The sequence below is a fragment of the Ptychodera flava genome, chromosome 3 (assembly GCF_041260155.1).
Source record: "Ptychodera flava strain L36383 chromosome 3, AS_Pfla_20210202, whole genome shotgun sequence".
NCBI lineage: Eukaryota > Metazoa > Hemichordata > Enteropneusta > Ptychoderidae > Ptychodera > Ptychodera flava.
This window is the reverse complement of record NC_091930.1, coordinates 45,447,926-45,520,014: the sequence shown is the minus strand read 5'-3', so window position 1 is coordinate 45,520,014 and position 72,089 is coordinate 45,447,926. Positions and strand designations below refer to the sequence as shown.

General features: G+C 37.4%; 1 protein-coding gene across 1 annotated transcript; it reads left to right on the top strand.

Annotated features, from left to right (window-relative positions):
- The first annotated feature begins 48,746 nt into the window (after nt 1–48,746).
- On the top strand, nt 48,747–67,213 carry LOC139129343 (arylsulfatase B-like). Its single transcript, XM_070694977.1, has 8 exons — nt 48,747–48,776; nt 49,336–49,684; nt 59,110–59,221; nt 60,065–60,116; nt 60,860–60,963; nt 61,706–61,812; nt 66,516–66,580; nt 67,166–67,213. The coding sequence occupies exons 1-8, from the start codon at nt 48,747–48,749 to the stop codon at nt 67,211–67,213; spliced, it is 867 nt and encodes a 288-aa protein (XP_070551078.1).
- The last annotated feature ends 4,876 nt before the right edge of the window (nt 67,214–72,089 follow it).

The following is a 72,089-nucleotide window of genomic DNA, read 5'->3' as shown; positions in this document are numbered from 1 at the left end:
TTTATGTTGTTTTCTGTTCGAGAAAATGTGTAAAAGCAACGAGGCCAGTAAGCATGGACTCCAATAATCAGAACCCTCTTCAAAGTTGAATATTTTTTCTTCAGACTATATATGAAATAGTCAATAAATATAAGATAATATTATATATTCAAAAGATGTCTTGCACCTATGTCCATATTCTTCGCCTTATTTTATGACAAGTAGAGAAAAAAAGGTCAATGTACAAAACATTAATGATCTAAAATTGTATTTTACTTTTTAGCTTTGGCATGACCCTTTTCGAAACGGCTTTTGCAAAATTGCTTTATTGGCAACTTCGATCTCTGTGTCTGTTTGCTACAGTATGGCACTTGGGAAAAGTGTCAACCAATAGCAGTGAAACCGTCATTATAAAAAGAATGTTATTATTGTTCCATAGCTTCCCAATCTGTTTTGCCTTCATTGTTGATGCAGGTTGTGCACTGACAGCGTTTGTGTCAGGGTTGGTAATTTTGCTCTTGCCTCTTATTTTCTCTGTTGTTTTTTTTCCGCGTCGATAAAAGAGTATTTTTCCTGTTTGTCTGCCAAATAGCTAGTTGTTTTGGTCTTCATATTACTACATTATGCGCTAAGTATTTATTCATTTCCATTGCAAATGTTTGGTAGTAATGGGGCGAGCCTTGAGAAAAAACCAACCAAAGCCCTTCAAATACAGGGTATACGGCACTACCAGTGACAATGAATTCATTCTGAAGGCCATCAATGTAATCAATAAAGATATTATAAAGCTGCCATACGGAGTCAACTATGAGCCTGAAGCCTATCGCTTTACCCAGTCGTGACTAAATCATCAAGTCATCATTAATTGCACATTGTTGATGGGTACTTTTAATACACGTCCTCAGAGAGTATAGAGTCCTGTTCATTAAGTTTTAAAAAGAGTTTCGGCTCAGCCCCTTGACAGTTTTCCGAGCGTCTATGATTTCAAGTCACGCTTCATCACAAACCTTTTTTCATCGAAGTCTTCCCTTCAGTAGTACGGCTTGTCTCTGACGTGAGTTGAATAGAAGCTGCTCTGAGGATTTTTATAATCTGTGATAATTTACATATGTTCGTTACGTATTTATTCCGCACCTTTACACGCAGTGTGCACGGTGACAGAAGGAATAATCTACTCACCTCAACTCATGGGGTTTACCAGGTAATCTAAATTGCCAGGGGGCTCATGTGACAGTTAATGAGTATTTCATATAGATTCTATACACCTTGTTGTGAGGCAATCTCTGCAAATTCATATAGGCTGTCATTCATGTATTTTCAATGAAGGTTTTATACATTTTAGGCAGTGGGGGAAACGGATAATTATGACGTTGTAAGCTGTAAGAGTGTGTAGGCAGATAGTGTATATGCTGCTTGTCATTATTCTGTCATGTTTCTATAATTTGTACCGGTTACTGTAAATCTTCATTCTAGTAATTCACCAATTTCAACATTTTGCCACTTGGGCTTGAATTCCCACGATTTACCGGAGGTGTAATTCTTCAAAATTGGCGGCAAATTACATTTTCAAGTCTCTTTTGTTTAAATTCAATGGCAGCGCCATTCCAGGCACCCGCGTGCCTCGTGAATTCTTATGATTATGCATGAAATGTCTCACACAAGGTTGGACAATAGAAAGACAATGTAGTCGAACTTTTATCAGAACTGTAGCTGTTAAGTATCGCTCTTCATATTTTCACAGCTTGGATATAAAACAATGGTGTTGTGACATGTTTCATGCATATTACGTATTAATGATTGTGAAACTAGCGTTGGCAAGTTTTCTTGTCGACAAAGTATTGTAAATTTTGAAATTTGGCGAATTACTAGAATGAAGATTTACAGTAACCGGTACAAATTATAGAAACATGACAATTCTGTAAGCAGATTGCATGACACAGGGATTCATGTAAATGCCTGCGAGGGTCGGACAGACGTTACAGGAACCGACAATGTGGGTATAGTAGTACTCATAGATTCGAATCAAACATCTTAATTTAGTCAGCGCAGCACATTGACTTAATGTGCCGAGTATAAATCATAAACTCAGAGCACAGTAGTGACTATGCTTTTTATGTTTAATTTTTTTCAATGCTCTCTACCTTACACGTTGTACAGTGCATGCCAAATCGTTATATCTCTTCAAATGTGTTATCAAGACCACCATCGCAGAAAGAGAGAGAGAGAGAGAGAGAGAGAGAGAGAGAGAGAGAGAGAGAGAGAGAGAGAGAGAGAGAGATATTCATTACAATGTTGCCAGCTGAAAGCTAGAAGCTACAATCGAGTAATCTAGCATAACCACTTGACGTCATTACTTAGATGGCTATAGAAAACTGTCACATTAATCATAGCGTTGGCGGACGGGTACGTCAGTAAGAAAAATACTACCAGTCATTTGATTTGCGATGGCACCGCAATAAACTAATGTCGTTCTCTACTCTATGCAGTGTCTATCATTCTCTGTTAAACATCGGTGGCTGAGTACGGACCATTGGACAATTGCGCAATTTCTCATTTCGGTATTTTGGATCTCGGTCGATACATGCGTGTTCACCTCCTAGATATAGGCAACAAAAATATACTTTATTAACGGGTTGATGTCATAAGTGTTGATATCGTCAAGTTAATGAGGAAACCAGATGAGCCATACCAATGACGTCTTTTTAAATAGGGGGGTGTGCATTTCGTACTTGTCAGGGTTTCTCTTCGAAGAAAGTAACCTCGCTTGGAAGCGGTTCTATAATTGTTACGTAGTTAATTGATTTATAATTTTCTTCCCCTCAAAGAGTGTTATCGGCGGAATAATTCTCAAGAAGACAAAGTAAAAACTGTCTCACACGCTTGACTTTAGTTGCTAATCTGCAACTGAAAGAAGCGTCTGTGTTTGAGTAGTATGCGCCTCGAAAGTGATCGACTGAATCGTTTGCTCAAACTTTCACCAAGGAATCTGTCATCAATTCAAATTCAAAATCAAAAATAACAATCGAGGTCAAATTTCGTTAGTAGAGAAAGAAACTATTAATGATTTACCTATATTTGAAATTCAAAATAGCCAACGATACTATCCCTTTGTTAACTCGATGGGGAATACCTAACGTTATTTTTTTTTTTACATTAAGAGATTAAAATGAACCCCAACGACAGATAGATCAGAAAAAGAATAAGAGTCCAATAATCTGTACTCCGAGGCGCATTCCACTCCAATAAAAACTTCATCATACTGACAATCGCTGTCTAAGCCAGCATGTTTGCATATTTTAATATAAAAAACCCTGCTTCATCTTAAACGAGGACAACGCTCCTTTCATAACCCGGTTCTCCATCGGGAAATCTGAGCGATATTGCTGAAGGTAGTTTGAATAACCTAGGGTACATATCTGTTGTTTCCCAGTCGGATCTAGTATTAATAAGTAAGATCATTGTATGAACACTGTAGCATATATATTTGAAGCATGGTATAGATAAAGCCTTAGGACTCGAAACCGACGATGTACAGTTGCCTGCATGCCTCATCGAACAAAATTATGAAGAAAAGACCAATGCTCTTGCTTATGACATGTCATTGTTTTCCTCTTGTATTTGGCAACACAGTGTTTGTAACGACACAGGACAGAAGATTGCTTTTACCAGCCACTCATCCTCACGTACTATGATGCAATGTGATCACATTCCTTTGAGGATGAATATTGCGTGGGTCTCAATCAAGATCACTCTCAGCAATGATGATCATACTAGGTTCCATTATTTATGTGTTCTGTAGGGATTTGCGTAGAAATAGAAATTATCTAGCAGTCATGTGACACTAAACTTCTTCAGAAAAAAATCGTTGCAGTATTCAGCGTATTGGAGTCGTTTGTTCTCTTGAAGGTGGGAGCACGGAAAACATACTGCAACCCCAAAACATTTCGGCGAATCTTTAATTTCAGATTGGCATTTGCCTTAGGAGTCTGGCAGATATGAGTCTAGAGAAAGCATTTCTAAATGTCATATTTGATTAACGACTTCTCTAAGCTGTGCTTTTAATGGAGTCAATTAGTATGGATAAATTGTAATTCTTAGAGAGTTAGTCTGAAATTCGAAAGAAGCCCATCACTTCAGGTTGGAAGCCCACCTGCAAAGGGTTCCTGAACTATTGTCATGTCTCTTACATCAGAGAAAACAATGCAATCGTCCGAATACACCACAAAGTGCACAGCTCCCTCGGTCTTCCTCGTGGCAGTTTATTATGTACAACATGAAAAAGACTATTTATTATGTACAACATGAAGGAAGCGAATGTATTTGAAGAACAAGCTTGTACTGCCATAATCTAGCTAAGACTTATGAAAACATAGGATAGCTTAAACATTTCTTTCCTCGCTCACTACCAATACGTTTACCAACATTTGGAGGACACCGCTCTCTTAATAACCAAAGACCCTCGCAAGATGTCTGAACTTTACATCATAACATAAGCCGACAATTTTATTTTTCAATCTTAACATAAGAAAGACTGCCATTGTAAATTTCACAAATCTGACAATGTTGTTTGGATTGTTTTTTTATCAAATACCAAATTTGCACGGCATACCCTTTACCAACTTTTATCATCGATTTTGAAAGAGAATGATTGAAAGGTTCCGAGGCAAACTTAAGTTTAAGTTTAAGGCTGTCGCTTTCGAGGCGCGCACTACCTTTACATACCAAAATTGCAAATAATGTATAGGTATTTGCCCTTTGTGATGCCAAAATAATAAAGATAATGAAATAACTGGTCGCTATAACATAGTCTTTATACCATGGCCAGTCTATGTGTCCATGCGCCCTCGTGTGTGAACCCGTGAGCTAATGTCATAGCGATGTCTGTCTGTCTGTCTGTCCGTGTGTGTGTGTGTCTGTGTGTCTGCCTCTCTGTCTGTCTGTCTGTTTACATGATAATTCAAAAATGCCTGAACAGATTCAAGTTAGATTTGATAGACAGGTACAATATGCTACTTGCAAGAACTGATTAGATTTTGTGGCTTTGTGGCTTGCATATTAATGAAGTTATTCAACATCATATTTTTCCGTACAATGGTTTCCCTATGGAGACGGTAACGACAGTGTAGACATATATCAAGAAATAATGCACTAAATTCCATGAAACTTTTTACAGATGACAATCTCAGAACAATCTGATGATAGTGTGTGTGTCATGTCAATTGTCTGCTCATTTACATACTTAATGAACTTTTGTAATTAGTGAAATAACTCTGAAATTCCTGCGCCAATTTTGATGATACATGCAACAAATGTTGTTATAACACGCCACATGCTCATTCCCTGTCGCGATTCGCTAGAATACGTCACGTGACGAGAAAAGAGATACGTCTAGTCCCTATCGGATCGAAAAAAGTGACGTCAGAGGGTATTTTTTGAAAAGCTATTTCCCTAGGGAAATAGTCCTGACCAAATTTGGAAAATTGTCTGGTCACGTGACCGTAGTGTCGTCTGCAGCTTTGCAACAATGGCGGGTGACTGGAACGTGATGTGTGTCCGGGATACGTGACGACACATTCTCTAAAACAGATTTTCCAACATTTTCCAACATTCCAACAGCGTAGGAACTTGAACAGCTCATCGACGGAAAAAATTAAAGTGCAACTAAGGATGTCGCTAGGTATGCTAGAATATTTTTTGAAAGAAAGTGGTACTACCACGTACAACTGAAACCGCTGTGGTGCAAAATATCAAAACACATTAAAAACTACATAACAATACAACATGAGCATGTGGTGCGTTATAAAACAACTATCGCCAGGTCTTTATTCGGGCTATAGCGCTCGTCTATAACCCCTCGTCGCCGTGTGTTACCAGAAACACATCGCTATACCCCTCGGCCTACGGCCTCGGGGAATAGCGATGTGTTTCTGGTAGCACACGGCCCCTCGGGATAATAGAAGGGGGCTATAACCCTCATGACCAGGCAAAAGGTGTTTAATATGATATATATCTAATAGCACTTAGAAGCATTGGCAGTGTCAATTTAATAAAAGCTCATTTGCATATTTTTTGAAGTTTTATAATGAGTCATATAATTCCAAATTAACTGCACCCAATTTGATGAAATCTGCTGCAGATACTGATCAGACAGATATCAAACTGTGGAGTAAAGCATTTATTAATGTGAAGTTATTCAAGGTTCATTTACATATTTAATGAGCTTTGTATTTAGGTATATAGCTCTAAAACTTTGGCACCCACTTCGGTGACACCTACTAGAGATATTGATCTGATAGACATCGAATTATACTCCGAAGCATGGGGCAGTGTCAAATTAATAAAAAGCCTATTTGCATATTTTATGAAGTTTTGTAATGAACCATATAACTCCGAAATAACTGCACCAATTTTGATGAAATGTGCTGCAGATACTGATCATGGCACATGGGTACGTGTAATAGAAATATCATTAATTTCAAATTGGGTAACGTTACACCAAAAACTTGCATATGGGTTAAGTTAATATTTTAGTAAATGTCTTATTATATCAATTGCGAGTCTGTTTAGAATATGACAGGGCCCCACCTCGTCAAACAGTAAGCTCTCCCGAATAAAAGCAATATTGGCATAATGATTCAAAAATGCACCGTGTCCTTGGTCCGCCCCTTGGGATCTTAGTTTATAATGTGCACTGCCATTGGCTTGCTAAAGCTAACTGAAATGTCTGATTGGTTGAAAACCCATTCGCATATTTACAAGTAAAATATACACCATTATATCTATTCGGGACAAGAGAATAATTAAGATATGAAAGCTAATTAGCACAATTTTGTAAGCAATGTTCTTTAGCTGACGTTCGGTTTCAAAGGTAACCGCTCTTTAATTTGCGAAACGGTCATATATAAAACAAGAAAGTAATGTTACTATGTAATAGAAAAACAATATAATAACCAGCAACTATTTATTTACAACGGAATATAAATTTCGGATATAGCAAAATGTCGTAAAGTTGTGATATCGAGAACGTGACGTACTTTTTTGCTGCCTAACCATCATAAACCCACAGATGTGCTCTTTACAGAAAGATCACGGTAGCCACATTTCAAATCATGACAGCTTTTCCCCACACAGATTTAGACGTAGTGGGTATGGCCTATTTCCCTATTTACCGTGTAGCATGGGAGATACTAGCTCAGCCCCTGGCTCCACGATCGTAGCGAGCGACTAACCATGGAGGTTAAAGAGAACTCCATGGACTTACATACACGTGGCCGTAAAATAAAACCACGGAGGTTACCATTAGTATTTTCTGTCATGATATCAACTGATGCGGGATGGTCAGCTATTAGCCCCACAGCCAGTATGAGTCAAGGGTGCTCTGCTATGACTACACCATAGCCGTATCATAACCATGTGGCACACAGAGGACTTGCGTGCGTGCAACCTGATGCCAGAGTAGCCATCGAGGCCCTTCAGTTTTTTACAAGTAGTCTTTGGTCTGGGCAAAATTTGCAGCTACCTAAGTCTTTGTACGGTGATTTGTATTCTCCCACTATGTTTCCCTCCATTATGGTGGAAGGTAACTTAGTGAACAAAACATGTACACAGAGGTCAACACAGCATCTTACCTATGGTGCATTAGCTACGTTGACGGTAGCTCATGGTAACTGGAAAAGACCAAGAGTAGCCAAACCTGAACTTTCTTTCATAAACGTTTTTCTTTTTCTGAAGTACACCACACCATAGACCCTGGAGCGAGAATCTCCTTTAAGAATACTCTCAGTCACTCACTCACCTAATACAACTACGTGGGTTAGGAGCTCATACAAAGATACCCGGCCCAATATATCTCATGAAATGCTGAAACTAATCTTAAGATCGTTCCGAAACCAATAATAATCGCATACAATCGAAACAAAAATGTAAAAGGCACGTTAGTGAAGGCAAGTCTTAACAAACAAACGAACAGCAACGGCGTGGTAACAACGTCTTCAACAAAGCTTTAAAAATCAAAACGTATGTATTCTAACAACACTGTTAGTAGAGCAAAGCAATCAAACAAGAACCAAACAAAACCCATAAAGTCAAGCGACTGATCAAGGAACTAGTAAGGGTCCAAAACGAAAGAGTCAAAAAGCCGACACACAACACAGTGCTTCCCATGAATACACTACACTTAAATAGTCGCTAAACAATTACACAATCAGACCATACCACAAAACGTCAAACCACGCGACTCCAAACATAATTTCATCGCCAATGTCTGCAACTGCGTTCCCTTAATTTACTTGCATGTGCCATGTTTTCCGGTGTTAAGCCAAACTGCTAATGAGACTTGAAATTTCAACGTTGCTTACAAAATAACCTACCCAACCATTTGAAAGGGGTGATCAAGATGGCCAGAACAGCCAATGTTGACCAATTAGGCTCAAGAATCTGGAAAAAGGCGCCAAGAGCGTGAGATAGATATATTGACAAGATAAACATTGGGCACAGTAGGATTAAGAGAGGTGTGACTGGTTCAACCTGTTCTGTTTCTGTGTGGGGAAAACTTGAAATGATGTTATTGGAAATAATCTTCAATTGAATAAAATTAAAGGGATTATAACGTGTCAATTTCATTAACTATCAATGTGTGACTCCATTCGTGTATGTTATAAAGTTGAAAAAACTTAGAGGGATATTTGTATGAATCACCTTCATAGGGAGACCAAAAACCAGTACAAACGAAATTTGACGGATTTTTGTATAAATCTCTCACGAGAGACCATAGGTTATGAAGTTTAATTGCACATTTCCATTTTTTTGTTGTTTCTTAAATTACACTATGAATTGTCTATCCCATGAAAGCGAAGGATACTCGCTGAGAGTCTCAATCCGAAATTGGAAGCGTAAAGTGCGAGCTGATGGTTCAATCTTAATCAATGCTTCAAGATTATGACGTCATAGCTACAGGTCGACGTATGGGGCAACAGTTTAGATACTATACGCTGGAGATACGGTAAGCATGAAACAATTACACTCGCTAAATTGCTTTGCAGCTTTGAAGTTGTGGCCTGCACCAACAAGATTGTAAAAGGTTCAGAAAACCTTTGGGATTCAACGACTCAGTGTATTGTTAGCCTTTGGATAACACCTTTGATCACACAAATGGGCATCCAGACATAAGGCGTCAACAGCTGTCAAGTCGGTACTTTTGAAGGCTCCAGGGGGATTGTTCTATCTGTATCTGCGCAGAAGAGTTTCGTCCTACGGTGAATTTCTGTCTTTCATTCTGTCAAAGAAAATAAACTGGGAGGAAACAGTCAGTGAAACTGTGCGATATATAAACCAACCCGGCTTTAAAAAACAAAAAAAAATATTACTCCAAGAAATTGTAAATTTGGCCTATTTTTCCGTTGCCTGTCTTAGGTTTATGGGCAGTTTAATTTTCCATGTCATCAAAAAACGAAAATGCGTAACTTTGTATTTTTCATAATGATGTGTAATAAAAAAGTGTAAAATCGTAAGTTTTATCATTTTCATCCAAGAGATGCGTTCTCATTTAGTTTCAGATTCTTCTATAAGATTCCGCGGGATTTTATTGCGTGACGTCCGATTTCGCGAAAACAGTGACATGCTCTTAATTGAGTGTTGTGTAAGTGATAGGTGGAAACATTTTGTTCGGCAACGCTCTCAAGTTAAATTTACATTTAAATGAACTACAAAGGTATTCCCGTAAATTGAACTCCTTAAAGGAACCTATACAGGAGTTTGTGTACACCTTTACAGCTGAAAATATCGTAGCACTGACAATGGATGTCTTGTGTCAAAGAGCTTTGATGAAATTGCTTTCATCTTTCCCGCGGGTCTTATTTAATCGATATTCATTTGCCTTAAATTGATGAAGTTATGCCTGAGCGATGGGCGACAAGTAAGCACGTGAAATGAAGATGATTCGTTTTCATTGTAGTGGCCAAAAGGGTCTGCGACATTGGCCAAGGTCTATTAAAGTTCCATTGAGCAGCTGCGTTAACTCTTCATGAATGCACCCTATGTGAATGCGGTATGCTGTTATTTTTGAAAACTGCATTTTATTCTGGAATTGAATTTATACGTCAACAACGCCATAGGACGAGGTACAATTTGTGCAATACTTACACAGCTAATTCTACGAAGCAGAATAACAAGACGTTAGCATCTTTTTTCAGAAATATAAGCAATGACAAAAGACATCAAATTATTCTTACTCCAAATGGCTTTTTGATGCCGAAATTTATTGCTTGGTAATTGAGCTCCGCTTTTTTTGCGGGAATAATTGAAGACCAACTGCACTTACGTACATAGTTGAACAGGGAAATTCAGGCGCCGTCACGTCAAGCTCTGCAATATTCGGTGCTCATTTTTAACTAATTACACAAAGCACTGTTATAACTTTCTCGCAATGCCATACCGTAAGCATTAAGATATAAGCCTTCCGGAAGACAAATACTCTCTTAATGGATATAATTTCCGGGATTTCATCTGTCGATATTATCTCTTCGAAAAGGTATCTCCCGATTCTTTGCAAGATAAGAATGGAACCATGTCGCCCAAGGGTTTTACCGAGCTAGTTAAGGTAGTACGAGCCTCGAAATTGAAAGACAAACTCTTTCTCAAACTTCCCGGGAGGAATTTGTTTTAAAACTTCTGTTTTGGAAGCAAGGAAGAAAAATAAATAAGGATAAGACATATAAAGTTTGGTTCCAGAGAAAAGAAAATCACCTAAAGTGTCCGAATGGCTACCATTTCTGTGTTTACTGCAGAAAGTAAATCAAATTTTAGATGTTCACAAAACTAAGTGAAAAATTCAGATGAACTATGTCTTGTAAAAATATAAGCGTCCGAACGCCTAACCCCGAGGAGCATTCCAACTTGATTTGAAGGAAGCTGTTCTAAGGTCTCTGCTTTATTTAAATTCACGACATACATGTAATTGTGAAACGTTGAATGCAGTGTCGTGCTTAGAATCCTTTCTTTCTTTACACCAGCAAGCATAGCCTTATTCAATTGAATTGTTTTTGGATACCAACGTTATAATAACATCGGCACAATGCATTTTGGTTTACAATAAGAAATTGAAAGTACCCTTGCTTTTCACGATTCTATATAATTCTATGTAATATATTATTATACACCTATGTCTGTTTTGTCGTACAGTAAGTTTCGGTATCAGAGGACGCTGAGTCCAATAACTTTGACGCGGAGTCCATTTACTTCAGGTGTTATTGGACGCTATTGGACCTTTGACCTCAAAACACCTTTACGTCAACGCGAGAAAAAAGATAATATTTTACATTTTTTAACAAAAATATATACTTCTTAACATTCAGTACTTCCTTAAGTACATCATGATCAGTCCAAAACCGGTGAATTTGTGTGAAATTATGCTGCTGACGTAAATTTTCTACAACGCGCACTGCGCAGCCCGGGTTTCTATTTCGTTCTGTGCGCTTTGCGGACGCGCTGAACGCGTTCCCGGTCTGCTCGCGATCGCCCGGTGCAGTGCGCGAGAAGCATCCGAAAAACGCCTAAATTTTGACTTTTATCAGGTAAAGTTGGACTAAAAATGTGTATAATAAGGTTATTCACAAAATACCGGGATTTATGTCCTCGTACATCGTAAGCTACGGTATTGTCCGAGACGCGTAGCGTCGAGGACAATAACTCCACCGCACGATGTACTCGGACATACATCCCGGTATTTTGTGAATAACATTGCATTATTATCGATTGACTTATGAACATGCCACTGTACACAAGCACAAATCAGAGCAGGTTGGAGTCCCTTTTAATCCCTCAAATGTCTAAAAGATTAACAGTTTCGTCTGATTATAACAACAGGAGTGAACGTCCTGTTCAACGCACTGAACCTCTCCAGGAGCATTTGTGTAACCGACACCTTGATAATAAAAGATAGTCCTGTTTGACGACGACTATGCTTTTGAAACCTTGCCATGATTGAAATGTTTAATTGATGCATGGAATGTTGCATACCACGCCCACATGATATGAAACGAGTGGCTTCATAATTGGGTACAACTTTATAATTTTCTAGATTGATAAATAGAGATTCTAATTAACAATTGACAGTACACAATGTGAATTTGCAAGACGAGTACATCTTGTTAATTTTCTAGATTAATAAATATGGATTCTAGTTAACAATTGACACTGAACATTGTTAATTATCTAGACGAATAACAATGAATCCCGATGAAAAATTGACAGTAAAAATTGCAAAAGTAATTTTCATGCAAGAACCTTCTTTGGATTTTAGATAACTGGCTGATTGAGTTGTTTTACGCCACTCCGTGATCGAATAATGAAAAGAAAAGAACATAATGGCAATTCAATAATGCCAAGGCTTTCTCCTTCAGCTTTATCATTACTTACATCGCCGTTTGTTGATTTATGATTCTTAACAGCTAAAAAGTATTACATGAATTTTGAATGTTTCAAATGGTCAGTACCTTTTCATATTTCGGTGTACGCGTTTTCGCGAGTGCGCGTTGCGTGTTGCAGATTGATTGATTCATTGCTTCGGATCTCGACAATATTGTGAGGCAAGCTATAGCATGCGTCTGTCTTTATTTTTACCTGTCGACAACTGCTAATAGTCCAAACTCATTCTCGACATACTATCTGAAGGGAAAAGTATCACATCGCGGAAAAATAATTTTTTAGTGCCATGATACTTTTTTCTTCAAACTAATCCGAGGTTATACATCTGTTTAAAATGGTGAAAGCAAACAGGAGGTCCAAAATACGAAAATAATGAAGATACAAATATTAAAAATTATAAACCTTCTGGACGAGATCGTGCTAAAATTTATAATTTGTATATACAGTATATATCGAACTTACTGTTAAGCAATAAACCACACTCTACGATTTTCAATATATATATATATATTATATATATATATATATATATATATATATATATATATATATATATATATATATTATATATATATATATATATATTAATATATATGCAAGAGCGATAGCGAGTGCATACATATGAACACTGTTGCTGGGTGTGATTGTTTGCTGTTATAAATGGAACGTCAAAACAAAGATTTTTCCGAGAGCTCGTGCATGTGCCAACCACACTATATCGCGATTATATCACATGATGGTTATTTACACGCCTCGACCAAACGATCGCTGTATTTGCGCAATCGATATACTGGTATGATATATAATTCAGACACTGCATCACTGATCGTTGTGAAGCTTCACGAAAACACGGATTGATTCCGTATGTAGTTAACGTTCCAGGCTCTGAATATGGTGGTTTCATACCGGAAAACCTAATAGTAGGTTAAGGACGCATGTAATCCGCTCAGTAATCAATAGTCGAATTTTCTTCTAACTCAAACATTTGGAAATTATATTTGTTGACTGACGAGATTTAATCTGTGTTTGTATAAGGCAAAACATCTTAAATAAAATTTTCACACTCCATCACAATATAAAGTGACTGATTGGTTTGCATGCATTTGTGCAATCGATTGTAAAGTACTTAAGTCGCAAGAGGTGGGCTGTCAAGCATTTTACTCAACTGTGATGACTGAGTAGCTCCGGGTTCACTGACTTCAAAACCTGCCGCTACACTGACTCTGAGTAGGAGGTATTGCCTGCTCATGGGTTGATCACCTGTTTTTCAAAGACATGAAATTCAGACATGCCCAGCTGACGACCTATGCCTTTTAGTCAGACACGGTGACCTTCTGATCAGAAATTCCAAAATAAAAGGTATCCCGAATCATGTATCCGCGCTAAATACTAGCTCACCAAATTGAGTGGAGCATTGTCAATCGTTGAACCAGCAAGAAACATGTAATATATACATTTGTATCTGCTTACGAACCTCTAGTTGCAGGACAGGAAAAGGGGAAGGGTGAGAGTGTCTTGAAGGGATGGAGCGATAGAGTTATAGCTATAGTTTTGCAAGGCAAGTCAAAAGCCAACTTACGTTACAGAAGACTGCCTCTACTTATACTTTGAAATTTGACATGACCGTTTGGTAATCATGGTTTTGTATCCTTAATAATAACATACCCTTCCTTTGTACATATCCTGATAGAAACAGAACCTTTCATGATGCACAGATTTATTTCAATTACAACCACCCCAGTCCTCCCGCATGTACATACTTTTTCAATGCCATGTGATTATTTTACATGATGCTCTCGTATAGATGACACTTCAGATCAAGGGAAATGAGGAGCCTTCAGAGGCTAAATTTCAAAGAGCCGCTGGTATTTGAGCAGGATGTAATTTATCAATCTCAGGGACGCCTATACTGTACTAACTACCTATGCCCTAAATGCACACTACACTATATCAGTTTTTCGTTTCTCACAATGATGCAATGTTATGAAACAGTTTCCCGCTTCCTGCAAATAGGAACACATCACGATATCAGCTGAATGAAAATATTCAGGCAATGGATGTTACAAGACTACAAATTGTGTAAAAGTTTATCCATTATAACTGTCACCGATTGCTATGAAATTTAAACATGAAATATCAGCAGTGAAGGAATGGGGCAAGACTCGACACTAGACAAAATGTTCAATATACGTTCTGTATATTGACATATGTTGACGTATATGGCACACAATATTTATTGTGTACATAACAAATATCTTTGTAGATGGGACATTTTGATATATTGATATGCGTGGCATATACCTATGTTGATCATGAGTAACGTAATGCAGATCTTCGCATACAAAGTGTACACTGTACTTATGCATTTTATTAATATACGTACGTGTATACTTGACGTATTTGCCACATGTAAAGAATCAGTGTATGTGTATATATTCTTATATATCAACCATTTTGCCCAGTGTGATAAGCTTTTAGCTGTTTTTCTGGCTCTAAATTTGTCATTTGCTCTTCTGTATTTCACTTTTGAAATTGTCGCTGTAAAACTTTCAACGGGCATTAAAGAATGAATGAATGAGTGACATCGTTCAAAAAGCCGAAATGGGTTTCTATTAAACCCAACTAATATGTTATAGAACGTAAATTCGCTCGGGTTACGCTTGTGAATTCTGTAAATTCTCTTTGTAAATTCGCTCGGGTTACGCTTGTGACAAGCAAACGATGTAACTGTGATATCGTAATACTCTGATAAGACTCTACGATAAAAGTTATACTTCAAACACGCCTAACATTTGAGAGCAAGGAAACTGTTACTTTATTTGTAGGTTACTGCGCATGTTGACTTTCCATTTGACCGTAAATCAAACATAGTCGTCTTAAGCTTGCATAGTGTCATATCATTGATCAAAACACAGTTGCATTTTATCGGTATTGTTTGCAAATAGTTGTTAATTAAGAATTAAGTAAATTAAGAATTATTCAAACACGAAGTGAAAGATATTTTTACATCATGTTTTCCTTTAAAGGATCTAAAACAGACGAACTGCTTGGAAAAAAAATTCATTCTTCCGTTGATATATTTACAAAACTGTTAATAACAATTTATGCTAGCGATTTGGACTGCTGCATTTCTCTGTAGTTACCATAGCACAATTTATGGACAATTGTATAACACAATGAATAATTTCGAAAATCAGGAGACGTGATGGCTTCATTTTCTAAAAGGCAATAAATAATTAAGAAGAAATATTTACGATCTAAAACAATACCATGTAAAATATTGCTCTGAAAAAAGAACAGTTCAATGCCTTCCTTGACACCAACTCGATCTTTAATGGATCTATGGTTCAACAACGTTTGCGATGGAAGCTCTCCTGTGCTTTAAATTGCTTAAAAATAAACCTAAGTTCAATATATGCACATTGCATTTAACTATAGTAGTTTTAATAATTGTTGACGATATTTTCTCATTCTTCTTCTTGGATTTACAAAAGCATACGTTTTTGTAAGCTTTATTACTCCTATGTACATTGCGTTTGAAAAAAAAGTACTCGCACGCTGGTAAGAGAGCGCCCTTGTTGACGGAGCCAACTGACCGAGTTCATGAGTGCGATGGCACGAGTAGTTCAAAACCTGCTTCACAAACTTTTCCGGGCTGCAGAGTTTTATAAATATCGTACAAGTCCCAGGGTTCGGCGGTAAACTCCGTTTCGTGATTTATTTATTTATTCAATGCATTATCCAACGGGCGAAAGCGCAACTACAGGGTAGGATTAGGTACCCCTAACCTACTTTCTTAGTAAACAACGAGGAGTAAATTCCCTTGCTCAAAGGCACAACACCGCATAAGTCTCGAACTCAAAATCCTCATCTAGTGATACCGGCATCCTACCCACTGCCCAACGGTACCTCCCTTAATTATCCTGAATATATTTACGATATTCTTGCGAGAACTATTAGTCCTATTCAGAGTTGCCAAGAGCAATTCATTTGAGATAGAGAAGTCATTTGGAAAAATAGTACCATCCAGGTCGTCAACCAGAGAGATGACTTAACTCCTACACATTCAGAGATGGAGCGACACAAGCAGAGCAGTTCTCTTCGCTCTAGATGTCAGCTGACATTAAAAGTCTCATTGACAAAGTCCAAGTCATACGGTGTATGGTCATTTGCCCACCCGGTCCCTTTCTAGTAGATCCAACTGCATCAAGAAACGATCCTTGTTCCAACATTGAAAAGCCATAAACAGTCAGAAAAAATCCCCCTTTCCCCATTAGTGCGATCGCCTGTCTTTTAAACATTGGCTCGGTTTCAATGTTTGATTTGCCATACAAGAAGCAATACACATCGATCACAAACATTTGACACTTCAGTAAATCTCATAAACATACTTCTGTTATGATCGCAGCTGATAATATTGAGATAACCGGTACATTATCGTTCCAGTAAAAAACTGAACATGAGTTTATTGCCAGTGACCGAGTTTTGATGGAATAGTATGAACGAAAGAACAATAGAAAGAAAAAAGTTAACCCTTTGTTCGGTGGACCTAAAATACGACTGATCGTGCAAAATTCCGTTGCTTAAAAGAAGTGGATCGCTGAAACACCGCAGATGTACAGCCGACAGGTAGTGGCGATGGCGTATCGACAATTTCTCGAATTTGTGTTTGCGATAGTAACTCACAATTTGTTAACATAGACAGTGTCACTTCTACCGTCTATCTTGAAAGCATAGGAAAAGGAGCGAGCAAGCTTTATGCGATCCCGGCTCGTACATTTGGATGTGAGGCAGAAAAGGTAATAATAATAATTAATAGCCCTTTGCACCTTATGTGGGTGGTATTTTCTCTTACGATTGTGTGTGGTTCCATAATTACCACGTATGATCTTGCTCACAATATTGAGTTCGTTCGATTAGGCGCCAAACTGTTTGCCCGATCGATCAGACCAGCCACGCCATCATGTGCATTGCCCAGCACAGGATTTACGAAGATGAAAGCATGGTCATTAACATGAAGAAAAATTTCGAAAATTCGACTAACCTTTTAATATCAACTAATTATTTTCTTCTCGCATACATATTTTTCACGTAAACCTCTAAAATACGACCACTGGCCAAAATGAGAATTACTGCAATTTAAATCGCTTCCAGCATGGGCCCTGAAAACAAAATTCTATGATTCGACTTCGTTAGCTTAGCAATCTTAAATTACATTTCGCCTGCAAATAGAATCGTATATCAAAACATTGAAAAATCGAGTGGATCTGATAGGAACAAAGCTATCGAGTCGAATCTCAAGAAAGTGTTTACAAAAAAAAAAACAGGTGGAAAGCTATCATTTGGTTAAGTTAATAGATTTGGAGAACGGGAAAGATTTATATTCATCGATCTCAGCTGTATTGAAACGCGAAGTTACAGGACCGTGGGCGCACAATAGGGATTTCTGATGGCGCAGCCATATGCATACACTTGGCGGGAGTTTTTACTCAAGATTCGACCACTGCACTGGCCAAAAGGAGAATTCCAATCGCTTCAAGCATGAGCCATGGAAAAGTACGTTCTGTGATTTGAGACTCAACCATCTTAAATTCCATTTTGTCTATACATGGAATGTATATACAAATCATTTAAAAAGTCAATCTGATTAGAACACACCCATCGAGTCATATTGCAAGCCCGCATTACCGTAAACCGGTGTAAATCCATTGGTTTCATCCGGTAGAGTGAACATTTTTGGCGAAAGGGAAGCGTTCAAATTCATCGATCACCCGTATTGAAGTTCAAACTCTAGAAATTTACGTGAAAATATAGCGCCCTGACACCTTTGCGTTGCAGGAGATTTGTGTTTTTGTTTTTGTTTTGTTTTGTTTTTTTTGTTGAAATTACAAACTTCCTGCGTCACCTTGTAAGCAATTATGCGAAATATCTTATCTCCTCGGATGAGGTTTACTGATCTTCTCTACGTCCTTGTCGATCGATGGAATAATTTTTAACCTCGATGCCATCTCCTGATTTGAACGACAAAAACATACACTTCTGCAGTACAGTCCGTACTCTAATTTACAGCTTTAGCTGGTGAAATCGACATGATATCTCCCGTCTTCAAGCTGAATTCGAACTTGCCCTGAATGCATAGGTTTGACACCGGTTGGCCTAAGCGGACGTCGTCCGACATACTGCACGCACAAAGCGTTCATTCTCGGGAACACATTTTGAACGACCCCGTTTTTGGACAAGTGTATCGTGCAAGAGTATTCATGTATGTGTAACTGATTATTTTGATCATTAAAAATATTAATAATAATAATAATATACGTAGAAAAATGTACCAACAGGGTGGATGAGGTGCGTTCGTCTAACATGTAACCGGAGACTGTAACTGCCAATGAAACGGTAGATCAACTGTTCTGTCTCCTTATCTCCCTTCATGTTGATAAAGTATTCTTTGGTGCATGTAGATCATCAATGATTTTTTTTTATTTATGCAATCAAAATGTATGGAGATTAGGTACACAAACGACTACTCTTCACAATCATGAGATTTGCAGCGATTTTCGGCCAACATCTCCGTAAACGTACAGGATGCAGAAATCACGAGTCTATAATGGTATTGAAAGATATGCCACTGATCGATAACGAACATATTTACGATTACATTTTGTGTGAATAGATTTAACTTTGCGATTGAAAACGACGTCGGAAACGGTCGAAAAGGCATATTGCTGAAAGTGTATCACTTTATACAAGCTTGGTATTTTGTTTTCGGATAAGATTTTGTGATATTCTATTTCTATCAGGCTCTCTGCCGGTGTATCATATGTCAAGAAGGACTCATTCGAGCATCTCTGCAATCCGCTCGGGCGTTATGGATGATTGAGCACTTCCTTCAAGGGGACGATTGTGGAAAGACGGGCACAATGGTAACAAGTGCAGTTCATTTCGTAAGAACTCACAATTGATTCGAACCCGATAGATTACAAGTCAAAACTTGCTTAAATCGCCCTGTCCTATTTAGTTTATCTGTGCACGTCTTTGGAAAATGTGACGACGTAAAAGAAGAGGATACATATCCCGCTATTGGCATATGCAGAAGTATGTCTCACTCCGGGAGAGGTAACCAGTTCAAACAGGTTTTGACCAGTCGTGAACCAGTTCTCTGGTCACCATGCCAACTACTCTACCAATGATAGTAAAACATGAGCATGTGTTCGAAGCCGAAAGAAGTTGGCAGGGTACATCCGACAGAAAAACAATATATCACAAATTCAGCTGGCACAGACAAAACTGGCGCCACAATGGGGTTGATAGAGATTCAGTGTGACCAGTCGGGTGACAGGTGGTAGAATATTTGTTATCTAAAGAAGCAAAATACTATACCTAGCGACAGCATACCACGAGATTTTGACCAGTGCACATCATATGTGCACCAGCGATAACGAGTCAAAAGTGGTATACCGTCACCGGGTGTGATTTATTCCCTTTATATCATAAGAGTGTATTGGAATTCTAGCGTGGATCTTGAAAAATGTCATTTAATTTTCCGAGAGCTGGTTTGCAAATTGTGGTATATCGTACTTATTTTTACGTTTCGACCAATCAGATCGGTGTTGCATATTTGCCAACGCAACCTAACAGTATTAAAATATTGGAGACGTGGGTCAGTGATTTTATCAGCCAAAGTGAGGTTGAAGTTTCGGCTGACTCGCAGCGTGTTTGCAAGGTTATATCTGATTGGTCGATTGTCACTATTCACAGCAACTTAGGGAGTTTATTTGTATTATTTCATTATAACGGTACGATTCTGCCAACCAATTGGATAACAGCTTCGAAATCGCTGCAAGTCGGCCCTGAAGTTTTTCCCGTCAATGAGCCGTCTCTTCTTAGAAGTTGTGCTGATCACTGATTTCGTTTCACTGGGCTTGATATAATTGCGACAAGCACTGGACACGCAAGACACATTAAGCACTTCTCATTGTACTGCGCACTATGACTCTCTTTTGAAGCGAGCAAATTGTAGTGCACGTACATAGTAATATCCCGATGATGGGGCCAATAATTATGGAACGTTTTAAAAAGAATTGATTTAAATGTTAAAGTACAAAAACGGCAACTGGTTTGTAACGTAGGCACAACATTCTATGATATGTATAAAAACACTGATACACGGTGACTCCGAAGGACAAGCGCCGAGCGTACTGCCTGTAGATGTTCCCTTTTTCGGACAAATCGTTTTATGTTTTATCTTTCGTCTCGAATTTCTAGGCCGGCAGCGCGATTGACATTACGCTTAATTTCAACCATATGCACAGAAATAAACGCTTGCAACTTATCTGAAGACTACAGTCGGACGGCTCTCATGATAATCATCCCTCTTTTTTGCATGATGTACCTTTTTGTGATATATCGACCTGAGGTCAATCATTTGGTACAGCAATATTCCTATTCTTTACTAGGAGCGAATGTTTATAAAATGCTGCTTTCAAGTAAACTTCGGTTGACAAGCATACTTTGGATAAACAATTATGCCACGTAAGTCGGTGTACATTAACTACGTGTACAAATTTGTTCCGTTTAGAGATGTTAATAGTCTTACCTGTTGCAAATAGACGACTATCGGACACATTGCAGCGCCAAACGGCCATTGTTCAAGCGCCAGGGCAATAGTCGTGAACGGCATGCACATGATCGCCATCACAAGGTCCGATACGGCTAGATTAATCAGGTAGGAATTGAAATGTGTTCTCACTCGGTTTCCAAAAGCCAGGATCGTTATCGCCAGGGTGTTTCCGCACACAGAAAGGAACACAGTTACTGAGAATACGACACCGATAACCAGACGTGTAGTCAGTCCCACGGTATGGGCTCTGTAAGGCTTTGGACAGTGTTGGTCTATGAAAGCTTCATCCATTTCATCATAGTCATAGTAAAAAGACGACTGCGAGTAATAATAGCTCCCGATGTAATCAGTCTGAGACGTGTCGTTTGAACAAACACCACACAACAAGCAATATAATTGACTAACAATTTCCGGATCTGTCGCAGAGTAGTCGTAGGTTCCCATTTTTTCTCCTTTCTTGCCGTGTGGTAAAGTAATATACGTTGTAAAACAGGCAGCCGTATGCTAGTGCGGCAGTAGAAAGTGTTTTCAATGCTCTCCTATTGATTACCTTTCAAGGAATATCAGTCTTCATGTGCCTTTATCCCATGAAAGTATCACAAGCGAAGTATTTCCAAATTCGTTTCTGGGCATTGGAACCAACGTGGCTGAGTCTTTCATCTGCTCATGCGGTCGTTGTACACGCTGTTAGTTACCAATCGGGGCTTGCGTCATTGCGTCACGTCGATAAAGACTGACGACTGGTGTCATCTTGCGAATATGATTTCACATTGTCGAGGGTGAACCATTATATTAGTGGGTAGAGTCGAGAGGAAGTTAAGGTAATTGGAAAAATGACAGTACATCTAGAGCCAAGGAATTCATCTGGACATCGATAGACCATTATCCTCACTTTGATCATGATCTAAATAAAAGAAAGGATTGAAATATTTTAGAATGCAGCACCTCTGTGAAGTCTATTTTACTCGCATTACCAATGAGCGGTAAGGGAATTATATTTCTTGTGAAATCAAGTATAAAAGAATATAACGCCAAAATAATTCATTTTTCATTTAGGCGATTTTTTGAAGTATAATACTTTGAGGAAATTAGTTCATCCGGTACAAGTGGGCTTTATAAATGATGTTTTCAATCGGGTTCGAACTCACAACCCGGCGGTATCCAGTCACCTAGCAAAAAGTACAGACAAAAACGCTCAGCCAAATCCACACTCTCAAAAAGAGTGGTTCAATAACCGAACTTAGTTATTACAATTTTCTGACTGCGACCCCTCACACGTTTTAGAGTTCAGAAGCACTCGCGCCCGTACACTCACCATCACACATCGCACACAAACTTTATCGAAGCAATGAATACATCGCTTAAACTGGGCGAAAGACGGCCTCGGGATCAATTCTGTCCACCAGCATAGCTATAATCGGCGGACTCATTGGATCATTATGCACTATAAGAAAGAGTGCACAAAGATGACCAAAAATATGAAGTAATATATAAAATGTAATATCTGATATTTCTCTATGTTGCAAAAGAAAAATGTTAAATATGAAAGCTCCATTTCATTGACTTATTATGATAAATATAAATGATGTTAACATAGTTTAGAATTCCTGCCTCTCATCAGTAGTCCAAGTTAACTTGTGCAAATTGCTACAATGATAAACAATCAGGGATATGGGTAGAATACGTGGAAATAAAGGCTATTTGACGAGATAAACAGGAACTAAACGTCATCAAATTAACAATTCTGGTAAGCTAAGAAAATCCCGTTTATATAAATAAGCTAAACTTTTGTTAAAGTCGATGCAATATCAAGAACAGCCGGCCTTTTGAATATTTTTTGTCATCTTTTCAAACTCTTTCTGAAAGTGCATTGTGATCCAACGGGTCCGCCGATTATGAGTCAAATAGTCGTGACAGATTTACAAAAAAGAATATTTTAAATGCTTTTTTTCGACAAATCTTTAATACAATGGCTGTGAAAGAAATACATGTCGTTTTTTCACCTGTTAATATATTTTCATCATCATATATGGAAGAAGTGTGCATTAGGCAACGTATTGCAGAGGTTATTCATTTTTGCGTCACTCTGCCCTCATTATGTTATTGGTTCGTATGTGACTTTTCGCCCACTGCGATTGTTGCTTGTCATCGCGTGACCAATAAAAATCAAAGACACGTAACAAAACATAAATAGTTATTTTATCGACGTAGCTGTGTGGCAGGGCTTCATCGCACAAGGTACTCACATGTCCAGAGGGTGATATGAAGAGTTTACATTTCGATCGTACAGCATTGTAAATAACCTCCGTATATAAAAGGTATGTTTACGAATACCCGGAGGAAAAACAGCACCTGGCAGTATGTAACCAGATGTATAAGAAAGCAAGGGAGTTATCTTTGAAAACTTCGAGTCATTAATCTTTTCATATATCCCTATACGTCCTCTTCCTGGCTTATCCTGGAAGAAAAACGGTGAATGCAATGAATGCGATAATTACTAATAGACAAAAGCAAGAGCTTTTGAATTTTGCTTTTGCTATCAAATATTAACCTTTTATTAGAATAGTTCAAAGTCGGACTAAATAAAACGAAACGTGTCATATAATGTATAAAATTTACTGAAAATGTCATCGTTTGGCAGTTCTTTGTAAAAGGGGGAATATTCTTCCTTTCTATTTTGTCTTCAGTGGAGAAGTTAAAGGTACGTAGGATATTTTTCTCTTGCCGTTCATTCGACAGGTGGTATATTCGTAAGGCAATATGTGCAGTCACTTTGGTCTGTATACTTTACAAACAAATATACATCTTGCGAAAAAGAACGAGTTTATAGAGAAAGCAAAAAAGTTGTCAAAGAAGGAACAGAACTTTAGAGATTGACGTTGTCTATAGTATCCAGGCAGGCCTTGTTTGGCAGGATGACGATTCGTCTCCGGAAACGAAGGCCTGATGAAGTTGAAAAATTACATATCCGGTAGAAAGACCCTTCGAGTTTGCTCGCTGAAACCGCTTTTATGTCATGCTTTCTTCACATGTAAATATGAAATAGTTAAACTTTTAATGAACAACCTTAAACAACATCCGCATGAACCATAGTTACACACATAGTCATAACTTAACATGGCACTTGCAAAAGTGGTTAGCTTAACAAACTGGCATACATAACGGTAAACTTGGGTAACAACGAACTGCGCGGTTTGCGTTAACTGCCACCGATATCATCTCATGATCAAGTTAAATAAAGTGCGAAACGTGCGTATGTCTGGAGTAATAGTATTTACGTCCATATGTTCTGACTGCGGGGTTTTCATTTTCATTTGTCATTTTTAGCTCACGTGTGTAAACACGTGGGCTATTGTCATAGCGATGTCTGTCTGTCTGTGTGTGTGTGTGTGTGTGTTAGTGTGTGTGTGTGTGTGTGTGTGTGTGTGTGTGTGTCTGTCTGTCTATTTACACGATAACTCAAAAACGCCTGAACGGATTCAAATCAGATTTGGTACACAGGTACCATATGCTACTTGCAAGAACTGATTAGATTTTGGTTAGTGTGGCTTGCATATTAATGAAGTTATGCAATATCTTTTTTTCCGTACAATGGTTTCCCTATGGAGACGGTAATGACCGAGTAGACATATATCAAGAAATACTGCATAAAATTTCATGAAACTTTTCACAGATGACAATCTCAGAACATTATGATGGTACTGTGAGTGTCATGTCAATTACCTTCTCATTTGCATATTTAATGAACTTTTGTTATTAGTGAGATAACTCTGAAATTCCTGTACCAAACTTGATGATACTTGCAACAAATATTGATCTGATATATATCTAATTAAACTTTGAAGCATTGGGCAGTGTCAAGTTAATAAATAGGTCATTTGCATATTTTACGAAGTTTAGTAATTAGTTATATAACTCCAATATAACTTGACCAAATATGATGAAATCTGCTGCAGATACTGATCCGACCAATATCTAATTGAAGTGTAAAGCATTAAGTAGTGTGAAATTAATTAAGTGTTCATTTGCATATTTAATGAAATTTGTAATAAGGTATATAATTTTGAAATTACGGCACCCAAGTCTTTGAAATTTGGTACAGATATTGTTTTGATAAATATCTAATTGTACTGAGAAGCATTTGGCAGTGTCAAATTAACAAATAGGTCATTTGCATATTTTATGAAGTTTTGTAATTAGTGATATAACTCCAAAATAACTGCTACAAATGTGATGAAATCTGCTGCAGATACTGATCCAACAGATATTTAATTGTGGTGTAGAGCATTTACTTGTGTGAAGTTAAATAAGGGTTTATTTTGTATATTTAATGAACATTGTAATTAGTGATATTACTATAAAATTACAGCGTTAAATTTGATGAAACTTGCTACAGATGTTGATCTGATAAATATCCAATTGTACTGAGAAGCATTGAACAGTGTCAAGGTAATAATTAGCTCATTTGCATATTTCATGAAGTTTTATAATTAGTCATATAACTCCGATATAACTGCATCAAATGTGATGAAAACTGCTGCATATACTGATCTGACAGATATCTAACTTTGTTGTAAAGCATTTAGTAGTGTAAAGTTAATTAAGGGTTCATTTGCATATTTAATAAACTTTGTAATTAGGTATATAACTCTGAAATTACGGCACCAAATTTTGTGAAACGTGCTACAGATATTGATTTGATAAATATTCAATTGTGCTATGAATCATTGAATAGGGTCAAGATAATTTAGGGATTACTTGCATATTTAATGAACTTTGTAATTAGTGACATTACTCTAAAATTACAGCATTAAATTAAATGAAACGTGCTACAAATGTTGATCTGATGGATATCTAATTGTTCCATGAAGCATTGAGCAGTGTCAAGTTAATTAACAGCTCATTTGCATATTAAATAAAGTTTTGTAATTAGTGATTAAAATCTGAGAGTACTGTGCAATGTTTAAAAAACCTGCTTCATATAGTGATAACATATATCTTATTGTTCTGTGAAGCGTACTACTATTAATGAACCTGTTGTAAAACACGTGAGCATATTCAGTTCATATCTGGTCCTAATTAATCTTCGAAACAACTAACGTAATCGCAATTCATTTTAGTCCCATGGATGTTCCCCAATGATAGTTACTTATTGTCGACTGCTTTGCAGTCTCAAACAATATACAATTCCTTTTGAAATTGAACATTATATGTAAACTATTACCATGTAAATTAGCCTATACATTAAGGTGTTCAAATAAATCGTTTTGCTCTATGGACACGCGAAAACCACATGCAAAATATAGATTAGCAAGCAAGTCATTCTTCTCAGGTAAACATACTACCAAAAGACGACGTCATGGCAAACAGTGTCAATAGTCAGAGTGGCCGGATAAATTGTAAGGTCCTTTACTAAATTACGGATTCAGTGAGTTTTAAAGAGAAAGTAATTGAATCTAAAATGTCACAATTGTGATCGATCGCTTTGAGAGATACCGCTTAACGGACCTACGTGTTTGTGATAGCAAAGAAATGACACAATCTGACCGATTTAATGTTGAGTGTGTGCTGGGAGTCAGAGAGAAACAGATATGAGAGAGAGAGAGAGAGAGAGAGAGAGAGAGAGAGAGAGAGAGAGAGAGAGAGAGAGAGAGAGAGAGAGAGAGAGAATGAATTGTTTTGATAATGATGTGCATCTCAAGTTTTCGATAGTATTTAGGGTAGACACAACAATATTGTAATTTGCATACTAGGGTCATTTCGAGTATAGAAAAAAGCAATTGAACGCGAATGTCCGGCTACTTGGCCGCATATACATATATTATGTACATTGCACACGGCACGCTTTCAATAAACAAACGTACTCGTGGACGGAAAAAAGACAGACGGGATAGTGAAAGAGATTGATGGATAGATAGATTAGTAGGGAGTATACAGATAGGTACATTGATAGACAGACATCGAGATAGATAGATAGATAGATAGATAGATAGATAGATAGATAGATAGATAGATAGCTATGTTTACAGATATTTAACAAAAATATGCTTCAAGTACAAAATAATAATATATGTTAATGAATTTCCATGCATCCTGCAATCTTCAGGCAGACGTGAAATGATTCTTATCTCTACACTCTCATTTATACGTTTGTGAAGTACCATTCTGTTTGAAGGTGTTGTTGACATTTGACAAATTATATTTTTTGAGGGGAAGAAATTTTGAAACCAACTCAGGGCATTTGTTTAACAGCGTAGATTTATCAGCATTTGAATGAGTGTGCAGCTTTTACAAAAAAAAATCACAATTGTGGATCTCCAAACGCACCAATTCGGTAGATCGTCAGAGCTCGTTTAAACGAGTCTGTACGCAAGAACCTGGACATTTCAACCAATCAGATTTTAGAGGACTTAAAACTTGGGTATGGATATTCACGATAGGACCAATATCTGCAGGTTAAAAAGCAGTGCATGGTGTGATTGGTCAGTAGTTTCTACTGGCACTTGCTTGCCGTCCGAGGGCGTATTTTACTATCGCCTTCCAAAAATGGCGATCTGTGCGACTGTGATTTCAAGGTCCAATTAGACAACTGTCAGAAAATCTATCCCCCCTTTACACGTGAAGTTGCATAGGCAATCAGAAACGCTTTCAATACACCATTTTATTCTTGTACTTAATCATTAGAAGAAAAAATATTAACATTTCACGAAAACAGTCACTGTTCGGTTCATTTGAAGCCCTAGGCTAGAATGTAAGATGTAAGATAATAAGATCACACTTGAATATTTGGGTTCGGCGATACAGTAATCTCCGAGCATCCATTGCAGCGGTAGTTTTGTATTACCCTCACATGTATATGTTAATATTATTGCATATTGGCCTATACATATGCAGAGTACGATTCATATTCTGTGCAAGATAAGTACGTGCCGGCCCGTCAGGGTAACTGTATGTAACTATTATGTTATGTTAGTAATTTTCCGTAGGACATTTTCATAACCTGAGATTAATTAGTCTAGAACATTCTTGAGGTCACTGTCCTTCACAACCTCACGACCTTGAATTCAATTTGTTATATTTGGAACCTTCTAGAAATTCAATTAGTCCTGTGTTACTTCAAGACTTTGGAAACTCCAGCAGTATTAATTTCAAGACTTTTCAAAACCTTCACAGCAACGCTGGATTTATTCTGCGGACTTTGTGCAACCTCAAGCCTGCAGGCAAAGACTGTTCACTTTGTCTCGGTGTCTGATTCTGGAGCCTAGTGCCGTCCTAGCTGTCTAGTTTTATTTTGCATTTCAAGTTACTACACACCATCAGCAGTCTCCTGAACTACAGTTAGTAAATTATCTTACACTTTCAGCCATACCGTATGAAAACATACAAATCTCAGTTCCACACAGCTACAGCCCACCAACACACAACCCGTGACACACCCTGAAAGTAGTTCGGTAAACCGACAAACAATACACAAAATAATCATTAAAAAAGTCTATAATGCCGGCTAGATTCATCGGATCAACTTGATTTAAACAAATCGCAATCTTCACACCTTGTGCTAAGTTGTCACCAACTGTCAGCATCTGCAGTGCAGGAATTTACCTGCTTAAACAGTTTACGGACACATCTGTGGTGTCTATCCACCCCTCCATCAATCCATTTATCTATCCTACTCTACAAACACAGACGATGCCTACAGCACCGTGACTTCGTCAGACGTGATAAAGAGTAAAAACAATTAATTTTTTGACTCAAAATATGAGAAAAACACGGGGAGAAAAGATCACTTTTTATTGATTTCAGATAATATGATCTACGAGCAACAGTGCGAGGCGGCTGCTTAGAAGTACTATCATTTTCACTTCAATTTCCGCAATCGTTGCGTGAGTATTTCTCACGCGTAATGAAATAGATGTACTTTAGTCCAAACTTTAATGCCGTACACTTAGCTTGAGGGTATTGAAATTTGTAGCCCCATGCATCCTTCTTTTATGATGATTGCATTGGGGGTTACGATAGCTGGCATTCGATATAAGTTGTAAATTAATCTTTTATGTGAACATTTTGATCGAAAATGGGTGCAGACGTATCATACACGTCATATCACGTGTTTTTCGAAAGAGTGAACTCACCCTTCCCAACATATGGCACAGTCCATGCATCAATCTGCAAGTTGAATAGGCGATGGTCCCAAGATAAATGACAACATTGCTAACATTTGTGGCGGGGTGCGTTGTACAAAACATATCCCTTTTTTAAAAAGTTGTATTAGTCATAGACGCCGCAAGGAAATACTGTCTAAAAAGGTGACATTCTTAATTTTTACATCCTATGGTTTGTTATTGACAATTCTGTCTCTCTAACGTCGAAACTGCCGGTCTGGCAAAAAAGACAACCAGAAAGTCCAATACTAACAGCAATACTAAGTCTAAATTGACTCAGTAAGCTCTTTAATGTAATCATGGTGCTCAAAATTGAAATTGGTGGAAAGTCTGAAATTTAGTGTATGTGATGGGCACTGATTTCCTCACTTCGGTTAAGGGAATATCAACAGCGCAGTGAGAATGAGCACAAGCCTATTTCACAGTAGAGAGAAACTTAATGATATCAGATTATCTTCACAGTTTTTTGTTCCGCAATTTCGCCAAAATGTATTGCAAACGCCTACATCCACCTTTGTTGAAGTCACACTCAGCTTGGTTCACGAGCTAAAATATACGCCTGCCAAATGGTGCCGACAGCGTATTGCTGAATAGGACAAGAGCCCTATTCAAATACACTACGTGACCGCTTGACCAGCCATCACTTGAATGCGATATTGTTGCACAATAAAGTACAGGTGCTGTACTTTACAACTTATATTGAGGTGACAATTTTGGGGAAAAAACCATTCACTTTGTAGTCAAACACCCGATAAGTTGCTAGACAACTCACTCAAGTTTTCCCAGATATGTTGTACTTTCTTTTATGTGACTGTGCTTATAAGTGTTTTTTTTCACACACTTTTCTGAAATGGAAATGAAGTATTATTGCTATTAAAGTATTATTATAAGCCAAATACAACTCTTAAAACCCAACTCAAAACATCGCTTTTGCGCAGTTGTCCTTTTCTAACGAGCGATAATAAGTTAGATGAGTTTACAAACAACTATTTTTGATGTCTGATGTCACATTCAAACAAGCATAGTCCAGTTAGAACACCTCCGACCCCAACCCTACACCAACAGGAAGTTGAACCAGGAAAGAAATTGCGTCGTGTAGTCCGATGCTGAAACTTACGGGCATATGATGGACCCTATGCAAGCGGGTAGCAAGGGTGTATTTCCAATACGTCAAGGGCTGTAAATTTTTAGATTTGCTAAACCTTTTACCGCTTATTCAGCAACTGTTACCTGGAAAATCGGAGCCATGCATTCGGCTGACGTCGATAGTGCGGCAATGAAGTCACGGAATAGGTGTTTTACGCTCTTACAACTGTAGCTCGTGGTAACATACTCGGCGAAGGCCTCTGTGTGCATTAGAAATGTAATTCGACACACCGCCACGGTCACTTTACCAGAAATGTAGGAAATTGGAGTACAGAATTTATAACTGCGGTCGTACTTTTTAAATTACCGGTGCTGTGATTAGCCTTCTACTGTCACTCCGCAATAGGTCTGGTCCTACGACCCATTTCTACCGCTGGCTGCGCTGCTCACGGAAATAGGGTCAGGTATGGCCTATTGTAATCATGGCTGTCAATTGTCAATGTTACGAGCGCAGTGATTGCATTGAATTTACTTCCAACTTGCTGTTACTTTCGAATTAGGAGGGATAGTCTGTCACGTCTGATCTAGAAAACAAAACATAGGCGATAATCGTCATTTCATCACTAAACGCCGTCATCAAAGAAAAAAAGTCGGAGACGTTAAAGCGAAGCCTTGCAATATGACATTAAACTGGTCCAATAATCATTTCCATTCAAGGTAATATATTACCAGGTCCGTGGGACAATTGTGATTTACAAATTTAAGTAGGACCATCCTGAACCACTGATAATTAGTGGTGGTACCAGGTGTCCGGAATAGGTAAGCGTACCCTGCTAGCATGCTACACCCGTCAGGATTGGTCCCAAAATTGTCTAAATATTGTATGAAAAGATACAGGATATGAATCACTGTAATAAGTCAAAGCCGGAAATGCTGTCGTTAATCATTTGTGTGACCGAGGTGTCTTGGCCACAATGCCGTCATATCGACCGTAGAACTTTTTGAAAGTCCTAACGAGTCTTTTTGTCGTGTATCCTTGTCTCAGTAATTTTGATGCCAATGAGCTGTGTCTCAGTTGAAAATCAGTGCAGGAATCACAAGCCCTACAATACCTGAGAAGTCGAGACACGTACACACCATAAGCAGGTGCAGATGGAATATTACTTGACAAGTGGGGATAATTCATGATTTCAAAATCGAAATCATCCCTTTTTTCATACAACTTAGTGTGTAGCCCATTAGTACCCACTTGTAGGAACAGATGAAGATATGAAGCAGAGTTCCTACCCTCTGTTGTTTCTTTGATATCCAACTCATCAGGGTAAATAGGATGTAAGTAATTTGATATGTCAACGTCAACGTTCGATATTTCGTCGCCTTATTTCTCAGCTTACCACTATACAGATATGCCGATCACATAATCTTGTCAGGTGACTGTGCTCACTAATATACAGTAAAATTCTGACTTAAATAGAAGGCCAACGCGTAGTCCGTATCTTACCCTATTTTCTTGAGCAGCGCAGCCAGCGGTAGAAATGAGCAGGGGACCAGACTTAGTCCGCGATAGGTTGAAACATTTAAATTCGTGAATGCTAAATTTAGGCGAATGAGTCTAAGGGTGGTTTCGTGAATTCCTCGCAGGTGATACCTCAAAATACACTGAAGATCAGTTCTGATGCTTAAGGGGATAACAGGTATAGGTGTATTCGAAGCCATCGATGCTGGTTTATTGAATTAAATTATGCCTTAATGTGGGGAAATTCATCTTCGAATTAGGCGATAGCCATTTCATTTCCGAACTTCCCATCTTTCTAATACTTACAGCAGCAGTCGCAGTGTATCTAACCACAAGCTTCTTTAGCTGTATACCTAACTGCAGTATTTCTCGTTACACATACGACAAGCCTGTCTTCTATGCTTGATATTTACGTATATTCATTTTACTTGACTTTCTGGTTCGAAAATCCATTCGTTCCGGGTCAGGGACCTCGACCTTTAGTCGCTATCTTATCAGTCGTCGATTCAGCTTCACTCTGTTGACAATGATCCGTTCAACATCGTCTGCAGACCATCGCTCCTCTAGCGCTTTGGTACTGGAATAGGCACGCGTTTGATGGCGGCCATCTCCACAGCAGTATTGTCATAAAAGGTACGCTGCTATGATCTATCAGTGTTATTGGCTAATCCTTATATGTTTTACCTTCGCTTTTTACAAACGTTTCGCATAACCCCTGTCATGGATAATAACGGAAATTCGCATTACACATGGAGTGAATTTATTCCAAAAAGGAAACCAAAAAACTTGTATTGCGCCAAACACTTTAAAAACGAGATTTTTTGACGAACGATCATTTTTAAAACAGCACGTGTTTGCCACATTTCGGCCACATAAACCAATATTTGCAAAACTGTAATGCCAAATATTGCTAGTTTTCGTGCAATGCTACCTTAAAAAACACAAGATCACAAAGAAAAAAGCAAAAGTAGTGTTCTTGATAGAATTTACAACCGGCATAGCAAAAAGAGCAAATTACGAAATTGCATTCTATCAAAAATAAAGCCGTTACACTTTTAGTTCACTTACCGTACACAAGTATTCTCTTCATCCGACTTGCCTGATGTGCTGACAGATTATAACGTCATCCGCTGTGTGGAGTTTTCTGGTTTTGGTTTATTCCTATTTGTGTAAAATGCGCTTCTCTATAAATGTTTAGTTTTGACATGTTGAAACTCATTCCATTTAAGCATTGTGTCTATTTTGGAATAATGAAATGTTTTTCCCGTCGAGTCAAAAAATATTGCCAAACTAGAGTGCTCAATAAAAAACTGAAATATAAGAGAAAAAAATCAATTTCGTAGGCTAGTTTGAAATGGGAAGAGGAAATTTGATTATATATAGATTATGAGTAGTGTCGCATGAACGATATTGTCGATTAGCGACGATAAAACGTCCACACTGAATATCATAATTCGGGTTTTCTGATGTCTGTGAGCGATATGCTCATATTAACGATACCATTAAAAGACTCATAACGATATACAGCGCTTTTATACACCGGAAAAAATCATTTTATCGGTCAATGTGAGATTAAAGGGCCAAAATAGATGTAATCTATGTAGCATACAGTCGACATTATATGTCTTAGTAAGCTTCGTTCGTTCGTGATTTTAGGCGCCAAGGGAATGTAGATGAACGCAAAACAAAATGTTGTTTGCGGATGATACGATTTTCTGGACTGTGACCTTATTTATCTGCATTGATATTTGCTTCATCATTTCTTCAATTGCTAATTTTAGGAGGATGACTTACACTTCCAAAACTTGCGTCTCTTTATTCGGTAGAAACTTTAAGGTTGATATTTTTTATAAGTAGTCAAACTTATAATATTAGATGACTTTATTAAATCGGACAGTAATATGTTTATTTGAAACATTGACAAAGCACAAAGTTGACGGTAATTTAATACAAGTTAGTATCAGCTATTTACCTGCAGTCTTAATTGTTTGATCTCAAGAGGAGGTCTTCATACGCAAGTGTCGCCGCGACTGAGGGACTGTGGATAATTAAAACATGCGCACAGTAAACTAAACATCTGTGTTTAGGAGGAGGGGTTTGGCTGCATTTCGATTAGCGTGCGCAAAATTCGCACTTCAAGTTTTCCAATCGCAACATCTCGCAACACGGTTTTTTTATCTCAAAATATCGCTACTGGCATTGTTTGGCGTGTATGTGATGTGATCTTATTCATCAGATTACAAAGGTTTTGTGTTGTGGTAACACACCAAACCTTTGTAATCTGACGAATAAGATCACATCTGCAACCATCAGAGTGAAATGAATTAAAACAGTGTATCCAAAATGATTGTAACGTCATTTTGAAAACCCCCTCCCCCTTAACGCAGATATTGCGTTTTGTCACCGACTGAGCTCTGTCCTCCTTCAATGCGTTCGTCCACGCTGACATGCCTGAGCTAATGCCTCTCAACCTTGGTACAAGGAAAATACACTCGGCATTCACAGTACAAATACAGGTCCATTGTTTTTAGTATAGCATGCTTAACTACTGCCAATTTACATAACTGATAACTTTTGAAAACGAGAGAGGCTGCGCTAAGTTTGATTAAAATTTGTACAGATATTGGTTACACATGTATTTGCAATGTGTAGACATGATTGTGTTTATATGGTTCACGTTTCATCTTGAAGTATACAAAATTGTAATTAAAGGTATACTGTCACCTATTCCAATTTTGCCAAAATTACCATGGGAAGCGAAAACCTAACTAATCTTAGATTTTAAGTGGGTGGCAGCTTTTTTAAAAACAGCGCCCTCGCATGGGCATTTTGGATACCAAGGAACGCTCCTTTGACCATATATGGGCATATTTAGATTATAGGTGACTGTATATCTTTAAGATAGGTTGGTCTGATTTAATTCACAATGGGTGAACAATCGGTCATTTTGTGTAGTTTTGGCATGAGGTACCAACTTGAAAGTGGTGCTAGTACTTTTCTGTTAACTTGAATACTCGCCATGGCTAATTAACACTTTATATAAAACAGCAAGAAAAGTCCATTGACAATACTTAGAGGTTATTACCCTATATCGCCTGTTCCTGTGTCGTATCAGCATGAGTGTCATTTGTGCTGCGTCAGACACGAGACGAAGTCGAGTGTCTGACGCAGCACAAATGACACGAATGCTGATACGACACAAGGAACAGGCGATATTGGGTAATAACCGATTTATCATATACCCATGCCCATAATTTTAGGGAATTTTTACTAATAGAACGAAAAACCTTAAATTTTGAGGCTTTACTTTATTACGCCTTGCGCATAAATATCAGAATGTTTATGTGAACAGGCTTCATTCATAAAGTATACGACGAAGATGTCAACATCACGCGCGACATCGCTGCAAGTCGTCCATATCTCAATGAAACCCAAGAAGAAAGACACCGGGATACAAAAATCGTCATACAGAAGGAACATTTTATGGTGCAATATGCTATTACAACTGTAACCGATTAAAAACTGCTCAGCTTTAAATCTATCCTGATTTCGATCGTCGTACGGCACGGAGCTCGCGCGGAGAGGATGCCATTTTGTTAGTTTACCCTTAGAGTTGCCATGTCAACAGTCGTCGCGCGCGCGCGACATCGCTGTCACGCCACGCGCTCACTACCTGCTCGGTGGATCGTGCACAGTGCCGGCGCCGTGCGAACGGCAGAATGTTTGCTAGAACTTGACCAAAAAAAATACCATGGGAAAAAAATTTCAAGACTCAACGTGATATTTCCGTATTTTGCAAACCAGAAATACCCGTGTTCCTCGAAGCCCTTCAAGTTTTTACGTCGGCGACATTGCTTCGCAGGCGGGGAGCGGCAGCCATTTTGTCGTTTACGTTGTTTACCAACAAACTGGTAATGTAGTTCGGGAAAGCTCCAAAACTGATGACGTTCATCGTGCATATCTCGACGTTTACCGTGAAATATCACGGCTGATATTTTACGTTGAACGTCGCTAGGATGTAGCAATATGGGCATGGGTATATGATAATCATAATATCATGTACTAAACGCAAACAACGAAGATATGAACGATGTCTTGAGTTGCTTTCCCGTTATTACATACCAATAAGTATAGGTAATTGTACGGGTTCAAGTGGGTTTACAATTCTAAACCTCACGGCTATAGCTGGCATTTCAAGCCAGCTACAGCCATGAGGTTTAAAATTGTAAACCCACGAGAACCTTTACAATTACCTACTTATACCACGAAAAAAGAGGAAATTTGAAAAATATCATGACCTAGTTGTGCGGTGCTTTCAGAATGATCAATTTGCATTGCGCCTTAAAACACCTGGTGTCATTAGGGATTGAAATTCTGACATAATAGATAGTTTAATACAGCTTTCTCATTGGCTAACTGATCCAGGTGCACATCAATTTGCCACGTGGTATGATGCATGTGCATGCGTGTCACTGTGCATCGGCCACGCCACCAGTATGGACGCACACTTGTATATCTCCGACACAATGTAGTCAAGCGAAGTGGAACGGTTTTGCTCGCAGTTTGATGACGCTATACCACTGGATGACAGAGAGGATTTTAAATAACGGCAAACATGAAAGTGAAAGATTTCCTGCTGCCGTGAACAGTGCACAATTGACTGAAATACAAGGATCTCGCGTACTTCAAAATACACGCAAGTCTACCGGATCAGGCGTGTCAGTGTCGGATGCATTGGGACGTACCCGAAGCGAGAAACTTAAAACAACTCCAGTTAAAAGCAGCGAAATATTCATTTGTGGATGTGTGGAACATCTGGATATCATACCGGCCTTTTCGGCAGGTTTGTTTCAATTATTTTCTTACATTTTCCCGGCGTGACTGTTATCGTTATTGTTTCTTCCATCATGTTTTTGAAAGGCCAGTTTAATGTGACATTGATAATATTTGAAACGTTCGATGCAATGGGTCTATCCCGCCCGCTCAGTGTTGTAATTTGAACGGAGTTTCAAGTGTGGGATTACATTACTTTCCGCTCAAATGTCATTCCTTTTCGACGGCAATATTTTTCAATTATTGATTATTTTCATTAAATTCAGGTTGCTGCAGCAACTTCTTTGTATGTATAAGGGCTTCGATGAACAACTATTTAAAGAATGCACTGGTCATCGCCCTGATGAAGAATTTCGCAAGTACACTGCGTATCAGCAATTTCCAGCAGAAAACCATGTCTAACGCTTTACAGCCCCAACAACCTGTGACAAAAGTTGATGTAAAAGTTGAAGAGAACCATTCTCCGTGCTGCTGGTCAGATACCACTACGTTTAATAACCGGTACACAAGTTCATCAGGCCATATTTTCATTCAAAATCAACACGGTGATAAGTTGTCATTGAAATGTAATTTCGCTAGTTCATTAAAAGTTGCCACATGTACAATTTGCCAGATGTTTGATTTCCGTTTGTATGTAGATAAGTAAACCTTTACGCGTACATTGATATCGAAAGTAGTAAACCTTACGTCTGTATTCATATGATAATGAAGTCTATTCATTAAACTGTAAGGTTTACTAATTGCCATATCAATGAATCGTAATGGTTTACTTATTTGCATAAGAACAATTTGTGTTGCGATAATAAACGTCCGGTGAGAACATGTGTCACATGACCATGAGTGGTATAAATACGATAAAATGAAATATGATGCCTTCCGTCTACATGTTCCATATAACTGAACTGAAACGATCGATGTAACACAGATGTGGTAACAAGTGATTATCGAACAAAACAAGATTTCTAGAGAAATTCAATCTAAAATGATATCAATAATACAAAAGGGCTATTCAACACAGAGCTATTTATAACAAGATTTGAACAAATATGGGATAATTTGATGGCGATTAATGTCGGTTTAATTTGCAAATGTAAGCTCATCTGATTTTCTTTTCACTTTTTTAAGAGTAATTTTTAATATTTCAACACTCAGCTATTGGGCAGATAACACGTTTGAGAAATTTGAAAAATAGGAAGATCCAATTATCCCGAATTAGTTCCATTTGGTTTTATATGTTCTTGTTGATAACCTATATGGGAATAAGACAGGGATAGATTCCAGTCTGCGTATCCTCAATAATCAAAAATCCATTGCAAAACAAATTCAGATATTTATCACCATAATGTATTATTCGTATTTCACATTTTTATGAATATTAAAAATGAGAAAATATATTTACAATTTAAATGAAAATATTCAATACGAATATTTGTATACACGTCTGGAATTCATAGTTCTATTCCAAATGCAAATGCCTTTAATTTGATATATCACTCGACGGTGGAAAAGTTAGTTTAGAGTACTTAACAATGAATTTTTTTCAATTTTTCATCGGATTTATGCAAATTAAGACCCCGTGTGCATTATGCAAATTAAAGAATAAAGTCACTATTTGGCAGCTGCATATCGTCAATTTCGTTAAGCAGAGATAATAGGCTTTAAAATGACGTTTGATGTGGCTGTATGATGCGGCTCAATGTGTTAAAATTATTAAAATATCTTTATTCAAAAGGGAAAACATATTGTTCTACATTAATGTGAAAACATTTTTAGTAAAATTAGTTTAATATGTTTTTGGTTATCCCATGTTGCATTCTACATGCAAATACCTTTCTTTCATTTGGTATATCTCTTGATAGTTTAAAGTATGTTTAGAGTTGTTAATTTCTAATTTTATATCCTATTTATGCAAATTGCGTGCCTATGTGAATTATGCAAATTAAGGGCTACGGCCGTACTTGACAGTTCCACATTGTCAATTTTCTTGAAGAAGAGGTAACAAGCTTTTAAATAGCGTATGATATGGCTGTATGATGTGGCTTTATGTGGTAACTTTTTTAAAATATTGTTATCCAAAAGGGGAAAATTATTTTGATATTAATATGAAAATATTTCCGTGAAATTAATTTGAATATATCTTTGGATATCAATTTAGTGTTCAACATGCAAATACCTTTCATTTAATATATCACTCGAATGGTATATCAAATGAAAGGTATTTGCATGTACAATAAAGATATGATCTCCAAACGTGTATTGAAAATGTTCTTATTGAATATTTTTATTTAAATCGTGAATAATTTGACTCATTTTGATATTTATTAACACTTGTGAGGTAAATACGAATAATGCAAACATTATGGAGAATAAATATCTGAACTTTGTTTGTGCAATCGATTTTTGTTTATTGTGGCTACGCACACTGGGACCATTCCTCGTCTAATTCCATATAGCCGAACAAACAAGAACATAAATCATATAAATAGCTGTGTGCTTGACCGTCCTTTTGGATTATTAATGTCATTTCAGTTAGAATTTCTCTAGAGATCTTGATTTGATTGATAATCGCTTGTTACCACATTTGTCTTACATTGATCGTTTCACTTATGTGGAACATGTAGACGGAAGACACCGTTTTTTATTTTATCGTATTCATCTGTATGTAATAAAGGCAGGGCAACTCGACACTTCGTTCATATCTTAGTTGTTTGCGTTTTGTGCATGTTAGTGTGTATATTGTCAGTGTATGATGTAAAGTGTTGATTAGCCATTGCGCATTTAATAAATGGAAAGCAACTCTATACATTCTCGTGGTTTGCCTTTTGTGTATGATATTGTGTATATTGCGGGTGTATATTATGATTGGTTAGTTTATGTAGAGTTGCGAAATCGCAAACATTCCGCCCTGAGCGTAGCGTGTCGCCTGAGATAAATTTGGGACTTTATTTAGTAACGCAAATTAATAAAAGCTTACGGTTAAACGAAGAAGGATAGTCACTTACACAGTTCAAGTAAATCTTTCAATGTTTTTAGTGTGAATTTAACGCACTTTGTGGTCACGTGAGGAGAAGAATCATGTTCTGCTAACCATTCAAGTTGAATATGCAGAGCAACAACAACCCTCCTGCCACCCACTACCACAAACTGTGTTCTACATGATGCTAGAATTTGCGGCAAAAAAACGATCTAAGTGAACTGTCACTCCATGAATTAACACACTAGTAGTGCTTTCAGTACAAACGTATCCACAATATGTCGTAAAGAACACGCTGGTGACTAATGTACAAAATCGTGTCAAATATTTACCATTAATAACATTATACGCCATCAATACAAACATATAACCCCATCTAGCGTTCTAATCGTTTGTTTCTCATTGGATGATACGATGTCTTGTCGTGGAGCTTTCGTTTCAGTCAGATTAAAGACAGTTTTCCTTCGGGTCATAAAAAGAATCGCGTCGGTAACCATTTTATGATAACTGTACTTGTACTCCATCGGTATCGTTAATCATTGCATATATTTAGATTTTCAACTTGTCGGTATTAGGCAAACAAAAATGTCAACCAGCTGTCAACAATGTCTGTTTGTTACGAAGATTATCCGCATTGCAAATACTTAGTATGTAGTTAGTGGCAATAATTGTCTGCAGCAAATATAAAATATACAAAAAGATGCAAAAGGCCTACAAATTGTTCAGTACAACACTGCCATTCTTAGAAGCTGTGCTATTTCCTGGGCATTTTAATAGCAACAGATTTTTCAAGATGGCGGCACTAACATAGAGAAGTTGCAATATCAAGATATCTATCAAAAATGTTAATGTAGCAGAAAATGACTGAGCATAAATACTGTTGGCCCACATAAAAACAGCTGCAGACTGATTGCAGACGATGTTCAAATGTAGAAAAAAAAATCGAGGAGTGCAAATTAATAAAAATTAATAAATTATGTAACCATTCAAAAATGGAAAACTGAGCATTGAAGTATATGATCTCAAAATAATATCCGTATTATTTTATATCATTCTATAATGGCAAATATATGTGCGCGGGGTGTGGACTAAATCTGCAAAGAATTCGGGCCGTAAAAAGCTGTTTTCATCCACGGGATATTTTTCATGTACGTCGCTGAGTTACTTGCATCCGAAACAACATTACCTCAAGATTGTGATGACAATAGCTGAAGAAATGATAAGCTTGAAGCTGGCAATCTGCATGATACTGTCATATTCGATGAGGAAGATATATGAGGTATGCGCTGGAACTATCAAGTTCGGACTGATTAATGATATAGAAAACTTGAGCTTGTTTATTGAATACCTAACCATTGATAGGCGAAAAATCCATATAAAAACAGGGTTGAAAAGAAATTAAGTAATGGAAATGCCAGGCAGGCTTTGCAAGGCTTGAATAATGTGATGGGGAGACACCAGAAACAACAGCGCATGTCCGAGGATCCAGTCAAGTTTGCGAATGATCCCAAACAATTTTATCCATGTTATGATCAAAATATCTTTACCAGAAAGTGCGATCAGATCGGTAACACTCTCAGTAAATCATGTTTTGAAGTTGACGTACAGGATGTATCGAAATGTGTTTGCAGACTGAATTTGCATAAATCCACAGATGGAATGGGAGAAGGGTGTTCAAACAATGTGCCTAACAACTCGTTCATGTATTTATCCAGAATCCAGAAGACCTGAATGATTTTCGCCCTGTTCCCCTGACATCGACCATAGCAAAATGTTTACAACGACTTGTATGTGACCAATTAATTGCACCTGTCACCAATCATTTACATCCACCTCAGTTTGCTAACAGGGCAGGTAAGGGAGTCGAGGATGCAACTTAAACTATTTTTAGTGTAATAACAAGCCATCTAGATACCACTTTAGCAGGTTATTATGTGTGAGTTCTTTACATGGATTTCCAATCAGCTTTCAATACTGCTTAACCACATTTCTTGTTGCAGCGGCTTTGAAATGTTAATACTAGTCATAACATTATACGATGGGTGAATCGGTTTTTACGTGACCGACCACAGTGAGGCTGTGTAGCGGGCATTCTATCCAAAGATATTGTGTTAAATACAGAAGTGCCGCACGGTTTCGTCCTATCGCCAGTTCTGTTCTCCATCTATGCCAATGAAATGACATGCATGAATTCAGTCTAAGCGTTGATAAAATATGCAGATGGCATGGCTCTTATGGTTGCTTAAAAGATGAATTTACTCATAATAGTCTGTCTCATTATTTTGTTCAGATTGATCGACTCAATACTTGGTTCAAACAAAGCTTTCTCGAACTCAATGTTGGAAAAGCAAAAGAATTGGTATGTGATAACAGACGGGGAAGGAAAACACATAATGCAATTGTTATTGATGAGGAGGAAGTTGAGATTCTGAGTTTGTTAAAATATCTGGGTGCTGGCATTGACGACAAACTCTATTTTCAGGGAAACACAGGTATCATTTACAAAAAATCTTAGCGAAGACTATTCCTGCTAAGGAAACTTAAAAGCTTCGACGTCAGTCAATGTATACTTGAACGAGTTTATAGAAGTCTATTAGAAAGTGTGATAAGCTTTACATCGTAACATGGTATGGAAGTGTGACCATAAGAAGTAAGCTTAAACTTAGTTGTGTAATTAATATGGCTAGCAAAGTTATAAGAACACAGCAAGTTCCTCTGTCGGTCTTATACCAATGCTATGAAGAGAAAAACGCTATTCCTAGTGATGTCACCCATCCACTTAACACATCTTTCCAGAAACTTCCATCTGGGTGAAAATATCGAGTACCAAGAGCCAGGAGATATTTTTTTACAAACATACTTTCAGCCGTCAGCAATATGTACTTTAAACTGCACAGAATGAGTTGAACTCATTTTTGAAGTTTTTTACCACACGTTTTCATTCACACAACACTCATGTGCTGTTAATCAGCAGTATTTTCGTGATGTCTTTACTGTCTGCCGTTTTGACTGTTTTTATATTTCATTGTATGTATTTAACTGCGAGTGATAGAAAGACGCTTTTCCCTCATATGGACAATAAAGTTATTCTAATTCTAGTCCTCACGAAGGCCTCAGAGTATCCCTCTCATGAGAGAATGGGTTTGTGAGTCTGTTTGTGAGTGAGTCTGCCTGTGAGTCTCTGACTGTGGGTGTTTTTTTAATACGGTGTCGTGGCTTTGTCAAATACCAACGCCATTAAGAACACTTTAAGATACCATACAATACTTTGATTACTACTGATATTAGAAAGGATTCAAAAATACAAATAATTGCTTTCCAATGAGTGGCATGCTGCTGTTCTATTGTTTCAATTCAACTCCATGAATGAATCAAAAGATTTATAAAAAGAGATATGTAAGTGGTAACAATACAATGGAGGTATTATGCAAACCATCTCCATGAAAAGGAGCCGCTACAAGGTAATTTTTTAAATATGTAAACGAATTAGACCGACGGCATGTTGACGATCCCGTGCTGGTATTTCGAGACACTAAAATTGTTATAGTCCAACTCGAGTTGAATTGCGGCGGCATTTATCGCGTCCAAAGACGCTAATGTATCGAATGTATGAAATATAATATTTTGCACCAATTTGGAAGCGCCCAGTTTCTGTTGACCTTCTGAGACAATCTTGTAGCGACCAACCCGCCCGAGGCCTTCTGCACAATCGTAAATGACGTCATCTCTCTTTTCGTCATTTGTATGTATGGCATAGAATTTTTTCCAGTTGAAAGTCGCAGCTGACCCGAGCTTTGAGTCTCCACGGATGTGTTACGCCAAGCCGAGAATAAGATAGGTAACTTTTCTTTCCTTTAACGTTATTTAACAAGGGGAGCATGGTAAGCTTCAGTAAAGATGCTAATCTTGACCAGGGCCCTCGACTGAACATTATATTGATAACAAAGCATAACGATCCAAGCTAGCACAATACGATGCAAATAAGACAAATGAACTGTTCTAGTGACGGTGAACGTGCATGGTTTATTTTTAAACAGTTATTATTGAATGTTTGTAACAAACATGCACCGATTGTTAATCAACGTGTTAGGGGTTATGTTCCAAGGATCAATGATGAAATTACAGCAACAATGTAGGAAACACATACCTGAAACAAAATGCGGAACAAACAAATAATGCGGGTAGCTGCGAAGATCACAAACGTTTACGTAACAAGGTCAAACAGTTGGTTTCTTGGGCCGAGAGTGATAATAAAATAATTTTATTTCTGAGAATTCAAGCAATCAAAAAATTAGTCAATCATCAAAATGCTTGTAAACGGTAACTCCTCGCCACCAATCGACTTTAAAAGTTGGATGCACAACACTTGTAAAACCCATTGACATTGTTATTAGTTTTAATTGTTACTTTACCTTTCTTTATCTTTTTTTTATTTTTTAATGAAAACGAGTCTGGTTTTCGCTAAAAACATAGTACGTCGACCACCTTGACAAATATTGAAAATACGAAACTTACACGAATTGTTTTCCTCGATCCAAAAAAGCTTTTGATACGGTTTATGATCGCTTACCTAACAAATTGAACGTATCGGTGTCAACAATAATGCATTAGATTGGTTTCAGAACTATCTCTCAGATCGCATTCAACAAGTCTTACTAAATGGCCAGCTCTCTGATAGAGAACAAACCTCTAATGGGGCGCCTAAAACTTGTTCCTTATTGTACAACTTTTTGAATCAACCTTTGTTTTTTATGTTATAGTCACTTCACCATGGAGCAGCTCGTATTATTCTGAATGATTTTACTAGAAATTAGCATCCTTTTGTTAAAGAGTGGCCGCAGTTACTGTCAATACGATCGAGTCGAGACGTCAAGGCCATGTGTGTCACTATGATGTTCAAGATGACCATTTTCGGCGGCGTAAATTGGCATGCAGCAGTTCATCAGTGTGATGATGCCATTGATAGTCGTTAAATTTCAACTGTTTTTTATACCTGCTTAGATTTGCACTTATTTTGTTGTACGTGTAGGTAATAAAGAAAGCAGTCAGACGGTTTGGAGTCGAAACCTTTATTAGAAGCATCACAGTCAAAATTCATAAAATTACTTGTAGTAATAAAGAAAGCATTCCGATGGTTTGGAGTTGAAATCTTTATTTGAAATATGACAGTCAAAAATTAATAACAATACTAATAAACCGCATAAAAACCCGCCCCTCCCCCACTGCTGTTCCCTCTTACCAGTTTGACTACTAAATACTAAAAATAAGATATTTAATTTGGTAAGATTCTGAAGATTATAACTTTATCGAAAAGGTTTATTGCCGACCTAACACACACAAATCTATTGGGTAAAACATTAAACGACATCGGAATCTGTACACTACTTCAGTGCGTCAGCTGCAAATTTGGAGGAGACAATATAACGAACAAATACACAGTTAAATCTATGAATAATAAATTATCAAATGATAATGCCGGCTGATACTCTAGTGTCCTCTGATTTTACAGGGCATTTTCTGACTGATAACTAGAGACGCCTAAATTATAGAAGACCCCCCAAAATAATTCAGTGTCCATGACAAACTACCTTTTATTTTACCTCAACTGCATGTAACTGACAGCAGTCCAGTCGCCCTTTACACTGTAAGACTGTATCAGTTGGCTTTATGGTAGATCATGCTGCTGCTACAAAGGCACTCCGTAAGTAGGATTTGTCAAGATTATGGAGTGTCAGGTTTCATGAAGGAGGTGGTTCATTTGAATGGGCCTTTTCAAATATTGCCCTTAACAAAACAATTTCAATGTGCCCTAAAAGGGAACCAAGGCTTGGCATGATTGTCATTTCATTGGAATTGCAAAACATGTAGATGAGGGTTTTGTGTTTTATCCCCGTTCTCCGTCAGCTGGTCGGACATCCACATTGTTGATGAAATAGTCTGATCAGTGTGATCAATGGTAGTGTATTCATACCTGCTTCGGGAACGCTTGTTTCACAAAAGAAGGCAGCCTTGTCTTTTTAGTTTATTGTGGCACGGTCCTTGGTGGGGGGTGACTGTGATTGTGGGTTACAGTGGTGAAAATTGTTTAAGAAACATAGCAAACATCAAAAGATCCCCTATCAACACCGGGGCTTTCGTTTCAAATCGGCAACGCTTAGCTCTTCTTCGTCAGTTATAAAAGAGAACCATTTCGCTATGATTACGATAACGGGTGGAATACACCTCGGGAAGATTATTCGAAATCAATATTTTCCTAATTTACCGCTGGCAGGAACTCATTTTGAAGCTCTTTGTGTTAAAAAATTATCTGTTCTAGTTTTGCGAAACCTACATTAGGGTTACATCCAAAAAAGTTAACAAAGGGTTGTAGGCCATGTTGATTTACAATGTCGGTAAATGTAAAGTATTTGTTTCTCTTGTACCAAACTTTGCACAGTGATCCCTTATTTCCAATCTTGGATTGGGGTTTGCAAGATAATCGTTGAAAGCTACGAAGAGGAAAATCTTGAGTCTTTAAGTCTTCTCTTAGGCCTAGCCTTCATTCCAGCTTTTGGCCATACAAATTATGGCATGGTAGTTATCCTGTTCAGGCCCCGAGAACCGAATAACCACCACGTCTATGAAATTTCTGCGCGAACGAGGGCGATAATCCTTCAAAGAATGCGTCGGATCAGGCTTGCAGGAACGCAAGCACATTATCTTCACTCTGTCCCAAATTCTACAGTCGGCTATTCTAAGTGTTTCTCTGCACTCCCACCTGGTTAGTCCACAACGACTGGATTTTCGGTAGTTTGACAACGGCGGCATCTAACGATGTGTCCATGTACATTGAGATGAAACGGATACTAGCAAACTATTAAAAGTGCATGTTATGTTGTAAAATACCCGAGTCACCATTTTTGGTAGAAAATAAAAAGAAATGCGTCGCGACACACGATTATTACACGATTATAGCTTTATACGTAGCCGGGGTTATTAACGTATTTATTTTCTATCTAATGTTAGCCTAGCATATGCATGTAAGATATATAAATGTGAACCAATTTTGATATAGTGAAGTCTAATTTTGATATGCTGCCTTATTCACTATACTCACATGCCGGCTAGCCCTTGTACAACTGGGAACACAGCTCACGGCTAACATTGCCGGCTAACTTCAAGTACGCCATGATTGACAGTGGGTTAGGCCGTTGCAGTCCCCTTCAGGCCCATACTACCCCTTCAGAAGAGGAATAAGTAGTCCACAATCCTACTAAAAGCATTGTCTCTTAGTTTTTTGTCTTTTTCTGGCTTATTTTTGATGTTACGATTTTTGCTATATTTGCACAGAAAATTCTAAACGATAAAAAAACACTCACAATGACACAGAGCTGCAAAAATGCAAGTAGATGAGCTGTGTACTTATAGCTAAGGGGAACATTTCTTAATTTTGTCGATTCTCCTCTCATAAACTCGAGACAATTTTACTGACAGTAGTACACTATTATAAACCAGTCTTGTTATGAGGGACTGTATATACACTAAAGTTTTCGATTTCATAAACCAGAATTCAGATCTCTCCGTTCAAGTGACGAAGTTTATCTTAAAACTAAAAGAACAAGACCCAAATTCTATGATGATCATTCTTTCTCATATGTCGCTGTAGCAGCAGCCATAGGTCTCTTTTTCCGTAGCACGACTCGGAGTTTAGTCCGACGCAACACGTATTCATCCAGGAAAAATCAATCTGAGCTACGACTGCACAGATGAATGCCGCTGCTTCCTCTGAAGTTGTGCTAAAAATAGCGTTGAGGACCCGAAAAAACGTTATACTTAGTGGCGGTGTTCGTGATAAGTGGAACAGTGTTTCTGATCCATCACTGACCATGCTTCGTTTTGGCGTCAAATGTAAAGTCCATTGTTATCAGTCCGTACATATTGCCAAACACTCCCTGTAGCTCATTAAGCTGGCACAAGCACTCGCAGAAATTTGTATTGGATAAAGCTGTCACGTGGTGTTAGACTTTGATGTCAAATTTTAGAAATGTTCAGTTCATGCCAATAAAGCAGCTCATAAAGCGCTTACATCGTATGTATTTCATGTGTTTCATTGTTTGTAAAATTTATGGCATCATGAAAAATCCTTTAGTGTGCATGGTTTGTGAGGAATGCCGGGATCTGAGTGGTTCAATCTGTTACTTGCCTCGGGGCAAAGGTTGAGCGAGGCAAACAATATAACAAATCTTTCAGAAAAACACCTCTCTCACATAGGATATTTGCCTTCGCAATTTCCCTGAACCAGTTGAAAAAAGGAGAATTCCTGGTGAATCATAATCTCACGATGCCTCTCTTCAGGCGTTTTGTCATCTTATGTTTGTGTACCTGTGGATGTCTCCTGTGGCACCTTTTTCCAACGAGGAAGACGAACCACTTGGAAAAGCCCAACATCATATTCATCCTCGCTGACGACCTGGGTAAGTTGGTGTCTTCTGTGCAACATTTCATTTTCAAACCGTGAAACCATCAGCTGTTTCATTTCTTAGTTTACCACTACATGCACTCCATTGTCAATTTACCGAGTGGCAAATTGTACATTTGTTCTACCTCAATGAACGATACCCTAGCCGAAAGGCTGCGTATAGATTTGACTACCAAAGTTCAGATAACCTCGTTAGACGAATACACTGTATTTCACAAACTATCAGTTACAATTGCAATTTCTTATCCAAGCGGATTATAGTTATCCACTGGACCAAGTATAGTTTCCTGTGACTGCCAAAATATGTAGTTGCAAGGGAAATCACCGTCCATACTTTCCGCGTACACTTGTACCTTTGCAAAGTAGTCGACACCAGTTGCCTGGCCTAAAATTGGCACAAGGTTGATGCATTTCAACATGCATTTGTAATACACGAATATTGGTGTCTTCTTCCGTTGAGTCACATCCCATTGTGGTCCCATTTGCTTCTATCGTCAATGTCTTTATTTCACTGACAGCCATATATTCATTTCTCAGCATATCTATAGGAGACAAATACATTTCAATCGACGGTGAAAAAATAAGAAAAGATCATGTTCATTAGCATATGATCATGTTCATTAGCAGTGATCCATTGTCTTCAACCCGGCCCGGGGTGGACAGGCAAAGAGTACTACGGAGTTCAAGTTTTCAGCATGGCTCTCATGAGAAGTCTTACTATGTTGGTAATGTGATCATAAACGAATTGTTGTGCTTTATAGTTAACAAAATGGACACATTGCCTTTCGATGTGGTTGTCAAAATATGTGTAGACGCGTTCAGCGACCAAGACATTCGAATATGCTAAAAATCTGTTGTTTGACATTTGTGGACAGTGCGGTTCCCAACTGTTTAAGCGTCGAAAGGGGCCAAATAAATCACAGTCGAATTTTCAAGACATTTTAACTCTCTTACATGAGATGGAAGTAGATGAGATCCCGTGTTTTGTAGCGGAGGATCTAACGAAGTTGCCGCCAGTCAATTTCAATCACATCGATGTGTCGTCTTTATTGTCACAAATGAATCAGATGAAATATGACATTGATACTCTCAACTCGGTGTTGACAATATGTCAAAACTTTATTTGACCACCTCTGATGATATTCGACAAATCAAAGATCGAATATTGGATGTTCCTCAGAACTCCAAGGTAGGAGCACGTCTGCAAATATCCGACATCGACCATACGCACGTTGAAGCGAAATCGCCCATTGTTGATTCAGTCAAAGTGCTTGACTTGACCAGACATCTGTTAACAGTGCTTCGGTGAATGAAGGTGATAATGAAGATGCTGAATTGGAACAGAATGCGGACAGGACAGTTGTATGTAGTCAGAATGCTACGGCTGACAAGAACGATATGCCAGATACAACTGAAAATGGTTTTACCACAGTTACATACAGGCGGAGACATAAAAGCTATGCCGATGTGGTTGCCAATGGGCAGTTCAAGAATCCGGTGTCGTCCAATGACCGTGATACTAGAGCTCCCGCCTCATCGAACAAGGGACTGATTCAACCCGCAAAGTTAACTCGAAATAAATTTATACTTGGAAAAAGAAAGCACACTGGACTTCAACAAGCAACGTCACAAAGTAACGCGTCTTCGTGAGTCGACTGAAGCCAGAGACGAACACTGAACACCTTGTGCGGTATATCAAGGAAACTATGCGTATTGACATCAGTGATTGTGAAAAACTTCCAACCAAATATGACACATATGCTTCGTTTTGTGTCGCCGTAAAATCTGAAAACTTTGCGTCCTTGATGTCCCCCGATGTATGGCCGGAAGGTGTCCTTATTCGGAAATTTTACCAACCTCGTAAATCCTAGATGGAGAATATTCGGATCGTTTCGTATAACTGTCGCTCTATCAAGAATTCACTTGAAACTGTTAGAGAAGTGTGCGATACTCATGACATTTGTTTATTACAAGAGCATTGGCTGACTAAAGATGACATTTCGTTTTTATCTCGTATTCATAAAGAGTTTGACTACTATGGGGAGTCCCCTGTTGATACAGGTGAAAATATTTTGATCGGTCGTCCGTTTGGAGGGGTTGCCATTTTATGGCGTAAATCTATTGGTCACATGATAACAGTACGTTCGTTCAATGATAATAGAATCATTGGAATTGAGGTAGCCAATGACAATTGTAAAATGTTAATACTCTGTGTTTACATGCCTACTTGTAATAGGGAAAATCATGATGATTTCACTGAATATTTAGCAAAGGTTCATTCTATTGCTCAGTCTAGCAACTGTTACAGTACAATGATAATTGAGACTGAATTCAGATCACAACTCCCTCTTTGGTAAATCATTGCTGAGCTTTTGTAACGAATACAACTATTTTGTGTCAGATAATGTCTTACTGCCAGAAATTCTTTCACATATGTTAGTGACGTGCATGGCACAACATCCTGGCTAGATCATTGTATTTCTTCATACACAGCTCATCAATGTATTGAGTCTGTAGAAATTTTGTATGATGTAATCGTTTCTGACCATTTTCCACTTAGTATTAAGTGTGACATTGGTACCATACCTTCATGTGAAAGTAATGACTCGGTTAAGAATGATACAGAGGTACGCTTAAACTGGTCCAAGGTTAGTACTAATCAACGCAATGAGTATTATGTGAATTCAGATAGGCTTCTTTCTGAAGTTGATATTCCAATGGAAGCATTATGTTGTAAAGATATTCATTGTAATAATTCCAATCATGTTGATTGTATCTTGAAGTTTTATGACAATATTATTGATAGTTTATATGTTGCTGGCACTAAATTACACCATCCACAAAAAGTACGAATTCTAATATTCCAGGGTGAATGACAATGTGAGACAGATTCATTCTATTGCACGTGATTCGTTTAAGCTCTGGCGTGATTCTGGTAAACCCAGGACAGGTCCATTGTATGACCTTAAACGCCGCACGCATGCGCAGTTTAAGTATGCTCTGCGTCTGTGTCGCCGTAATGAGGACAGATGAAAGCCGATGCTTTGGCGAAAATCTGTCTTCTAGCAATAATGACAAATTTTGGAAGTCTGTTAACAATACTAAAAATTTGAGTAGGCCAAATAATGTAATGGATGTACAGGTGATGCAAATATTGTTGAGATGTGGCGTAACCATTATCATGATATTTATAATTCTGTAAACAATAATAGGGATCAGGAATTTGTTTTAGATGCTATGAACAGTTGTTCACTGCAAGACAATTTCACTGTATTACCAGGTGACATAAGTGATGCAATTAGTAAGCTACAGACTGGAAAAACGTCTGGTTCAGATTATCTTGCCGCTGAGCACTTTATATTTGCCAGTCAGAAAGTTTCTGTTTTGCTAAGTATGTGCTTAACAGCTATGCTTGTCCATGTAGTTTGCCCTAGACGACTTTCTAACACTATCCTTGCTCCAATTATCAAAGACAAAAATAGTGATATTACAGATAAAAACAATTATCGTCCTGTTGCACTTTCCACTATTGCTTCTAAAATAATTGAACTTGTTTTATTGCGTCACATTGATTCTTATCTGGGAACGACTGATAACCAATTTGGTTTTAAGTCAGGACATTCCACTGATATGTGCGTCTTTATTTTGAAGGAAATTATCAATTATTATAGACAACATGGTAGTAATGTATTTATTACATTTATGGACGCCTCTAAGGCTTTTGACAGAGTTCTGTGACAGAGTGAACCATTGGACGCTTTTCAAGAAATTAATTCAACGTAAAATTCCCATTTACCTTGTCAGATTTCTTGTTAAATGGTATCGAACTCAAATTATTATTATTCGTTGGGGTACATGTTTATCTGAGGGTTTTACTGTCACTAACGGTGTAAAGCAAGGTGGTATTTTATCACCAAAGCTCTTTAATATCTATATTGATAATTTGAGTGTTCTCTTATCAAACTTTAATACTTTTTGTAATATTGGTGGCATTTTTGTTAATCACTTAATGTACGCGGATGATATCTGCTTGATTAGTCCTTCTGTCAAAGGTACACAAAAGTTAATAGATCTCTGTACTCATTATAGTGATATTCATGACATCATTTTCAACAGTAAAAAAAACTAACTGTATGTGCGTGTTTGCGAATCACAGTAAGATTCGGCGCATTCCATGTGTGTATCTGAACGGGGTTAAATTAACCTTTGTTGTTAAGAAAAAACATCTAGGGTTCGTGTTACTGACCATTTCAGAGATGATGATGACATTGAGCGGCAAACGAGATATTTTTACGTAGTAGCGAATATGCTAATGAGAAAATTCCACATGTGTACTTTTCATGTTAAATGCATTCTATTTAAAGCGTATTGTTATCAGTTGTATGGGGGACCAATATGGAATAGCTATTATGCAAATGTCTTGAGAAAATTGAAAGTTGCTTACAATAATGCAGCACGACTGTTATTGGGTTATGAGAAACGGAGCAGCGCGAGTCTAATGTTTGTATCTAACAGAATAAGCAACTTTGATGCTCTTCTGAGAAATCAGATAAACAGCCTGAGACAAAGACTTTTGAAAAGTAGCAATGCAATTGTACGAAAAGTATGTAAATCATTGTATTTCAACTCAGAGATGGTAAAGCACTGGAATAAGTTACTCTATGTTTAAATGCCTGTTTAAAAAGAAACCCTTGGATTATGTATGTAGATATAATCAATTTTTCTATCTTTTCAACCATAATTTAATTTTGTAACTGAATTTTCATACTAAAGCCTTATTTGACTATTATATGGACGCTCAAGTCCGAAATAAAGATATAATAATAATAATAATTAGCTATGAATATTAATGTATATTTGGAGCACAACTTTGCGGCAAGCGTAGCTGCTAGGATTTTACAGGACGAATAATTACTGTACAGTCGCAGGTTAATTTAACGAGCATGCTATTTGCAGACCTGTTCAACCGTGAGTAAAGGGGCAAACGGGATAAAAGAGCGACGCTTATTATTCAAGATGCCTTCTACAACGCAACACTGGGTGAGAGCTACATACAATTAGCCTTTTGGCTTTTTTTCGTTTAAACGTCACAAAAAACCACGGTTGTCGTCATCGTAAATAAATGAACGATCGATTACAACCTTTTATGTTTTGATTCCGATACGCTTTTGTCCATTATATTCAAAAAGTTTGACGAGAATCCATCGTCCGTGCACTTCAAAAAGGCCTATAATCACATGGCTGTGCAAAGCACAGCGTGTATCTCCAGGCTTTTGTTTAACCCTTATCCATGATGTTTCTAAAAATAGATCCAAACGGCCACAGTAGTAGTTGCAATGTCTATGCTATGATCATTCGACGCAGTGTATAAGAAAGTATTTATACAAATTAAATAATTTTAGCATATTTCTTTCCTTGGACCATTGAAGCACAGTGATGTCATGTGACTGCAATTACCACTTGTTGCATTGCATTGGCTGTCGCATAGCTCTCTCCCTGTATTTAGGTACGAACACTCTATCGACCGTTCCCTCGACATCAAAATGATAAGAAAACGAAAGTCCACGCCGAACTGAATGAAAACAATACAAGCCCATCTCGAAATGGCAAACAAACCTCAATTTGGAGTTTCTGTGTGTTTTCAAAACAAGGTTCGTCGACATAGAAATAGCTGACGTACAAGTTATACTGTACATCCCATCTTATTATATTTTTTTGTTCGTGGTCACGTTAAATTTGCTTATGTGATAGTCTCGTTATGACAGAAATGTAATTTTAAAGCTTTCAAAATAAAGCTTTTATCCTCCACCAATTTTCCATGCATAATTAAAGCCACACCGTTTGTCAATCTGTTGGTTAAAACACTTTGATTTAAGACGCTGCAAGCAAACCAATACAGTCGCACACAACAACTACATATAATATATTATACAGGGGTTTGAAGCCCCAGCAGTTTTGTCATAGGTATGAGGCCTTAGGCGCCGTAAAATAACATTAAACTATGTGGTGAAAATGCATTTCTGAGTCAGTAAGCAAATGCTTTTTTAAACTTTCAGTCATCAATTTAAGCCAGAAAAGATCCCTTTAGTTAACGGAGAGCGTCTCGCTTTCCCTATATAGCACCTTGATATTCAGCCTCCATGGACGAGGGTCAGTGACGTGTTTCATCGACTCCTCGGGGTCCTCTTCGGTCATCATAAATAAAAAGAAAACAAATTACTGTAGTCACACTGGTGGTATATCTTGTTGCAATTGTATTATAATGAAATATTCATTTCGAGATTGAGCTTGTGATACTTTCAAACTCGATTTCTGTATGTTATTAGTCCCGAAGGACACCATCCGGGCGACTTATAGGTTTGGTTATGTCCGTGCGTGCGTGCGTCCGTTCACGCAAATATCTCAGAGATGCGAAGAGCGATTTCTTTCAAACTTGGTACAAGGATTATTATCTATGTCATACATACGCATGTCGATTTGTTTTGTGATCCGATTCAATATGGCCGTGTGGCGGCCATTTTGTTTTCTGTATTTGATGTCGGTGCGTATGTTCACACGTTAATTTCTCAGTGATGCTTGGAGCGATTCCTTCCAAACTTGTACTCAACGATGCCGGGCGCGATTGCATTGAAAGCTTGTACTTGTTAATCCCTATGTCATATATATGCACGCAATTATTTGAAATGATTCGATCAAAAAAGGCTGTGTGACTGCAGTTTTCTTTCCTGTATTTGATATTCATCCACAGGATTGCCAGTAATAATCCACAGGGGTTCAAGGATGGTATTAATATTAATGCTGGTCCATGCATAGGGCTCATGAATGCAGAGACAAGCCGGTGCCAATTCTTTTTAAACTTGGTACAAGGATACTACACTATGGCATACATATGCAGGATCATTTATATTGATTTGGCATGCATAATCAGTGCTAATTTGCATAATTTGGGATCAGAGCGCTGTTTCTGGTACGACTATGCGAAATTTGATGAAACTTTGTGAAGATGTTTTTCACACAGAGTACTAAAATCAGTCAATGAAATATCAGTATTGCATCAGTTAATTGCCAATTTGCATTTTGATGAGTTTTTGTTATTAGGGTGATATCTATAAATACTGCAACAGATTTAACGAAACAAATTTTACAAATCTTCAGCACACAGTCCTACAATAGTGTACACAGACACTTAGCAGTATCATGTTCATTGCATATTTCATTACTTTTCCTGATTAGTGGGCTATCTCCAGAAATACTGCTTTAAGTTGTATGAAACGTGGTGCAGATGTAGATCTGTCAGTATTATAATACTATGTGAACACATTAAGGAGTATCATGTCAAGTAATTGCTAATTTACACATTTGATGAACTTTCATAATTATTGTGATATGTCATGTAATGCTGCATCACATTTTATGAAACATGGTACAGATTTTGTTCTTCCAGTAGTCTAATGGCGTGCAAAGATATATAGCAGTTTCTTATCAATTAACTGCTTATTTTCATATTAATGAATTTTCGTAATTAGGATGATATGTTAAGAAAAAGTTCAACAAATTTCATGAAACTTGGTACGGATGTTGAACTCAAATTGCTGACACAGTGAATAAAGACATTTATCTGTGTCATGTTAATAAAATTTTAATTCGCATATGAAATGAACTTTCTTGATTATAGTGATATGTCCAGATGTGCTGCATCAAATTTGATGAAATATGGTACAGATGTTGACCTTTGAGTACTGTAATACTGTGTGAAGACAAGAAGAAGTATCATGTCAATTAATTGCTAATTTGCATATTTGATGAACTTGTGAGCACAACATCTGTACCAAGTTACATGATTTCATGTAACTTGGTACAGATGTTGTGCTCTCATTGCTTTAAGAGTGAATAATGACGTTTATCAGTCCCATGTTGATAAATTTCAATATGCGTCATTAATGAACTTTCCTGATTTGAGTGATATGTCCAGAAATACTACATCAAATTTGATGAAACATGGTATAGATGTTGATCTCACAGTGCTGTAATACAATTCAGTGACGCTTAGCAGTGTCATTTAAATTAATTGCTACTTTGCATACATAATGAATTTTTGTTTTTAGGGTGTATACCCAGAAGCACTGCATCAAGTTGTATGAAATGTGATACAGGTGATAATCTGTCAGTGTTATAATTGAATGAAAAATGATTTGCAACATCCTGTCGATTAATTACTACTTGAATCATTTTTGTAATTAGGGTGGCAGCCCAGATTGGTTTTACATTTTCACCACCATGGAGCTCATTCTCGGCCATTAAGCCTCATCTGTATTGCAGTATTTGTAATCACAGACCTAGTTAATGAACAGGACTCTATCCTCACTCTCCAAAAAACCTGTAATCAAATGACCAATTAACAAGTGTGGACTGTGTCATCAACGATGACTTTTTACTCATGGTTCTTTACATTTACTGTAAAACTCTCACTACTACGGTGTCAAGCCAAAGCACGTTCGTACTTATTGAAATTTAAAATATCACATTTATTTGATTCAAGTCCTCAAAAATAGACAGTGATCTAAATGTACATCTCGTGTCCACATCCGTCTAAGCAAGTTTTACCTGTCCTGTAAAGTCATAGCGAGTCTGCGTATGTATGACAGCATCGTGAGTTTTCCAGTCTGGTTTATTGTTATATCGGAAAAGGGTTGAACCCTTAGGCTCTTGCAGAACATGATATGAATTGAGAGTGACAGTGTTTAACTATCATTTTTTTAAATTTTTCTTAAACCCCGTTGCGGGGTATAAAAGACCCCTAACTCATCGAAAATTCATAATGGCGCTTGAGTGACAACTGGCAACAGCAAGGTAGACCGCTCCGTGAAAATCAGCCGAAGCGATTCTCAAACAAACATTATTGGCATACCATAAACATAGACTGTTTCATAAACACGTAGGCCATACAGGTATCCGCAAAGTTTCACAAAGCCTTTTAAAATTACGACGATTAGGGGAAAATCGCTTTCCTAACAAAGGAAATGGCCCCAAGGGAACAGTCGTTCCGCGATTCAAACAATTGTCAATCATTCAGTGACGCGCAGAGGTGTAAACTGGTCAAACATTTGCTGTGCATACGAGAATAATTACGATGTAAACAAACCATGTGTACGCTTAGAGTTACATGTATATTGGCGTGCACACAGGATGAAAACTTCGTGGTTGTCATAAACTATTTTACTAACAAGCGTTTATGATGCAATGACATCGCGAAAGTGAGCCATTTTCGGTCGTGACTTAGCAAGAGATGAGTCAGTACCGGTACGATGTATCCTTACGAAAAGTGCGTACACTGTATTTTACAGAACTGCAGGCAGAGTCCATAGTTTACAATGACATCGAAAACAACTAAATATTAAAGCATGGCGGTAGCCTCCATGATCAATTTGATTACAGTCAGTCAAAGAGAGCCACTTTTTTAAACAGCCCCCCCCCCCCCCAAATCTACGGCCGAAAGTACCGGTACGCTACAGTCGCTTTTGATATAAATGCTAGCCCTGAAAACGGCCGTATGGTTTGTACATGTACACGTGTTCTCACACATGGCAATGACATGTCGTGTTCGGAGGGTTGGTAAGGTTTTGACATACCGGTTGCCCCAGTAACGTTTGGACTTCTGTTATGAGAATTACACAAAGCTTGTAAAGACATGAAAACAGTACTAGTATTGTCAATGTCAGTTCAAGGTGAGCAAGTGAGCCTCGACGCGTCATCACCCGATCTTCTTTGAAAGGCTATTGATACGTGTTCCCGAGATCGGCTCATTGAGTTGGCACTACATCGTATGATTTCGACAAAGGTTGGATTTTAATTTCTTCAATAACGAAGATATCTATGAACCCAGTCCGTGGTTCATCCCATTGCTCCGAAAATAAACATAACTCGTGATTAGTTGTCCGGGGTCACCCTCAAAGCAACGAACGATTGGTCATGACGTCGCGTCGTTCACCTATTTTCTACCATTTTCCTGACCGTGTTTCTCAGTCAATGTTTAGATCGGTAATTCGTGATTTCAACATACGAAATTGCCAGCTTCGGATTATTTTTAATGTTTATGTTTATTACTTTCTTGATGATTATTTCCACTACGTACGGCGCCATTTCCGTATGTAGATATGGCGGTCAGTAGCTGAATCATTCTCGAACGATGACATGACCCCGAAACTTCAGTAAATCAACTCAGCACGCTCCTGTTTTTATGAAATTGATATTTTTTCCTTCTTTCTTTTTTCTTTCGCGTATTGCGAAGGCTGTACCTAAGCTTATAGTCAGAGCGTGAGTTGAGAGCAAACAGATTACGCAGATAATGCGAACGATAGCACCGTTAACAGACTCATTATGCATCAGCCATGCCCTAAAACGCCCACCCAAACTTGGCATTAATCCGGATCCCGGTCCATTTCGCCCCGGGCTTTAAGAAAGTTATCAGGATATCCTCCATTAGAGTACAGGGGCACAATAGTGGCAACTGAAATATAAGAAAGAATAAATAATACTGCTATCAAACCTTATTTTCTCTACGAGCCTTTTTCCATGTTCTCTTCTTCTTCCGTTGCCAAATGTGTGCCCCTGTGACCAGAGGCGGGGACAACAGTGCAATGTAGTGAAGCGCCACATCGCTAAGGGAACAAATTAATGCGTGCTCCTATTGTAGCTCCCTAAGCCGGTCACTGATCAGCAGTGAGTAATGTTTACGCAGTTCAGTTTGCCATATAACATGGTCATAGCTGCCTATCAGGCTAACATTTATTTGATTCCTTCAGTACCGAAGCAGTCATAGTGATTTCTTACACATTTGTACAGACACTGTGATGTGAATATTTAACAGACTGTCAATTAGCATATGAAACAGTTACTGCACGCTCGTGGCTACCTCTGCGGCTTTTGTACTTTTTTACATAAACGATGACTTTGTAACTAACATACGTTAAAAAAAACTTTGAGAGCTATGACGGTTGTTGAGGTCAAGCGGTCATCAGGCGATGCACATCATATCTTTCTCTTTCTCTTTCACCTTAGGTTGGGCTGACGTTGGTTTTAATAATCCTTACATCATCACTCCAACTATCGATAAACTTGCCAGAGAGGGAGTCATTCTAAATCAATCATACGTGGCACAATCTTGTGGTCCGTAAGTACTGCCAAGTTCTTTCCTAAGCACACGGTTCACTCTTACGATACCATGCGAACTAGTAGTTTCTGTATAATAAACTTGGAGTTCGTTTGTCATAGAGGATTTGGGTCTCAATATTTGTGTTTTTTCGTTGAGTAAAGCATCCTATTATATCAAGTAGTTCTTGAAAAGCAGAATATTGTTAAATTTGACCAGCCACCGTTTTCCTTGTCATATAAAGTGCCTTCACCAATCTAAGCAGAGCACTGATGTAGCTTTAGCTTTCGTATTCCTAGCCCTGCGTACGACCTCTTGCCGACCGTATCATGCATGAACGTGTCTAATGACCAGCCACTTGACCCTTGACCATGAATCGCTGTTTAAGTATCGGTTTGGGACGTCACGAGAGCAAATACTTTTGCAGTCTATGAGCAATTGAGTTATTCGGGTAGGCATAGAGCGGAATCGACTTGATTTCGGCCTAAAATAGTTAGAGAAGGTAGTTTTTCGTGCACGGTCCACATCGGAACGTCGGTCGCCGTATTTTCCTATGAGAGTCAGCAGTAGGGCTGTGGTTGGAGGCCATAAAATGCCAGGATGTACGCAGCATGTACGCAGACCTATCATATTCCGTATGTATTGATCCAGAGGAGACAAAATCGCAAGTTTTTTTAAAGATTGTTGCATCACTTTAACAGGCAGGGAGGGAGTTGATATCAATTATAAAGAAGGTACTGTCTAACTTTATCACCTGTATAACACATTTTAATCAACAATACCAATCGTGATCTTCTGACTTATTTTTCTGTAGTGAGAAATATGCTAATATTTCTTTTCAAAATTTGTCGAACATCGTTTCAGAAGTAGGGCAGCGTTGATGGCAGGATATTACCCCTATCGTCTTGGTTTTCAGGTAAGATGAATGTCAATATTATCAACAATTAATAATTTGAAATGAACAGAGAAGATTTATTCTGCGGACTGGTATTTCCAAGGTAATGTTTGCAGTAAAACACACCATATTGCTAATTCTGGGGAGGAGAAGATAATTGTACGAATTTTCAATTCTCGACTTGATCTTAGTCGTACATGGTCGACGGACATGACAAAGCATCTCCATATGCAATTTACAAAACAACCGTTATTAGTGCCTTTGTTCTTTACTCCAATGCAAAGAATTCAAGGACCATGCAATATATTGTACCCAAGATTCATTATTCAATTGTACATCCTGGTGCTGGTATCGTAAATCTTAAATCTCGTTAATATGATAGGAATAATATGGAATATATTATGCACAATGTATATTTTCTATTGTGTACACGTTGGTAGCAAATATTTTCTTACAGAAATCTCTGTCAATTAGATTTAAGAAACCTGATTTAGTATCGACTTTTTTTAAAGCCATACATGTTCGGAAAAAAATGTAAGCAGGTATTTGTCGCAGTATTTATTATCACGGATTGACATTTACTCAGCGTCTTTCAAACGTAATTTCGAAGAAAATATGAATAGTAAGAAATATTCTGTTTTAAGTCATTTTCGAAACTTATTGTATCCGTTAAATGTTCCTCCAAATGAGATGTAAAATAACATTGTATTGAATATGTATTTGAAAGAACAGAACATATTTTATTTATACGAGCTTCCCTTTAGGTTCGAGGACCAAGGAACAGAATGCCAAGTGGACTGCCATTAAGCAGAAAAATATTGCCACAAACTCTTAAACAGATGGGCTATTCAACCTATATGGTTGGAAAGTGAGTTACCAATTTCAATATTCATCCGATCCATTGATTTGTATGTATGTATGTATGTATGTATGTATGTATGTATGTATGTATGTATGTATGTATGTATGTATGTATGTATGTATGTATGTATGTATGTACTGATGCACCTAGTTAGGAATTTACTTATATGCGTGTCTTCTAAGTACTTTAGCCTCATACAATGACTAAGACCCTCTCACCGCCCCTCGGCTTCGTACCTTTGTCTTTAACCACATGGTGATGAGTTCTCAAGGATGTTTAGAACAAGCGAGGCTCAGCTAGCAAGCCGGCTAACGCGCAGCGAAACTCGACAGCTTTCTTTTGAGTCTATCTGCTCTTAGCTCAACAGCTTAGCTGTGAAAGGGCTGTGAGAGAGTGTAACAACGCCCTTGTGTACCTTTTGGTATAGAATGAGCCTATAAGACAGATATTTGGACACTGTGTTGATTTCAATGCATGTTTGGTCAACCGCTCATTTCCAATCTTATTAAGGTATGTAAAGTTTTCAAGTTACCTTCATGAAAACAAGATGGTGGAAGATTTTATTTCAAATATCGATTCATGTTAGTAAAACAGGCAATGAGTAAGGTTATTCTAAAATGAGGTGTTAATCTTGATTTGGTATGAGTATGGTTAAAAGATTCCCGCAGGGATGTTAGAAAAAAAAGTCTTTTAGCGTTGAGTCGCGTGCTACCTGTACTGTTAGTACAATGTGTTGTGTCATCCACAGGTGGCATTTAGGATTTTGCAAGGTAGAATACACCCCTACTCGCCGTGGATTCGAGAGATTTTATGGCTTCTACTTAGCTGGTGAAGATCATTACAATCACTCCAATAGTAAGCACTCACTAAGATTGTGTTTTTACAATTGTATAGGGTAACAGGTTGAAAGCCTGTGGGTTTACATTTACCGTTATGCTCTTTTGCGTTCCGTTACTTTTGATCTCATGGCAAGAACGACTGAGACAATCAATGCTCTGAGGCCAAGAGTACGTTTCATGTAGAAAAACAAACGTTGTGTCGGGGCAATTATCACACTTTAATTTAATGCATGTTTAACATACAAACAAGCCCTATAACGGTGCAGTAGCCATGACAGCTGTTCACACACAGATCTAGACGTGGCCAGATGTGACTATCAGAGCTAGGAATCACAGCTGGCTACGTCTATCAATGCATACGTTTATTTTATCCTCTACTATCACATTAACGGCACCCGAAAAGTCACAGGTTTGCTATTACATTCGATTGGTAACCCCGTACAATTAAGCTGGAAATATTTCCGGCAATGATGTGAAGTTTGTGTAGCCACAAACGATGACATCAAGATTGCCGTACACAAAACACAGACGCCTTGTAATGTCGTCACTGCCTGACTTCTAGTTTGTGCAGGGTGGAACACAGTTGGGGCCAGGAACTAGGTTTAGACGACAAAATTGTCCGAACGGACATGAACGGCCTTAATCTAGCGAAGTGCCGACACTTAGTCATATAAACCCAAATCCTGTCTCCAAATGCACTTCACACGGCACAAAATAAAGCCCAACAGTTTTTAGGGTAAGGGTTGTAAAAGCTGTATAACCACAAACTAATGATGTCAAAGATGTGTATACTTATGGAAATGAGGTCAAAGTTTACGTGGCGCGATAAATTATTTTTGAGGTCAGAGTTAGGAATGGGAGCTTGGAGACTTAGAGCAAAATGATTGAAAAGAAGGGTCCCAATTTTTGATACCTTCACTAAAACAATCAACCTTCAAGGTCCTTATTAAAGGCGAAACGTTAACCTTAAAAAGGTATACGAGGACATTCAACAACGAGGTCTAACAACAAAGTCAAAAGCTTTAACAAAAAAATTCTACAGCGAGAATAGCCATAAAAATAAATAAAACAGTAATGCGGAAACAGTTTATGAAACACGAAAATACATTTCAAACACAAACAAACACACAACCACAATACATAGAAGTTAAAATTTTACTTCCAAGTACAATCCACATATCAAAACAAAATATATCAATCAAGTAATCCTAAGAAATGGGTCGGAATATAAAAAAAACCGAATGCACTGACACTTACACTGACAGCATTTACAACAAAAACAGTGAAACAACAATCCAAGGAGAGCAAGTATCAAAACCGACTGAGGAAGCGACCGCACACTGGACTTGTAACTTCATTTTGTTGATCCTCACACCTTTGCCCACACCAACACCATGGACGGCATGTGGAGGCATGGCAAGCGACTCTTCAGATTTATTAGTAAGCTGTCTTTATAAGTTTATGTGGCGTGAATGTCATTTCTTCAACATATTCCAGTTCTTTATCCTTGAGTTAACAGACCTTTCATCGTCCAAACACTGGCAAAATACCATGAGGTGCAAAATGTTAAAGATGGTCTGACAACTATGACACACTAAAGATTTTTTTTTACCCAGGAGGTCGCTGATGTGTGACACTAGGAATGAACAAACCAGACGAACAAATGATTCCTTGCTAGTGACCATATATCGACCCTACATAACAAATTGACAGCCGATTTTTGCGCTTCTGAATTTCATTCACAACATAAATTGGTGGAATTTTCATAATATCATTTTTGTGACATCTCCCACGATTGTTGTTAACATTCTAATTTACAATAGCAATGGAATATTGCATTTAATATGTTTTCACCGGAAACTTTCATATAAGCTGTGTTATGACAAAAGAGAGCACATAAATTTGATATTGTAAAAACACTGTTGCAAACGACTAAAATCAACAATAAATATCAAAGACAAATTCATATTCACGATATGAAAACGTGCTCAAAACCACACTTTTGAGTAGTCGACATATAACACATGCTCGACAACCACACGTTTGAGTAACTGTGCATATGCGACAATTTATACGGAATTATACTGAACCAATGATGTACCTTCACAGCAAACACATCAATGAAAACAAAAATAAAGAAAACTAATAAAATAGAGAAAGACATAGCAAACCCACACAATAAGCACGTTAATGAAAAAAGAACAAAAATAAAATAAATAAATTACTAGATGGAAGGCCAAAAATTAAATTAAAAGAATCCAAAATGTCTAAAAGATTTTAAATCGATACAAAGGAAGAGTATAAACATTTCTTTGTGAAAAGCCATGACTGACTTAAGTGGTCTAATATCACGTTGTCATGAGTCGAGTATTATCATGTTGTGATGTGCATTTAACATATTGTTTAAAGCATTTCCAAAGTTGTCTTAGGAATTACCAATGTTGCCCTTGGCATTTACCATGTAGTGCTAGGCATTCATTATTTTATACTAGGCAGTTAGTATACTGCCCTAAGCACTCAATATGTTGTCCTAGGCATTTAATATGATGTCAAAGGCATTTACCAGGCTGTCATAAGCACTAAATATGTTGTCCTTCAAAGCAATCATTGATAAGATACAGAATTTCTTCTTCAGCACATTGCAATTAGAAATAACATCCATAAATGTGTTTGATTTGCTTCATAAGGAGGAAACAATAGTTATCGTATTTTCTTCCGCATAAAATACTGAATTACAAGAAAAAATCGATTTAAAGTTATCCAATTCTATGACGTCATATTTTTTCACTAAAACTTTATGCATTTTAGAAAGACCATATCTAAGCTTTCTAAAACTATAAGGTATATGGCATTTCAAGCCAGTTTACTTCATCAAGGAAAGAATGTTGTACCCCTACCCCTAGCTTTTGCACACCCCATACAGATACACGCAATTCAAAATTGACTCAGAGAAGTAGTGTATACTTAAATATCTAACGTTAACACTTTTTTTCTTGTTTAATATGTGGGAATGAATAATTCAAACACAAAAAGCTGTCAAAATTTTGCTTAATAACAAGTAAATCACAATTGTTACATGGTATTTTGGGTAAAAAATTTCAAAATTGTCAAAAAAATTCATTTTAAAGTCGTCCTATTCTATGTACACAAATTAATTTTGCTAAAGTTGGTGTTTCTCATAAAGAACAGAATCTCAGCTTTCCAAAAATGTATGGTTTGTGCTATTTCATGCTAGTTTACTCAATGTAGGGGAGGATATAGTACCCCCTACCCCTACCCATTTTTCGCCATTTTTTGCGGTACATGCAAATCAAAAACCAGCCCAGATAGGTAGTGCATCCCAAAATATCCAATGTTAACATCTTTTTTCTTGTTCAGCAGGTCCTAAAGAACAAAAAATACCCAAGTAGTAGGGATCTCGGGGGGGGGGTGCAGGGTGGGCCCCTCCATCCCACGGACTATAAATGCCTAGGGCAACATTTGTAATTCCTAGGATAACGCTGAAAATGCTTTAAACGATATGATGTTAAATGCGCATCACAATTTGTTAACATGCATGACATCATTATATGAGACCACTTAAGTCAGTCATAGCTTTCCATATAATTCCCTGCATAGAACTACCATTCCTGGTCAAAATGCCTGATATGCAACAATATATACACATATACTGATTCTGTATATGTGTCAAATTCGTTAAGTATACACGTATGTATACAGATAAAATGCAAAACTATAGTCTAAACTTCGTGTGCAAAGATGTGCATTACGTATACTCATGATCTGCGTAGATATACGCTACGCATATCAACGTGTTGGAATGTTCCACATACAAAGATATACGTTACGTATGCAATTAATATTGTGTTCCATATGCATGAATATACATAAATATACATAGTATATATCAAGCATTCAGTCCAGTGGCATCCCAACTTTATACGAACATTGCATCCTTCAAATGTTGAAAGTGGTAGATTCTAGCCAAAGTAGCGGTATGGCTTGTTTGGAACAAATTAGTAAAAGTTCTAAATAACACTTTCTCTCCCTATAATAAATAAACTGTTCCTTCCACATACATATCAGGATGGCTGAAGATAACATGTATACGGTAAAGCAATATTAAGAGGGAATGAAGTGAAAATCGTAAAAAAATCCCTAAGTTTCCACCCCTCCCCCCTCGTTTCTAACTTTAATCCTATAAACAAATTATCGCCCTTTTAGGAACGTAACCTTTAACCCCTTCCCATAAGTACAAATATCTCTGACCTATATCATAATGCGTTATAGTATCGAGACTAGCATTCCTGGAATGCTCAACAATTATATTTATTACATACCTTGTATATCGAAAATTGCGCGCTCCATAAGATTCAATTGTCACTTCTGTGCTACGTAGTCATAATTTGACTGAACGAGAACCAGAACCAGTTTCAACTTAATGCGGTGTTCCATCATGAAAATCGTTCTATTTTTTTCAACATATTTCATTTAATATGCAAATGAAGCATATCGTTGCCATTGTATGTAAGCGCAAACATGAGGAGTGAAAACCTTACAAGACAGATATGTAATAATAGCATTATATAGCAAACACTGGCAAGATAAAATGTGAGATGCAGACGCATGGCAAATGGTCACCTATCCTAGGGCACATGCCCAGTGTCTAGGCTATAACATATAGTATACATTTTCTGAATGATTATCTTCGCTGAACAGGTAATGGTCTGGACCTTCACGACGACTTAGATCCAGACTGGAGTCAAAACGGCATATACTCGTCGGTGAGTATTCAAATTTGCTCAACAAATATTTGTTTTGATCAAAGCAAGGCTTGCCTGAAATTACGTGAATGTTTTTGATTTGTATCATGGACGATAATTTTTATCACAGAACAATACAGTGCTCATAACATTTTCTGTATTTTTTTGTAAATAAAGTCGAAACAAAATGTATAATAATCTAATAAACATACATTAAAGCCACTATAGCAGCAAATGTGTAATAAACCGATCTCAAACTATCCTCAGTTTCCAAGAGTTTTCTTTGAATAAGACCCATTAAAGACTAAAAAAGTGTATAAAACTGTCATAAGTGTCGAAATTGGCACGTAATTTCAAACGTTTTAACATCATTAGGATTTCCTGCTATATTCAAAAACTAATCAAGTGACAGAAAATAAAGATTACAACAACAAAATATCAGCCATCGTGTGTTGTTCATTCAAGTAAATTTCATCGTGCTTGTTTCTTGGATGATCACGATGTGTATGTGCACGAAATAGTGCATTTTTTTACTTGTAGGTGAGGGCGCTTTTTATGAGTGCGGCATTCGTATATAATTTAACCTGACTGTGTTTAAACATGTAGGCATGGTCAAAATCAGCGAGCAGTGATACTTCTAAACACGTCATTTAATTGGCACATTTACATACAATAAAATAATGAAAATAATGCATGAAAAATGTGTCTCTATTCTGACTTTAAGATATTATTAATATAAAAGCATCAAAGTCGAAAAATGGCCATGAAGATCGCGGTGTTCCAGGTACTAGAAATGCGGTTTTGTCCATTTAAATTATATGTCAAAATTCTTTTCTTTACTAAGGAAATGTCACAAATTGCTCTGTTTTCCAATAAAGCATTCCACGCGCGGCTAACAATGCAATAACTTGAAAATTCAAGATAAAACATGTTCTGTGTTATCTCAATGAAAACACGAATTCAAAACGAAAAATTAGAAAAGCAATGCGCTGAAAAGGATTGTTTTAGATTTTGGCCTACACAACACACGTGAGAGAAATCCTTCCTCATTAATAAATCGCTGATGAAACCAATCACAGTAAAGTATGATATATTTCTGGTAGTCAGCTATCATTATTTGGCATAGTTAGACAGGTAATCAAACATTGAACTAAATGATCAATGAAAATGGGTCAAAGATTTAATGTAAACATGCAACTTTGTAATGACCCTATTACAAGGCCTGGATTCAACACAACCATCGCTCTTAATCATCATTCCGGGTCTTTCCTTTTAGTTAAACCAATACAAAAACAACAAATTTGAAGTATCCACGATGACACAAACATTATGTCACATCCACCTTCACTCCTCAACCTCCTATTAATTTATGTGGACTTTTCTTTTTACAGTACCTGTACAGTGATAAGGCTGTGGATTTCATTGAATCCCATGACAAGGCGAAGCCATTTTTCATGTACCTCGCTTACCAAAGTATACACTCACCAAATGAGGTAAGTGACAATAATTGCGCCACCTTGTTTTAATATATAAATATTTCAAATTAGGTAAGATACATCAGTTTATACTAAGATTCAACTGCTTGTATAAAGTAATAATAAAAAGCAAACCCTCAAATCAATGCAATTTTTAAATACCGTGCCCGGCCGAGTGGATGGACACATCCAATCGCAGATATACTTTTGTATTGAGAAAATTGCGCTGTCTCCAGGGTAATACCCTGCATTGGGTTATGATATCTTAATTATTTGCCTCTTTTTCCTAGATTATTCTCAAATGTATGAGAGAGAGAGAGAGAGAGAGAGAGAGAGAGAGAGAGAGAGAGAGAGAGAGAGAGAGAGAGAGAGAGAGAGAGAGAGAGAGAGAGAGATGGCCATGGATGGATATTGGTTTGGCGTCTATTAGATAAAGAAAGGAATTTACTGAATGTATTCAATCATGTATATCATGGGTACTTTGTTTTGACATAGTTAACGGTTTTATGATTTTCATGATTTTATAACAGGTTCCACAAAAATATTTCGACATGTATCCATCAGTGAAAAATGACGGGCGAAGGGCAGTTATGGGTAAGTATGTCAACACTATGTATTTTTGTCATGCTTTATTTCTTCTAAACAGTGCGTATATCCTTGAAGACTATACAGTGTATCTTGAAATCTATAGACGACTATTTGGTTATGACAATACAGATTTGAGAAACCATAAGTCTCATTGAAATAAAACACTCTAAAGTTTAATGCTCATTGGTGCATGAAATGTCCGACGGACTTTAGATTGTGCATGAAAACGACCTTTGCCAATCCTTTGCACTAATAACGACGGTTGTCCATAGCAATGAGAAATATTAAATTTATCGAAATTGCTATCGCCAGAAAATTAGTCTGTCTGGTTTAGTGAACATTTTTCTAATAAGGCGTTTACCTCCTGCTGTCCTTAAAATACCTTTGACTACCTTCATTCAGAAATGTTTATCAGGTTTTAACTTCACATGGAGAATATGATGAAAGTTAATTGCTATAGAAATAACGGGCGTGTATTACCCTATTTGTAACAATCAACCCTATTTGTAACAAAATTTAATTTTCAAAAAAACTTTGCCGTATATGTTGAAATATTAATAAAATATGCATATTTGTATGTTTGAGGGCAATTTTTTTTTTCCTTGTCAAAACTCATTTTTCCGAAACTGCTTTTGTTACAAATTGGGTTGATTGTTACAAATAGGGGTGACATGTGTCAACCCTATTTGTAACAATCAACCCTATTTGTAACAAAACCTAAATTTCAAAGAAACTTGGCCGTATTTGATGAAATCTTGATGAAATATACATATTAGTATGTTCGGGGGCAATTTTCTTTGATTTCCTTGTTGAAACTCATTTTCCGAAAATGCTCGTGAGATTAAATTTCGTTGTGCAGGTTCCTAGGGATAAGAGCCCTACTCGTAAGATATAATCAAGTCGTGCAGATACATGCCAAAGGTTTGTTTTAGGGCAATTTTCACCATTTTCGGTCAAAAATGTGAAAAATCTTGTTTTCTGACCAAAATCATACTAAACCTATATGGGGTTAACTTTTGTTACAAATTGGGTTGATTGTTACAAATAGGGTTGACGTGTCAACCCTATTTGTAACAATCACCCTATTTGTAACAAAATTTAACCAACTTGAAACTAAACCTAATTTTCTACAAAACGTGGCCGTATTTGATGAAATCTTGATGAAATGTACATATTAGTATGTTTTTTGGCAATTTTTATTTTTTCCTTGTCGAAACTCATTTTTTCCGAAAATGCTCGTTAGATCAACTTTCGTTGTGCAGGTTGCCTAGTATAAGAGGCCTACTCGTAAGATATAATCGAGTTGTGCAGATAGATTTGTTTCGGGGCAATTTTCCCCAATTTGGTCGAAAATGTTAATAATCTTGTTTTCTGACCAAAATCATACTAAACCTATATGGGTTAACTTTTGTTACTAATTGGGTTGATTGTTACAAATAGGGTTGACGTGTCAACCCTATTTGTAACAATCAACCCTATTTGTAACAAAATTTAACCAACTTGAAACAAAACCTAATTTTCTACAAAACTTGGCCGTATTTGATGAAATCTTGATGAAATGTACATATTAGTATGTTTGGGGCAATTTTTATTTTTTCCTTGTCGAAACTCATTTTTTCCGAAAATGCTTGTTAGATTAACTTTCGTTGTGCAGGTTGCCTAGTATAAGAGGCCTACTCGTAAGATATAATCGAGTTGTGCAGATAGATTAGTTTCGGGGCAATTTTCCCCAATTTCGGTCGAAAATGTTAAAAATCTTATTTTCTGACCGAAATCATACTAAACCTATATGGGGTTAACTTTTGTTACAAATTGGGTTGATTGTTACAAATAGGGTTGACGTGTCAACCCTATTTGTAACAATCAACCCTATTTGTAACAAAATTTAACCAACTTGAAACAAAACCTAATTTTCAAAAAAACTTGGCCGTATTTGATGAAATCTTCATGACATATACATATTAGTATGTTTTGGGGCAATTTTTATTTTTTCCTTGTCGAAACTCATTTTTTCCGAAAATGCTCGTTAGATTAACTTTCGTTGTGCAGGTTGCCTAGTATAAGAGGCCTACTCGTAAGATATAATCGAGATGTGCAGATAGGTTTGTTTCGGGGCAATTTTCCCCAACCTGGTCGAAAATGTTAATAATCTTGTTTTCTGACCGAAATCATACTAAACCTATATAGGGTTAACTTTTGTTACAAATTGGGTTGATTGTTACAAATAGGGTTGACGTGTCAACCCTATTTGTAACAATCAACCCTATTTGTAACAAAATTTAACCAACTTGAAACAAACCTAATTTTCAAAAAACTTGGCCGTATTTGATGAAATCTTCATGACATATACATATTAGTATGTTTTGGGGCAATTTTAATTTTTTCCTTGTCGAAACTCATTTTTTCTTAAACTACTCATTAGATAAAAAATTTCGGCGTGCAGGTTTCTAGGGATAAAAGGCCTCCATCTAAGAGGTAATCATGTTTTTCAGATACATGCCAAAATTTGGTGGGGGCATCAGTCACTAATTTTGGTCTAAAATGCAAAACAAATCTTCTTTTCTGACAGAAGTCATACTAACCCTATTTGTATCAAAGTTAACGCTATTTGTAACACTTAAACATAAATTTTGCTCTTCCAATAACATGGTTTCAAAATAGGGCAGTTAGGTCGGCTGGTTTTCTTTTCCCCTATATTTTTTTTTAATATACACTTTTCAGGGGTTCAGGGCGATCTAACAGTCTGAAAGGAGGGTACTTCATTTGCATGCATAATTAGGGATTTAGTTCAAATTCGAACAGCGCCCTCTAGCCAGTGAGTGACGGTTATGGCATTTTTCGCCAGAATTTATCCGCAGATATCTCAGCCTTCGTTTAGCATCCGTCGTGTTCCAGTTAGCGGCTGAATTGTACTCTTAGTTAGTGTTCGCCGATGATTTTTTATGGGGTTTTATCGATTCGTTTTGCGTTAGCCTTATTTTCATGGTTTGTAACAATCAACCCTATTTGTAACAAAATTTAATTTTCAAAAAAACTTTGCCGTATATTTGAAATATTAATAAAATATGCATATTTGTATGTTGAGGGCAATTTTCTTTTTTTTCCTTGTCAAAACTCATTTTTCCGAAACTGCTTTTGTTACAAATTGGGTTGATTGTTACAAATAGGGGTGACATGTGTCAACCCTATTTGTAACAATCAACCCTATTTGTAACAAACCTAAATTTCAAAGAAACTTGGCCGTATTTGATGAAATCTTGATGAAATATACATATTAGTATGTTCGGGGGCAATTTTCTTTGATTTCCTTGTTGAAACTCATTTTTCCGAAAATGCTCGTGAGATTAAATTTCGTTGTGCAGGTTCCTAGGGATAGAGCCCTACTCGTAAGATATAATCAAGTCGTGCAGATACATGCCAAAGGTTTGTTTTAGGGCAATTTTCACCATTTTCGGTCAAAAATGTTA

Bases quoted from the DNA above. Each gene is read 5' to 3' on its own strand.
- LOC139129343 (XM_070694977.1), top strand. From the start codon at position 48,747: ATGGCTCTCATGAGAAGTCTTACTATGTTG. The intron at 60,117-60,859 runs GTAAGATGAATG...GCTTCCCTTTAG, and splicing joins CCTATCGTCTTGGTTTTCAG to GTTCGAGGACCAAGGAACAG. The intron at 60,964-61,705 runs GTGAGTTACCAA...TGTCATCCACAG, and splicing joins TCAACCTATATGGTTGGAAA to GTGGCATTTAGGATTTTGCA.